This window comes from Pseudophryne corroboree, chromosome 2 (genome assembly GCF_028390025.1).
Source record: "Pseudophryne corroboree isolate aPseCor3 chromosome 2, aPseCor3.hap2, whole genome shotgun sequence".
NCBI classification, from domain to species: domain Eukaryota; kingdom Metazoa; phylum Chordata; class Amphibia; order Anura; family Myobatrachidae; genus Pseudophryne; species Pseudophryne corroboree.
The window spans coordinates 610,591,014-610,663,102 of record NC_086445.1 but is presented as its reverse complement, the minus strand read 5'-3'; the positions used below and the strand labels follow the sequence as shown (position 1 = coordinate 610,663,102).

General features: G+C 45.7%; 1 protein-coding gene and 1 pseudogene across 1 annotated transcript; both read right to left on the bottom strand.

Moving 5' to 3' along the window:
• Positions 1 to 39,743: 39,743 nt before the first annotated feature.
• Positions 39,744 to 39,846, bottom strand: LOC135054153 (U5 spliceosomal RNA; annotated as a pseudogene).
• Positions 39,847 to 48,279: 8,433 nt separating this feature from the next.
• Positions 48,280 to 70,123, bottom strand: SLC30A2 (solute carrier family 30 member 2). The gene is made up of 8 exons (XM_063954760.1): positions 69,597 to 70,123; positions 66,210 to 66,424; positions 53,880 to 54,026; positions 53,509 to 53,662; positions 50,163 to 50,352; positions 49,928 to 50,033; positions 48,863 to 48,997; positions 48,280 to 48,773 (listed from the first exon to the last, which is right to left on the bottom strand). Exons 1-8 carry the CDS (start codon positions 69,638 to 69,640, stop codon positions 48,628 to 48,630), a joined length of 1,137 nt encoding a protein of 378 aa, XP_063810830.1. The 5' UTR covers positions 69,641 to 70,123; the 3' UTR covers positions 48,280 to 48,627.
• Positions 70,124 to 72,089: the final 1,966 nt, after the last annotated feature.

Below are 72,089 nucleotides of genomic sequence, written 5' to 3'. Positions count from 1 at the left end.
TGCTGCTGGTCATCTGATTGGTTCCTGTCCTGCTCATTCGGGAAATGCCAGGTTTTAACTTGTAAAGGAGGAGTCAAGTTAGGGACCTTAAACAAAGCTCCTTCATCCCAAGATCTTATATTGCTTGTTACTCTAGAAATTCAGAATGATCTCAAGTCTCTGTCCGCCTTAGTGGATTGTGCAGCTGCTGGGAACTTTATCACGCAAGCTGCAGTGGATAGATTCCGTCTTCCAGTCTTAAAGCTGTCCTGTCCAGTTTATCTTACTGCTGTGGATGGAAGTCGTATTGCTGAAGGTTCCATCACTCAGCAAACCAAGCCTGTAGTTTTGGGAGTAGGCTTTCTTCATTCCAAGCTCATTGAATTCCTGGTCATACCAAAAGCTACCTATGAGATCGTGCTGGGTATGCCCTGGCTCCAATTGCACAACCCACAATTCGACTGGTCTACATTACAGTTAACAGCATGGAGTTCTTGTTTTCATTCATGTCTAGCTTCAGTACATCCAATGAAATCTTCAAGTGTAAAACTACAGTCTGGTCTTCCGGAGGCCTACCAGGAATTCGCTGACGTCTTCAGTGAAAAAGCCGCTGATATCCTGCCTCCCCACCGAGAATGGGATTGCCCTATTGATTTAGTTCCAGGCAGCAAGCCACCTAGAGGGCGCATTTACCCTCTTCTCAGTACCTGAGACTCAAGCAATGAGTGAATACATAAAGGAGAATCTACAGAAGGGGTTTATCCGTCCATCTTCCTCTCCAACCGATGTGGGATTCTTCTTCGTTAAGAATAAAGATGGAGGATTACGCCCCTGCATCGATTATCAGGGTTTAAATGACATCACGATTAAAAACAGCTACCCGTTGCCCCTTATTACAGAGTTGTTCGACAGAGTCAGAGGTGCCTGCATATTCACTAAATTAGATCTCCGTGGGGCTTATAATCTCATCAGGATCCGAAGTGGCGACGAGTGGAAAACCGCCTTTAATACTCGTGATGGCCACTACGAATATCTAGTGATGCCCTTCGGTTTGAGTAATGCCCCGGCTGTGTTCCAGAACTTTGTCAACGAAGTGTTTAGAGATCTCCTGTATAAGTGTGTGGTAGTTTACCTCGATGACATCTTGATATTTTCTCGTGACTTGGTTTCCCACCGTCAGCAGGTGAAAAAGGTTCTTTGACGTCTTTGACAGAATCATCTGTACGGTAAATTATCTAAGTGCACATTCGAAGCATCTTCAATATCTTTTCTAGGATATATTATTTCAGGAACTGACCTTCAAATGGATCCAGCTAAATTAGAAGCTATAGAGAACTGGTCTCTCCCAACAACACTCAAGTCAGTTCAGCGTTTCATTGGCTTTGCCAATTATTACAGAAAGTTTATTAGAGGTTTCTCTATGTTAATAGCCCCAATTACCTGCCTTACTCGGAAGGGGGGAAATCCTTCCCAGTGGTCTGGAGAAGCACTGTCTGCCTTTCATAAAATTAAACAGGCTTTTATTTCAGCTCCTGTGCTACAACAGCCAGATGTCAACAAGGCCTTCGTTCTGGAAGTGGACGCGTCAACGGTTGGCGTGGGCGCAGTCTTGTCCCAAGTGAGCACTGATGGTAAGACTCACCCTTGTGGGTTTTTCTCTCGTAGATTCTTGCCCGCTGAAATGAACTACGCAATTGGAGACCAGGAGCTGTTATCAAATTGGCTCTTGAAGAATGGAGGTATTTGTTGGAGGGTGCAAGATTCCCTATTACCATATACACGGTACACAAGAACCTTCTTTACTTGAAGGCAGCGCAGTGTCTGAATCCTCTGCAAGCAAGGTGGGCCTTATTTTTCTCAAGATTTGACTTTAAGTTAATGTTTAGACCTGGCACACAAAATGTTAAGGCAGATGCATTATCTCGCTCTATGAGCTCAAGTGACGAATCATCAGAACAAACTTCTCGACCAGTATTTAATCCTGTGGTATTTGCTGCTACAAGTATGTCTCAAGATCCACCTCCAGGCAAGATGTTTGTCTCTCCTGAGCTTCATCCAAATCTTTTGTCCTGGGCTCATACGTCCAAATTAACTGGTCACCCTGGAGTCTTAAAGACTTTTAAGTTCTTATCTCAGACCTACTGTTGGCCTCACATGAAAGCAGATATTCAAGAATTTATAGCTTCTTGTCCTAAGTGTGCTCAAAACAAAGTTCCTCGTCAGGCTCCAGCAGGCCAACTGCTACCAAATTCTATTCCAAGTTGTCCCTGGTCTCATCTGTCAATGGACTTTATTTCTGATCTCCCTCCCTCCCTCCAAAGGGTATGATACCATCTGGGTAGTAGTCGACAGATTTTCAAAAATGGCTCACTTTGTTCCACTCATGGGGTTGCCTTCTGCTGCAAAATTGGCACAGTTATTTCTTTGTGAAATCTTAATATTACATGGACTTCCAACAGAAATAATATCTGACCGAGGAGTACAGTTTGTGGCAAAGTTTTGGAGGGCTCTGTGTTCTGCGCTGCAAGTTAAACTTAAATTCTCCACGGCCTATCATCCTCAAACAAATGATCAGACGGAGAGGGTGAATCAAGATCTTGAGACCTATCTAAGACTTTATATTTCTTCCTCACAAGATGACTGGGTAGATTTATTGCCTTGGGCGGAGTTTGCCCATAATTTCCGTTATCATACTTCTACAGATTTTCAAGATTTGCCCATTGTGGATGTGCCTGCGGCTTCCTCAGTCCTTCAACAGTTTGCTCAAATTTGGAAGAAGATTCATCTAGCTCTTAAGAAAGTCTCTCATTGATACAAAGTCTTTGCTGACCGGAAAAGACGAGCATTTCTAGCTTAAAACCGGATGACAAAGTCTGGATGTCTACCCGAAATCTCCATCTTGGAGTTCCTTCAATGAAATTTGCTCCACGGTTTATTGGGCCATTTCCAGTAGAGTGTATTATCAATCCAGTGGCTTATAAGTTAAAACTGCCTTCTTATTTGAAAGTTCCCAACTCATTTCATATATCACTCCTCAAACCATTAATTCTCAATCATTTCCAGAGAGTTCTTCCGGCAGCCCCAAAGGTGCAGACTCATCGGGGTGTGGAGTATGAGGTGGAAAAGATCCTGGACTCCCGGCATCGTTATGGTCGTTTGCAATATCTGATTGACTGGTCTGCATATGGTCCTGAAGAGAGGAGTTAGATCAACGCCTCAGATGTCCATGCTCCACGGTTGGTGCCGGCCAGGGCCGGCTCCAGGCCTACTAGCACCCTGAGCGAAAACATGTAAAAGCGCCCCCCCCCCCCCCCCATTATGCGCGCGCCAAAGGCGCGCTCCAGGAAAAGTGGGTGTGGTCTCTTGGAAAGTGGGCGTGGCCTCATAACTTCATATTATTAGACTATAAATAAATATGTTTTCACACCCCCTCTACGCACACTATTAGCAGCCTTACACATAACAGCCACAGTAGTGTTCCTTACACACAATGTCTCCAGTATAGTGTCAGATACACATAATGTCTCCAGTATAGTGCCAGATACACAATGTGCAGTGCCAGATAGACATGATATGCCCCCCAGCAGTGCCAGCTACACACAATATGCCCCCCAGCAGTGCCAGCTACACGATAGTGTTCACTTTTTAGGGCAGGGAGGGCACATTTTTAAGTTAGGAGGGCAAAATGATGTACATACTGTAATGCTTGGTGCTCATTTACCTACATGGCAAAGCATGGACAGTGCGCGCCGAATGCGCGCAGCAAAAATTTAGACACTTTGCGCCAGGCAGAGCACGTTAGACACTTTGCGCCAGGCAGAGCACGTTAGACACTTTGCGCCAGGCAGAGCACGTTAGACACTTTGCGCCAGGCAGAGCACGTTAGACGCTTTGCCTAGCCACAGACGCCTAGCGGGAACACTACATGATATGCTCCCCAGCCGTGCCAGCTACACATGACATGCCCCCCAGCAGTGCCAGCAACACATGACATGCCCCCCAGCAATGCCAGATACATAAATGGCCACACAGTGCCAGATATGTAGATACGAAAAGCCCCCACAGTGCTAGATAAATGCCCCCACAGTGCCAGATAAATGTCCCCACAGTGCCAGATAAATGCCCCTACAGTGCCAGATAAATGCCCCCACAGTGCCAGATAAATGCCCCCATAGTGCCAGGTAAATGCCCACAGTGCCAGATAAATGTCCCCACAGTGCCAGATAAATGCCCCCACAGTGCCAGATAAATGCCCCCACAGCCACAGTGCCAGATAAATGTCCCCACAGTGCCAGATAAATGCCCACAGTGCCAGATAAATACCCCCAGTGCCAGATAAATGTCCCCACAGTGCCAGATAAATGCCCCCACAGTGCCAGATAAATGCCCCCACAGTGCCAGATAAATGCCCACAGTGCCAGATAAATGTCCCCACAGTGCCAGATAAATGCCCCCACAGTGCCAGATAAATGCCCCCACAGCCACAGTGCCAGACAAATGTCCCCACAGTGCCAGATAAATGCCCACAGTGCCAGATAAATACCCCCAGTGCCAGATAAATGTCCCCACAGTGCCAGATAAATGCCCTCACAGTGCCAGATAAATGCCCCCACAGTGCCAAAATGTCCTCATAGTGCCAGATAAATGCCCCATCAGTGCCAGATAAATGTCCCCACAGTGCCAGATAAATGCCCACAGTGCCAGATAAATGCCCCCACAGTGCCAGATAAATGCCCCCACAGCCGCAGTGCCAGATAAATGTCCCCACAGTGCCAGATAAATGCCCACAGTGCCAGATAAATGCCCCCAGTGACAGATAAATGTCCCCACAGTGCCAGGTAAATGCCCACAGTGCCAGATAAATGTCCCCACACTGCCAGATAAATGCCCCCACAGTGCCAGATAAATGTCCCCACAGTGCCAGATAAATGCCCCCAGTGCCAGATAAATGTCCCCACAGTGCCAGGTAAATGCCCCCACAGTGCCAGATAAATGCCCCCAGTGCCACAGTGCCAGATAAATGTCCCCACAGTGCCAGATAAATGCCCCCAGTGCCAGATAAATGTCCCCACAGTGCCAGGTAAATGCCCCCACAGTGCCAGATAAATGCCCCCAGTGCCACAGTGCCAGATAAATGTCCCCACAGTGCCAGATAAACGCCCCCACAGTGCCAGATAAATGCCCCCACAGTGCCATCCATAAATGATTCACTCAGCCGCCCCCCCCAAATACCTGCGGCGTTGGAGGGGGAGGAGTACTGCTGTCCGGGTGCGGCAGTGCAGGTCCGGGTGCGGGGGTGCTGGCGGGCGGGAGGCCAGGAAGCCTCCAAGTCCAAGGCGCTTGAGTGCGCTGTGCGCGCTGCGCCGGCGTCTGACGTTAGACACCGGCGCCGCTCAGCGCGTATAGCGCACTCAAGCCACACGATGCTGCAGAGCAGGGCCGGCTCCATGTTCGAATATGGTGGCGCCAGCGCGCGGCGCCCATTAAGGGTGGCGCCCTGCGCGGCCGCTCTATTCGAACATGCCTAGAGCCGGCCCTGGTGCCGGCTTTCCACAGACTTTTCCCTGCCAAGCCTCTAGGGTGTTCGGTGTCCACCGATAAAGGAGGGGGTACTGTCAGGAATCGGTGTTCAGCAGCGTCTCACCAGCGCGCTGGTGTGCAGGCCTCTGGAGGTCATGGCCCCAGTTGCGGCTGCATGAATGCACTGACCACGAGTGTTATCTCCAGTGTCCCTAAGTACCCATGAGTCAAGTTCCGTTTGTGCCTTGCTGTGTGCTGGCATCCGGCTTGCATGGACGCTGCCATGACACCTGCACTCAGCTGACCCAGGCATCCAATCCAGCGCTGTGCTTACCCCCAGAGGTTAAGCAACCAATCACCGCAGAGCAAGGGTATAAGTTCCAGTCCATGGCTCAGTCACATTGCCTCAGATAACGAGTCACACCGGTGTCTCAAGTTCTCCTGGTTCTCATGTTCCTGTCTTCAGTGGTTCCCAGCGATTCTTCTCATCGCTTCATTTCATCTCCCTGCATTTCCTTCATTCTGCTACAGACTCCAGCGACAGCCAGCCATAGCTCATCAGCAGTAAGAGACTCTCCTCAGGTGTTTGTTCCATTGCTTTACCTGTGCACCTCGATTATTCCAACTTATACAAGCTTGTTGTATTGGGACTATCTCCTGCTTGGGCCCTGTGTGGTAATAAGAACTGAGCTATACAGAGACTGTGTGCTTTACAAGTGTTACAGGAGTTCTGTTTTCTAAACCATTTGCATTCATTTACCAAGTTATTCTATGTTTTGTTATCAGAGACTTTATTTGCTTTAAACCTTCTGCATTCAGCCATCAAGTTGTTCTCAATATATATTTGTGTTGCCAGAGACTTTTTACCTTGGATTCAGTTACCGTTTATTATTTCATTTCTGCCATTACCGATGCTAAGTTCCATCTGTTGTTACATTCTTGCTCTGTGACCTCTGTGTGTATTAAACATCAGCGCATATGCACAGGACTTTTATTCTGCCTCCACGTTTCATATATTGTACCAACACTGACCCACTAGTGCCCCCTCCGGGGACAGACAAAATCAGAAACCTGACAGCATAGGTCATCATCATTCCAGTCACAGTGGTATCTGGTGGGTGACAATTCCAGAGGGCTTTTGTGCTGCTCACTAATACTAGTACAGTGTCTTGTGCTGCATCAGTGTCAGTTCTCTGTAGTATCATCAGTGCTCAGTATATTCAGTGCTCAGTATAATCAGTGCGCTGTTAGACGCACGCCCGTTATCTGCCATTACTGCAGTGGGATTTAGACAACTGATGAAGTTATTGTGTCCCCGGTACCAAATCCCATCTAGATTCCACTTCACTAGGCAGGCGATAGCGAGATTTTGCCAATTAATTCCATTGATTTGGACGTAGCATTACAGTGATTTTACCCATTAATATCAGTGATTTATAATTATTAATTACAGTGATCTTGCCAAATAATTCCAGTGATTTGGTCGTAGCATTACAGTGATTTTACCAATTAATATCAGTGATTTATAATTATTAATTACAGTGATCTTGCCAAATAATTCCAGTGATTTGGACGTAGCATTACAGTGATTTTACCAATTAATATCAGTTATTTATAATTATTAATTACAGTGATATTGCCAAATAATTCCAGTGATTTGGACATATAATTCCAGTTGGAATTGTTTGCGTTGCTTGGCTTAGTCATACAGCTACCTCATTGCACCTCTTTGACATCTTTGCATGAGGTGCTGTTTGGGGCTTAGTTTTTGAAAAGTGCCATCCTGGTGACACTGCCGTAGGAGTCCAGGGGTACTGCTGTATTAGTCCTGGGGTACTGCCGTATAAGTCCACCAATTGCATATTTTTTTAAAAGTGTCTGGAGCGTGCTGGAGATTCTGTCAGTGGACCGAACAATTGCAGCCCACTCTTGACATTCAGCCACTGCATGAGACTACTAGATGGGCCAGGTGGTTGTGTCGCTTAGCTTAGGCCTACAGCAACCTCGGTGCACCTTTTTTTCATCTTTGCATCATGTGCTGTTAGGGGCCTTTTTTTATATCTGCCCTCCTGTCTGACACTGCAGTGCCACTCCTAGATGGGCCAGGTGTTTGTGCTGACCACTTGGGTCGCTTAGCTTAGTCATCCAGTGACCTCGGTTCAACCTTTTGGCCTAAAAACAATATTGTGAGGTGTGAGGTGTTCAGAATAGACTGGAAATTAGTGGACATTATGGTTATTGAGGTTAATAATACTATAGGATCAAAATTACCCCCAAATTCTATGATTTAAGCTGTTTTTAAGGAGTTTTTGAAAAAAAAAACACCCGAATCCAAAACGCACCCGAATCCGACAAAAATTCTTAAGGGAGGTTTTGCCAAAACGCGTCCAAATCCAAAACACTACCGTGGAACCGAATCCAAAACCAAAACACAAAACCCGAAAATGCCCCCTGCACATCTCTAGTTATATTATTTCACTAATCTGATTTTTACTAATCCAACTTTTACTTTTTCTTTGATTTTACATGCCCTGAATTAAGCAGTCTATGTTTCTCTTCTCAATTGTTTGTCTTCCATTTCTGAATATTAATTTTTTTTTTTTTTTGTATTATTTTGCGGGTAAACAAAGCAATTGGGATAGGGATACAGAAAAGAAAAAGGAGGGGGGGATGGTAGGGGGGGTACACACAACAATCAGCATAATACAAAATAACATATAGAGCATTATACAAAACATTGTACATAAAAGAGCAATGCAAGAGTAAATCATGCCATCATGGGAGTTACATTAAGTTAATAGCGGATATACCGAAGCGTCAGGAGGGGGCGTGGGATTTGGTGAGCGGCCATGCCAATAGTTGGACCATGGAAACCATCGGAGCAGTGGGGATGTTGGGGTAGAGGCATAGGCCACTCCCGCTGTCTCGAATTCGTAGTGCGACTGTACGGCCATTTCTATTGCGGAGATTTGGGGAGCCTCGGTGGAACGCCAATGGCGAGCAATTGAAAGTTTTGTTGAAATAAGGATATGGCCTAGTATATAGCGGTCACCTGGCGTTAAATCACCATAGTATAGATGTAGGAGGGCCAGTCGTGGGTGGGGGGAAATATGGTGGCCTAGCACTGATTCTATGAGGTGGAAGACCAAAGTCCACAATGGGGTAAGTACAGGGCAATCCCAGAAGACATGCATTAAAGTACCGACCATACCACAATTCCTCCAGCACATTTTGGATGTGGAGGGTTGCATCGCATGGAGGCGGGATGGGGTGAAATACAGGCGGTGAAGAAGTTTATAGGATAGTTCTATATGTGATATACATTTAGAAACTGTGTAACAGGATCTGTATATCATTTCCCATTCCTCCTCTGAGATTGAGCATCGAAGATCTACTTCCCATTTCATCTGGAAGGGGGCTTTCTGTAGTGGTTGGGGGTTATTGATGTAATTATACCATTTGGTAATACCTCCCCTGCCTTCCCCCGTCTCCAGGGACCTTTGAACAAATTTAGGCAAGGAGGGGGGGGGGGATAATGGGTGTCGAGCCAATGTCTAAGCTGCAAATATTTATTAAATTCCCCATGTGGTAGAAGGAAAGTTTCCTGGATCTGGGCAAAAGAAAGAAGGGCACCATGCGCCACTATATCCTGTAAGGACCGGATTCCCTGTGATATCCAGCCATCGAATCTCAAATCAGGGATTAAGGAGGCTATTCCAGTCAATGATATGGCCGTAGTTGGGAGAGTTATGTCATTTCCACTTCGCACTATCTCTAGCCAAGCTTTCCTAGTAGATTGGACAGAGAGAGACCGATTGATTAAAACTGTGCCCTCAGATTTAGGGAGTAACAACACATCGGTCAGGGGTAACGGGGCTATAAGACTTTGTTGAAGTTGTACCCACGATTTATACGTGGGTTGAGTATACCATGCCCCTATCTGTGCCAGATGGCAAGCTAGTTGGTATGAGTGTAGATCCGGATATGCCAAGCCCCCGTCTCGTTTGGGCCAAGTCATTGTTTTCCTGGCTAACCTTGGTTTCTTGCCTTTCCAAACATAAGAGTTAAATATTGCGTTAAATTTGGATAGAAGGGAGTTGGGTACGAGGAGGGGGATGGCCCGGAACAGGTACATAAGTCTGGGGAGGATCGTCATTTTCAATGCGGCTATTCTCCCCAGCCATGATACATGTTGCATCATCCAGTCCGAGACTAGAGTTGTGAATTTGCGCAAGAGAGGGGGGAAGTTAGCGGATATCAGATCGTCTAGCTTCGCAGTAATATGGATTCCCAGATATTTGAGGCTTCTATCCTGCCAAGAGTACGAGTAGGAAGCCTTCAGTTCAGACAAGAGAGGTGGTGGGAAATTAATAGGGAGGGCCTAGGGCCTCTGTCTTAGTGTTATTAAGTTTATAGTAGGATACTGCTGAGTATTCGGACAAGAGTGTGTGTAGTGCTCTCAAGGAGGAGGAAGGGCTAGTGAGTGTGAAAAGGACATCGTCTGCGAAAAGACATATCTTATGAGAATGTCCCGAAAATTCCACACCATTAAATCGAGGGCGAGGATCGGATTTTCTCGGCCAATGGTTCCATCGCCATAGCAAAAACTAGTGGGGATAGGGGGCACCCTTGGCGAGTGCCGTTCGTAATGGGAAAAGAAGATGAGAGCAGTCCGTTCACACACACCCTTGCCGAGGGGAGAGAATATAAGGCCCTAATGGATGATAGGACTCTACCGGTAAGGCCAAACTTTCGAAGAACCGCCTGCAGGTATCCCCAGTGGAGGTGGTCGAACGCCTTCTCCGCGTCTAGCGAGAGCAATAATAGGGGAGATTCTGATCTAGAGAAGGCGTCCAGCACATTTATCACTCGCCTAGTGTTGTCGGGGGACTGTCTGCCGGGGACAAAGCCCACCTGGTCACCGTGGATGATAGAGGGGAGTAGAGGATTAAGCCTGTTGGCCACTAACTTCGCATAGATTTTCAAATCGGTATTTAATAAAGCTATGGGGCGATAGTTGGGCATCATGGCAGAATTTTTCCATGGTTTAGGAAAAGCTACTACGCGGGCTTCTAGCGTCTCCGCTGGGAAGTTCCCTACTGAGGAGGCGTGATTAAAAACTCCCTCCAGAATAGGGACCAGAGTGTCTTTGAAACATTTGTAGAAATTGTTTATAAACCCATCAGGGCCTGGGGCTTTGTCTAATGGGAGTGAGTCTATAGCTTGGGTGATTTCCTTCTGCGACCATGGTTGGTTTAACATCTGCAAAGTATCCAGGTCAAGGGAGGGGAGATTGACATCTTTCAAGAAGGCTGCTATATTAGCTGGTGTAGGTTGTGGGGTAGAGACATCGTCTCTTAGAATATAGAGGGTGGAGTAATAAGAGGCAAAGGAGTTAGCTATATCTGATGGGTCGGTTATCTTGATATTATGTGAATTGATGAGATATTTCACCCTTTCCTTAGCATTTCTCCCCCGCAATTTGCGAGAAAGCATTCTACCCGCCCTATCTCCTTGTATATAGAACTTTTGCCGCAGTCGGAAAAGGTTTTTACGGACCTCCGTTAATTCTAATTTATTCAGCTCATCCCTGACCTGGGTCAAATCTCGGTATATTTTCTTATTAGAGGGATTCAGTTTAAGCAGAGCATCTAGGTCTGTAAGACGGGCTTCGAGTTCTACCTGTTTTTCCCGGGAGGTCCTGCGTATATAAGCAGCCGCTTGAATTGACGCTCCTCTAATCACCGCATTGAGGGCGCACCAATGTGTGAATAGGGAGAGGGCCTGTGCTATAGACCGGTGGGCGTCCGCATTTAAGAGGAGATAGTCCCTAAGGCGCCATAAGGCAGGAGTGGACCTCACTTGGCGGGGGTTCCACCGGACTGAGAGGGCAGAGTGATCGGACCACGATACTGGCAGGATAGAAGCCTTCGAAACCTGTTGGAGAGTCCACTTATCCGATATCACCAGATCGATCCTAGAGTAAGAGCCGTGGACTGGGGAGAAGAATGAATAGTCCCTACAAGTCAGGTTCCTAGCCCTCCAAATGTCATAAAGGTCATATTCATGCATTATATTTCTAAAGGCATGGGAGCTGTCGCTTTGTGAATCTCCCTTGGGAGGTGGGCGGGCTTGGGATCTGTCCACCGCTGGGTCAAGGACCATGTTTAAGTCACCCAACAGTAGTAAGGCACCCGTTAGGTGCTTCTGAAGGACTGTGAAAAATTTCCTAAGGAAAGGTATTGTTTAGTATTGGGAGCGTATAGCGTAGCTATAGTGACCGGCCTATCTTCCAATTTACCTGTCAGTATAAGGTACCTGCCTTCTTTATCTGAAATCTGGTACTCTAGAGAGAAGTCACAAGAATTTGAAAATAATATTGCCACTCCTGCTCTCTTTTTCGGGCCATTGGACATATAGCCTATGGGGAATTATTATCCCTAAGAGAGGGGTGTGACGAAGACATGAAGTGGGTCTCCTGCAAGGCTACTATATGTGCCTTACATTTTGCAAAGTGACGCAGGGCTAATCGTCGTTTATTCTGTGAATTCAGCCCCTTTACATTTAATGATAGTACATTAACCATTAGGCATGTCTGAGAACCGTGCTATTATCAGGTTGCAATGAAAATTTATGTAACAGGATCTGCTAGAGTGAGTGTGTGTTAGAACTTGGAGAGATGGGAAGAACAGGGAGGGTAGAAGGAATAGTAAGAAGGGGACATAGAGCGGGCACCACAAGGGAGCCAAATAGGGTTGTCTAGCGAGGCAACACATGGGGTCGGGGCGAGGTGCGGGGAGTTATCTCCCCCCTACTCCTAAAGCATTCAACCTAAAAATTAAATAACTGACCGCAAGGGTCCACACAAGGCCTAAGCCTCCTCTCGGGGAGCTCCACAGATAACATATATAACATCAAGAGGAGCAACAGCGTCCCGTGTAGAGGAGCAAGGTTAAGCATGGTCAACAAGAGTATAGTGAATACATTACACAATAAACATCCTAAGTTAAACTGGTGCCGCCTAAATGGATAGGGAAGAATAACTACTGTATGTTCCCCCGGAACAGCATCTGGGAGGGCATAGCAGCGGCACACAGTGTCATAAAGGTATGCAGGAAAAACAGAATCATGCTCGACAATGACATACAACCTGGTAGAGGAAATCAGTCTCTAATGTCCATTGTCTGCCATCGTCCACTCCTGCGTCAGCTTGAGAGCTGCCGGTGCCTTTTCAGATGTATCTTCTCTCCTCCAGGAATCCAATATTTTCAGACCCGCTTCTGGCGTGATTATCGCGTGCATAACGCCATTACGTCTAACCAACAATTTCGTCGGGAATCCCCAGCGGTATGGGATATCGGCTTTCCTAAGCGCCGAAGTCACCGGGTAGAACGAACGTCTCAAGGCTAGGGTGGCTGCCGAAAGGTCTCCGTAGACTTGTACATCTCCCAGGGTCCTGGCTGGCAGGTCCTGGCGCATAGCCGCCCACAAGATTTGTTCCTTAATGTGGAAGTAATGCATCCGCATTAGAGTGTCTCTCGGAGCATCCTTCGGGGCATTTCTAGCCTTCGGTAGGCGATGGATGCGGTCGATGAGAAAGTCTTCAATAGAGTTGGTTGGGAGAAGCGCCATGAAGAGGTCCGTCGCAAATTGGGTGAGCTCTGCGTTAGTGACAGTTTCTGGGATGCCTCTGAGTTTTATATTATTACGGCGTGACCTGTCCTCAAGGTCACATGTCTTCCGCCGTAGATCCGCGACTTCGGCCTGGAGCTCTTCAAGTTGGGTAATCACCTCATTATGTGACTTCACCACCTCCTCACACTTATTTTCAAGATGATCTGTGCGTTGGCCTATAGCGTCGACCGACTGTTGGCAACTTTGAAGCGCTGTCTTAATTTCCATCGAGATGTCATCTTTAAAGGAGGCCAGTAGTTGCCGCATAGACCCTAGTGTGAGGGGTGCATCATCATCGAGTTGCGAGAGTTTTGTTTGATTCACCCTAGGGGTCACGGATATATCATCGCCACTCCGGGGTTGCTTAGGTAAGGAGTCCGGTGTTTCTGGCTTTGGGAAGACGGGGATTGTTTAAAGAAGGCGACCTGGCGGGTTGGAGTCGGGTCTTTTTGGCATTTGGGCGGCATAGTCCCAATGTGAGAATCCTCTCACAATTGTCGTATATACGATAAATCGGACCCAGGAGGAGGAGAGACAAGCCTATGTCGGCTCAATGTGCATGCCCCGGCAGCTTTACTTCTTCAGGAGCGGGGGGGAGTTCCACACATCGCGTTGGAGATCACATCAGAACGGCTTGGCAAGAGGTGAGTCACCCCACGGCATCCGGTCGCCGGGCATCAGCGGGGATGAACTATCCTTATACGTATGTCTAACTTTCCCTTGTGCAGGCAAATTTGAGTATCAGGGAGTGAGCATGCACCGCGTCTACCTCATATGTAGAGGCACAGAGATGCTGGTATATTATGCAAAAAAGATGCAGGACAGAGGCAGAACTGCAGTACTGGCTATTTGCCAGCATTCAAGATGGCGCCTCTAGCTTCCAGTCCCAGGTCTTTTATACCTTAGAGCCTTGGGTTCCCAGCGATCATTGGTGGTGTCAGCGGGTGTGGACCGAGGGTTCCGGGGTCCCCGTCTCCCCCTTTCTCGTCTGGACTCTCAGCAGGGTACTCGGCTCTCTTCTGGGGAGGCTCACAGTGATTCAGCCTGAGACCCCAAGATGGCCGCCGGCTAGTGCACAGGCAAGAAAAGTGCACTTTAATTATATCCCCCGTGGTCTGACGGTAATGGTACTTCGTCTTGCAGGTGCCCGGGAGTCTGGGGCAGGCTGGGGAGCGATGTGGGGAGAGACAGGCGGAGACGGGCGGCGCTACGGGTCCCGTTCCGTCCGCGATCCGGGCCCGGAGCTCAAAGTCGGGTCGACGGCAAACTCGAGGTCCCGGTCTCTGGTGCCCTAGTAGGCCGTGATCTCGGGAACAGTGCAGCGGCCTCCCGGCGGGTTCCCCTCGTCCAGGGTGATGTCCACAGCCGTGGGCAAAGTCAGGCAGGGTGGAATCAGGTGCAGGGAAAAGCTTTTAATGAGGGCTTTAACCCTGAATATGCAGGAGCTCCTGCACCGCACGTCCTCTCTAAGCAACGTCCAAGCCACGCCCCGTTTGTCTTCCATTTCTATCAACAAACACGAACCAAGTGGGGTACAACACACACTACAATTTGTACAAAAGATGTACCACCTATAGTGTCACAATACGTGTATGAGTCAGATAATCTAACGCTACGGTTTAATTTCACCAATAGTGTCACACAATACGTGTATGAGTAGGAAATAAAATATATAACTGTGGTACCACCTTCACCCACAGCATCACACAATATGTGTTTGCTTCAGAAATAGTAATCGAACACTGCGGTTTAAAATTCACCAACAGTATCGCACAATATGTGTAGGAGTACGAAATAAATACTTCGGTCTGATCGGCAGTGTCACAGTAAAAATTGTATAGTACACTGATGTATTGCACAAACAAAAAAATATTTATTTTTTTAAAATATAATTTTAGGCTTTTTGTTTTTAGCTTTTATTATTTTAATTTTACACTAGGGCGGAGTCCCTGGATGGACGCACAGATCACCCCTTTCAGATACAGCAGACAGAGCACCCCTTTCAGCAGGGCCGGTGCTAGGGTGTTCGGCGCCCTCCTGCAAACTATACATTTTGCACCTTTCTACAAACACAGATGTGGCCGAACTCATCCTACCCGCAAACGACCACATCGCGCATAAGACTAGCTGTGGCCAGTTCGCAGGAGTGTACACAGCATGCAATTGTATGGATCGCAGGTGCATGCACACTCACGCATACCCACGGGCAAGCTTATCATGGCAAACAAATCCTGTTTGCTGAGAAAGCAAAGGGTGAAAAGAGATGATGACGGGGAGAGGGTGAGAATCAGAAGGAGGTGATGGGGAAAGGGTGAGAATCATAGGGTGACAGGGAGCATTTAACAGGAGAAAGAGGTGATGGGTAGAGGAGTGGGTGACAGGGAGAGGGTGACAGGAGAGAGAGGTGATGGGGAGAGGGGTGGGTAACAGGGAGAGGGTGGCAGGAAAGAGGTGTGATGTGGAGAGGGGTGGGTAACAGGCAGGGCCGCCCCAAGCTTATTTTATTTTAGTAAGCAAAAAACAATTTTGGCACCCCTTGATAACGCCGCGCGCCACAAAAGGGGTGTGGTCTTACAAGAAAGGGGTGTGGCTATACAATTGTACCCCCAAGGGTACAGGGCCTGGGTGACAGGGAGATGGGGGGTGACTGAAGCAGGGGTGACAGGGAGATAATGGGTGACTGAGGCCGGGGGGAGAGGGAGATAGTGACAAGGGACATTACACAGGGAGCAGGTGCACACTGACACACACATACACACACATTGTGCAGGGAGAGCTGGCAGCCATGCAGAGGCACATACCATTTCACCTCTATCATGGGGCTGCTACAGCTTCCTGCCGTCACCACACGCTGCACTGTTCCCTCTCCCTGTTTCTGGGCATTAGGGGAGGGCTGCGATGCAGGGAGAACTGTGTCCTGGAAGGGTGGGCGGCCGCGGCGCTGTAGAGAGTGAGTCACAATGACTCACTGTCTGCAGCAGCGCCCTCTACTGTCTGGCGCTCTATGCGGCTGAGTAACCCGCGTATGCGCCGGGACGGCCCTGGTGACAAGGAGAGAGTGACAATAGAGAGGGTGAGAGTGAGTGGGTGACCATAGAGAGAGAGGTGATGAAGCGGGTGATAGGCACCCCCCAATGACTAATTAAGCAATCTTCCAATTAGCTTAGTCTTTAATTACTTACCTTCTGCATAGCTGCCTCTCCTCCGATTCTATTTTTCTTCTCCAGCGTCGCAGAAAGATCGTCCAGGGACCGGCTGGGCACAGGAAAGGTACATACTACTCCTGTACCCCTCCACGCACACTACACTGCAGCCACTGCCCTGAAGCCCCCTCCTACACACTACACTACCCTGCACCCCACACAACCCTGCACAAACTACACTACACTTACAGTCTCTGGCTGGCATCTTTCTTCATGCAGGGGTTGGTCCAACGGTCAGAGGATGCAGATGCCCAGAACAGAAAACAGCGGACCGCCAGAGCAGGTGAGTATTCCCTTTTTTCTCTTTTTTTTTTTTTTGCACCACTGGGTCTCCAAAGCAGAAAACCCAGCATGCAGAACATATTTTTAATATGCCACATACCTCCCCCTCCCCAGTACACATTGCTTATATGCCACTTTCTCCACTCCTCAGCACACATTGACACCCCACCTCCGCATAACACAATGACATGCCCCCGATCCCCAACACACATTAATATTACACCTACGCTCCCCCTCCCCTCCCCAGCACACATTAATATGACACTTACACTCCCCCCCCTCCCCAGCACACACATTATTACACCTACACTCCCCCCTCCCCAGCACACACATTATTACACCTACACTCCCCCCTACCCAGCACACACATTATTACACCTACACTCCACACATTAATATGACCCCCCCCCCCCCCAGTCAGCACACATTAACATGACAGTTTTTCCTCCCCCTCTCCCTCCATTTTATCTGCAGAAAAATTTACCTCCGCCTCTGCAGTGTCTTAGCTCCTCTGTGCCTGTGGTGTGGCTTCTCCCCTACTCATGTCTGCAGGCTCCTCCACCACTGCACAGTGCACACAGGCAAGTGCACCACGTGACTTCCTGGGTTTTAGTGAATCCACAGAGGGGAGGGTAGAGAGGTAGTGGTCTTCAGAGTCAGGGGGAGGGAACAGGGATGGACAGGGACGCTGCTGTCGGTCTCTAGCTTGACGTGCAGTGGGAGGAGCAAGGAGGAGACAGAAGGGCCCTGACACAGGAAATCCTCACATGAAGAGCTGCTGCTGCCTGTCAGTGTGACAGCACTGAGCCTCAGCAAGTCTGCAGAGCGGGGAGCGCCTCTCTTGCACAGCGCCTCCCTGCTTTGCAGACCTTGCTGAGTGGGTAGCGCCGAGCCTGCCTTTCAGGTACAGCAAATAGAGCATCCCTTTTAGATGCAGCAATCAGAGCACCCAGTGGCATAAGTTCATCCCAGTTACCTGGTGGCAAGATACATATTGGTGCACTTCATATGTATGTATATATGTATGTATGTATGTATGTATGTATGTATGTCTCTAGTAGATATATCTTCTAGAGTGAACTGTGTGCCCAGCATTAAAGAGAGGGTCGTCTCAATTATTTCATATTAGGGACTCAAATGAATGGCTCCAATTAGTTAACCTTAATTTTGAATTATTAATGTTCCACATTTTGGAATTATTTACAAGATGCGTATTTGATGTACAGGGTTCTTTTCCTTAATTTTGTAAATGTTTTCTCCTTAATATTTGTACAATGTTAGGGCTGCGTAGGGTTATTGCAAGACCTTGCGGTGTTAGAAGAACAGTTTCAGAACTCTTGCATTGCATCAGCTTTCCATTGCACTGCAGCACTAGATGGGCCAGGAGCTCATGTGAGGCACAGTTACTGAATAAGGCCCAGTATGGCGTCTCATGGTGGCTTATAACCATAAAGCTGTCTGACTTGCCAGGCTGAGGCATGCTGATGGCACAGAGGTTAGCATTGCTTCCTCCCACAGTCCTACTTGTAATATGAAAAGAGTTTTGACTAAAGTGGTCTGGTCCACTTCAGCAGGAGCTCAATAACGGAAAAAATTCACTGCACAGTCCTGCTTAGTACTGGATCGAACCCACCCAAACTCAACTTGTCAGATCCAGGGCTGCTTTATTTAAAAATAAAATATGAATAAAATAACAAGACACACAGGTATGCTCACATGCGTGTAAATGGAACGCACAGGTATGCTCACTTGCGTGTAAATGGGAGCTGTGAAAAACAAAAATAAGGCATCTGCCAAAAATATGTAAATAAAAATGCAATTTAAAAAAAAGATACCAACGAGATTTACAGAAAAAGTCTCCAGACTCCGTGGAGGTTACAAAAATATCCAATCTTGATTCTGTGGTATTCACCAGTTTATTTGCATCGCAGCATTAAATCAGAGATTATCATAATCCCTGAAAATGGAGAAGAGGGTACAAAAGCGGAGTCTTTGGCCCCTAGTTTTTCAGTTTTTGGTAATTATATATTTGCTTGATTAAAGTCCTTTCTGTTCCACACCAATATAGGAGTGGAAGTGAAAGCCTGTGTGTTGTTCCTGATTGCGGGTGCCTCTCTAATTTTTAATAACCTTTTTGACACTGTCCTTTTCCTCTTGCCTCGTCTCATAATGTGAAAAGTCATCAAATATGGAGGTGGTATGTTTTTAGCTAGCTATGATTTGGAGAACTTCGCAAGCTTTTTCCAGGGGGACTACATGTCGCTGAAATTATGGGTTTATTAAACTGTGCATGTCCTGTATAAACACCACAAGGGTGGGTGGGAGGACATTTCCATCTTGCACCTCTTTTTTTCTTTACATTATGTGCTCTTTGGGACCTAATTTTTAAAACTGCCATCCTGTGTGCCACTGCAGAGCCACTCCTAGATGGGCCAGGTGTTTGTGCCGCCCACTTGTGTCGCTTAGCTTAGTTATCCAGCTACCTCGGTGCAACCTTTTGGCCTTAAAAATAATATTGTGAGGTATGAGGTGTTCAGAATAGACTGGAAATGAATATTATTGAGGTTAATAATAGTGTAGGAACAAAATATACAGAACAAATTCTGTGATTTTTGCTGTTTTTATGTTTTTTCCAAAAAAATCCAGACCCAAAATCAAAACCTGAAAGTGTGGCTTTAGCAAAACCAATCCAGATCCAAAACACGAACAGAGATCCAGATCCAAATCCCAAAAAGTGTCCAGTGCTCTGGCTACTAGCACAGTGAGTCATCACACCCTTTAATTAAGTGCATAGACTTTTCATCCTTGCAAAACATGCAAAGCACAAAAAACAAACCCAATCAGTGGATTTAATCTAAAGACTATACCAACAGTAAAAGTGGAAAATCAGTTTAGGCTAGAGATGAGTGGGTTCAGTTCTCAGAGAACAGAACCCCCCCCCCGCCCCCCAACTTCACGATGTAAGCCGGGAACAGAGTCCAGCTCGGGACCTCCCGCTAGACTCTGATCCCAGAACGAGGCAATACATCATCATCCCGCTTTCAGATTCTCACAGGTTTTGGATTCCATATAAAGTCGCCGCAAGTCGCTGCCATATTCACTCCAGAGTTGGAGAATGAGGGAGACAGACCTCTGGCTGTCTCTGTGAGTGATGGCATCGGGTGGGGTCAGTGTGTGCTCTTTAGGGGCGGGATGCTAAGGGAAAAATGCAGTAAAAACCCACGTCGAATGTACTAAGACCCGGCCGCCAGGTTTTGCCACCGAGGGTATCACCTATAGAAGCCTATGGGCTTCTTACAGCCACAGCCACACTCACGACGACCTCCCACCCCCCAACCATATCTGTGTGCAGTAATCTGGTGCGGCCCTTCTCCTCATTCTTCCCCACAGCACAGCCTTGCCTCTTTCCAGCTGCAGTGGGGAGGAGTTGGAGCCCGGGGACTCCCAGAACATGTCAGCTCCCGGTGCTGGGTGGTGACAGAGGCCGACACAAACCCTCTTCTCTGGACTATCACTGATCGCAGGGCACCCCTGACATCACATTGCGATACTAATCGCATATGTTAGTACATATGCGATTAACATCGTTGCGAAGACCCGTGACCAGTTATAATACATTTTCACCCTAGGGGTGCTGTCCTGTCACTGTGTCTCTGTGATGTTAGGGGTGCTGTCATGGCTGTCACTGGTGGTTCATGTGCTGTTAAGGTGCTGCAGATGTACATTGGTGTAGATGTCCTGGCTGCTGTGCTGCACAGGGGCACTGTCCACCTGTATGCTGTGAAAATACATGTGTGCTGGCCCTGTTTTGTATGCTACAAAATATCAGGGTTGCAGTGAAAATAAATATACACTGACCCTGTCTTGTATGCTGTAAAAAATCAGGGGTGCAGTGAAAATAAATGTACACTGGCCCTGTCTTGTATGCTGTAAAGATTCAGAGGTGCAGTGAATATAAAGGGGTGTTGGCCCTATCTTGTATTCTGTAAAATTACAGTGGTGCAGTGAATATAAGGGGGTGCTGGCCCTGTCTTGTATGCTGTAAAATTACAGGGGTGTTGTGAAAATACAGTGGTGCTGGCACAGTCCTTTATACTGTAACAATACAGGGGTGCTGTGAAAGTAAATGTACACTGGCCCTGTCCTGTATACCTGTATAAATAAAGGGGTGCTGTGAAAATAAATGTACACTGGCCATGTCTTGTATTCTGTAAAATTCAGGGGTGCAGTGAATATAAAAGGGTGCTGGCCCTATCTTGTATTCTGTAAAATTACAGGGGTGTTGTGAAAATACAGGGGTCCTGGCACTGTCCTGTATGCTGTAAAAATACAGGGGTGCTGTGAAAATAGGATTTTGGTACTTACCAGGTAAATCCTTTTCTTTGAATCCATAGGGGGCACTGGAGTACTCTTGGGATATGGACGGTTCCACAGGAACTAGGCACTGAATAGTTAAAATTTGACTATACCTACCCTCTATATCCTAGAGTACCTCCGTGTTTTTTTACGGAGCCGAACTGGAGATATAGAGGTTGACAATGGAGAAATACATATAACCAAAAACGGACAACAATAAAGTTGACACAAAACGAAACTGACAACTAACAGTTGACACCAACCCGATAGAATTTCTAAATTGAAACAGTCGGTAAGAGTGTGTTACCATAATATTCCCTGCACTTACCACAACCAGGTAAACAACTGCTCTGGGTGGGCGTCCAGTGCCCCCTATGGATTCCAAGAAAAGGATTTACCTGGTAAGTACCAAAATCCTATTTTCTTTTTCATCCACTAGGGGTCACTGGAGTACTCTTGGGACGTACCAAAGTTTCCCCCGTGGGCGGGAGAGCTATTTGGCACCTGTAACACTAAACGGCCAAAGCTAGATGCTGATGCCGCAAAAGTATCAAACTTATAAAAGTGCACAAACGTGTGTACTGACGACCATGTAGCCGCACGGCAAAGCTGTGTCGTAGAAGCTCCACAACCAGCGGCCCATGAAGTTCCCACAGCACGTGTGGAATGAGCGGTTACCGATGTAGGCGGCTGTAACCTAGCCTGAAGGTAAGCCTGACGTATGGAGAGTTTTATCCATCTGGATAAGGTCTGCTTAGAGGCTGGCCAACCCCTCTTGGCAGCATCATAGAGAACAAACAACGTATCCGTCTTACGAACTGTAGACGTTCAGGATACATAAACGCGTAATGCGCGTACCACATCCAGAGTTTCAGAATGTCCTGTTAACACAGGAACTACTATTGGTTGGTTGATGTGAAAAGATGACACTACTTTTGGTAGGAAAGCGGGATTCGTCCGAAGTTCCGCTCTGTCATCATGAAACACCAAATATGGTGGCTTGCAAGACAAGGCACCCAAATCTGAAACACACCTTGCCGAAGCCAAGGCTAGGAGAAAAATTGTTTTCCAAGTGAGAAACTTAATATCCACTTGTTGTAAGGGTTCAAAATGAAAAGACTGTAAGAAATCTAAAACCAGATTCAAGTCCCATGGCGCAGTAGGTGGAGTGAATGGAGGCTGTACTCTGAGGACACCCTGCATAAAGGTGTGTACCGACAGCAACAGAGCCAATCTTCTTTGGAAATAAAGTGACAACGCAGATATCTGCACTTTTAGTGTGGATAAACGTAGACCTCCATCTAACCCATCTGTAGAAATAACAAAAGACGGGATAACTTGAAAGAAGATGTCGGAAACTTTCGAGCTTCACACTAACCTATATAGGCACGCCAAATTCTGTAATAATGAGCTGCCGTAACCGGCTTCCTAGCTCGTAACATGGTTGGAATGACTGATTCTGGAATGCCCTCTCTTCTTAAGAGGGCGGTCTCAACAGCCACGCCGTCAAACACAGCCGCGCTAAATCGGGGTAAAGGAACGGACCCTGTTGTAACAGGTCCGGACGTAGTGGGAGCGGCCAAGGATCGTCTGCGAGTAATCCGCGAAGATCCGAGAACCAAGCTCTCCGAGGCCAATGAGGCGCCACTAGTATGACTGTGACGGACTCTCTCTTGATCCGTTTTAGCAACAGAGGGAGCAGCAGAAACGGGGGAAACAGATACACGAGGCTGTACGGCCACGCGACTGTGAGAGCATCCACCGCCTTTGGATCTCTCGTTCTGGACACACACTGGGGCGTTTGATGATTGTGGCGAGATGCCATCAGGTCCACCTGCGGGTAACCCCACTTCTGGACCAGCATGTGAAACACTTCTGGATTTAATGCCCATTCTCCTGGATGAAAATCCCGACGACTGAGATAATCCGCCTCCCAGTTGTCCACTCCCGGAATGAACACTGCCAACAATATCACTTGGTGATATTCGGCCCAATTGAGGATTCGAGCTACTTCCCGCATTGCCATGCGGCTTCTCGTTCCGCCTTGTTTGTTGATGTATGCGACCGCCGTCGCATTGTCTGACTGCACCTGAACAGCCTGAGCCTGCAGCATGTGCACTGCTTGTCGCAATACATTGTAAATTGCCCAGAGTTCCAGGACATTTATAGACAGCAATCTTTCATGATCCGCCCAGAGACCCTGGAGCTGAAAATTTTGAACTACAGCTCCCCAACCTCTGAGACTTGCGTCTGCCGTGAGAATTATCCAATTCCAGGCGCCGAACCGTTTCCCTGCGGTTAGATTCTGTACTTTGAGCCACCAGAGTAGAGACACTCTGGTCCTTGGAGACAACCTCACCCTGTGGTGAATCTGTAAATGCGAGCCCGACCACTGTGCAAGCACATCCAGTTGAAAAGGACGTGAGTGAAGTCTTCCGAACTGAAGCGATTCGAAAGCCGCCACCATTGTGCCTAAGAGGCGAATGCACAAATGAACCGAAACCGTGCGTGGCTTGAGCACTAATTGTACCAGATGACGAACGACCTGTACTTTCTGTTCGGGTAGGTAAATTCTTTAATCTACCGTATCGAGAACCATACCTAGGAATTGAAGGCGTTGAGACGGAACTAGATGTGATTTCTTGAAGTTGACACTCCAACCGTGGTGAACCAGTACATTGTATGTCAGCAATGCCTGTTGAAGGAGGATTTGTTGAGACGGAGCTTTGATGAGTAAGTCGTCCAAGTACTGAACTATTATCACTCCTAGGGATCTGAGATGAGCTATCATCACAGACATCACCTTGGTGAATACCCGAGGCGCTGACGAGAGGCCAAATGGTAGAGCCTGAAACTGGTAATGGTTCTGTCGTATTGCAAACCGCAAAAACCTTTGATGAGGCCAAATCGGAATGTGTAAGTACGCATCCTTGAGATCCAGCGCAATCATAAATTCCTGTGGCTCTAGACCTGCAATTACTGACCGTAGAGATTCCATCTTGAATCTGTAGTAAGTGACGTACTGATTGAGGCCCCTTAAGTTCAATATTGGCCTGACCGAGCCATCCGGCTTCGGTACCACAAACAGACTGGAATAATAAACCTGACCCTGTTGGTGCACAGGGACCGGAATCAAAACTGCTGCGTCCAGCAGAGACTGAATGGCAGTCTGCAGAATCGCCCTCTTGCCGTCCGACAGAGGCAGTCCTGTCCTGAAAAACCGCATTGGCGGGAGACAGTTGAACTCTATTTTGTAACCTGTTAAAACTAAATTGCGGATCCACCCATCTGTGGACGTCTGAAGCCACGCCAACTGGAATGACTGAAGACGTGCTCCCACAATAGGAGATCCGAGATGGGCTGGGAGCCCGTCATGCCACTGGCTTACCGGTGACTTTAGTATCCTGACGAGTGGTATTGGTTCGTTGGAAACTACGTCCCCGACCTCGTCTACCTGGTGTGGCCGTTCCCCTGCCACGCCCACGAAAGGACTGAGGTGTAAAGGATTTGAACGCTGGTCCAGAATACCTTTTTCTAGGAACTGTTGGAGGAAATGGTAAGAAAACAGACTTTCCTCCCGTGGCCTCAGAAATCCATTTGTCCAATTCAGGACCGAATAACTTCTCGCCCTCGTTAGGTAACGCTTCTATTCCTTTTTTGACCTCTGTCTCCGCTCGCCAAGAACGTAGCCAGAGCGCACGTCGTGCTGTGACTAGCGATGATGAAAGGCGAGAAGTGAGCTGACAGACGTCAGTAGAAGCTGTACATAAATAGTCAGCCGCTTCCCAGATTTGATCAGCGAGAAGTATAAGATGATCATCAGTTAAGGCAGATCTGAGTTCTGTTATCCATACCATTAGAGCCTTAGTTACCCAAATGCCACTCATCCCAGGTCTAAGCAGCACTCCTGCTGCTGTACACATGGACTTTAGCATAACTTCTATTTTACGGTCCGAAGGGTCCTTGAGTGTAGTTGCAGCTGGTACTGGTATGGTCAATTTCTTTGTAAGTTTAGAAACAGATGAATCCACCCACGGCGGATTCTCCCATGTAGCCGTCATAGACTCTGGAAACAGATAACTAGACCTAAATCTGTGAGGTACAGAAAACCGTTTATCCGGATTCTTCCTTGTTTCTAGTAACATTTTATTAAGAGATTCTGAAACAGGGAAACATATTGGAGTTGTCTGTCGTTTAGTAAAAACGACCTCATCATTTGTCAGAGGCTCCTCAGTCTCTGTAAAATTCAGAGACTGACGCACCGCTCTGATGAGATTATCAATGCCCGGGCTGTCGAAATCGTCACCATCTGACTGGTCTACTTCGCCCTCCTCAACCACATCTTGTACAGTGAGGTCTGGCGAAGAATCATCAGACAGTAACATAGCAGAAACCGGTAGTTTATAAGAAAAATGAAACTTATCCCGCTTAGTCAAAGAGGATCTGGACCTTTGGTAAGGCTGAGACACGTCTGGTAGTTCTAGCGGTCTCACCCTAGATTCAGATCTTGCTGCCTCTCGCTCCTGCCGAGAGGCAGCCAACTCTGATTGCAATCCAGCTAAGACATCTGCTAATATAGCCCATGGCGGGTCCGGGGTTGAAATTGGATTTGAAACCGGAGCAGACATTGTATTTGTTTCTGAATTTACAAAACATACTTTACATGTGGTAAATCCATCAGGTAATACACCCTTACAGACATGGCAGCAAAACTGCTTTTTGGACTTTGCTGGTGTTTTGCTCATTATGCAAACAGACAATACAAAATACAAAGACAAACAACTTGCGCGACTCAGTAAATAGCACTAAGGTGTCTCTATTTCTCTGGCCAAGTGTGCCAGCAATATGCCTGATCCCAAATTCCCCCTAACACCCCTGCGCCCAATGGTGGAGAGATGTAATACAGGAATTCTGGAAAAGAAAACAGGAAGCATGGTTAATATGTCCCCATGCTCACAGTATATCACAAAAGTGCAGACTTATAACTTATGTAGCAGATTTATAATTCTTTATATGCTTATATGCACATTCCTGTTACAAAGGTTTAAAAACCTATTCATGCAGCGCTGCTGGCCCTGTGCTAGGCTAATACCATACACACTCGATATTAAGTGTGTCTCCCCCTCTTCCCTGTGCTCCGTGTACCGCTCTCTGTACACGGAGACCGGGCTATGACACTGCGCCTTCCGGAAGCGCATTGGAGCAGGTGAACATGCCGCATAGAGCCGTGGAGCGGCCTATGCAAAATCAAAAGACCGGCGTGGCTCAGAGCGGCGGCAGAGGCACTTACACAGCGGCGCTGGAAGCGGCGGCAGGCGGCTGAGGGCAGCGGCGGGAGGCACATACACACACAGTAATCTCACACAGCGGGGCGGCAGCATGAGCTGACCGCCCCAATCAATATACCTGGACCCTGTGGTGAGGGCAATGACGGGGCTTCTCTGTAAGCACTGTCAGCCTTTTACTGCAGGAGTCCTGCACGTAGTAGTGAGGGAGCTCTTCTAGAGAGGTCCGACACCCACAGCTGCTTCAGCAGCTTTCACTATCCCAGACCCTCGCCTTCCTGGAAGGGGGAAAGGGATGTGGCTTCAAACAAAAAGTATCAAAAAATCAATAATTGTGTACCAACTTCCACAAGCCTAGTTGCTCGGTGAGCACAGAAAAAACACTGAGGTACTCAGGGATATGGAGGGGAGGTAGTGTCAAATCTTAACTATTCAGTGCCTAGTTCCTGTGGAACCGTCCATATCCCAAGAGTACTCCAGTGACCCCTAGTGGATGAAAAAGAAAGAAAGTAAATGTACACTGGCCCTGTCTTGTATGCTGTAAAAATTCAGGTGTGCTGTGACAATAAAGGGGCATTATTCTGGGTGCTGTAATAATAAAGGGGTGCTGTCCTATGAAATGGAGAACAAAAATTTGGATGAAAAAAAGATCATGAACCACTTCCAGTTCCTAGTACTAGTGCTGAAGCTGCTGCTGCCACCAGTCATGACATGGACGATGCAATTCCATCAGCGTCATCTGCTAAGGCCGATGCCCAATGTCATAGAGGGCATGTAAAATCCAAGAAGCAAAAACAAAGAACCAAAAAAAAAATTATCCGATGTAAAATTGACAATATGCCATTCACGACAAAGTGGCAAGGCAAGGCTAAGGCCTTGTACTATGTTCATGACTGGTGGTTCAGTTTCTCATGAAGATGGAAGCCCTCCTCCCTCTCAAAAAATGTGAAAAATAAAGCTTGTTAATGCACGGGGAAAAGAGATCATAAATCCTCAAAGGAGAGTCCAAGTGTGTCTGCAGTTGCGATGTTTAGGTCTGACCTTCCCAAGACCGACTCCTACCACCATTTGCATGCCCCATGCAAGTGCTGGGAGGAGCACCGCCAGTCCAGTTGCCGATATTGAGGATGTCACTGTAGAAGTACACCAGGATGAGGAGGATATTGGTGTAGCTGGCGCTGAGGAGGAAGTTGATGAAGAGGATTCTGATGGTGATGTGTTTTGTTTGTATGAGGCACCAGTGGAGACAGTTGTTGGCCACGGGATGAAAAAGCCCATTGTCATGCTTGGGCAAAATATAAAAAAAAGCCATGTCTTCGGTGTAGAATTATTTCTCCACAAATCCAGTGGACAACAGGTGTCAAGCCATGTGCTGCCTTTGTCAATCCATAATAAGTAGGGGTAAGGACGTTAACCACCTAGGAACATTCTCCCTTATACGTCAACTGTAGCACATTCATCATGTCATTGTCAAGTTCAGAAACTTTAGGTAATACTGTAAGTAGTCCACTGACACCTAAATGATGTGGTTTGTTTGAATATTATTCCTCTGTGAGGATGAGGATGTAAACACTGAAGGGGGTTGGGGGGGAATCGGAGGATGGGGACAACACCTTGCCTCTGTAGAGCCAGTTTGTGCAAGGAGAGATTAATTGCTACTTTTTTGGTGGGGGCGCAAACAAATCAATCATTTCAGCCACAGTCATGTGGCAGACCCGGTCTCTGAAATGGATTGGTTTGTTAACGTGAGCATGTCCTGTTTATATAACATAAGGGGGGGTGGGAGGGCCCAAGGACAATTCCATCTTGCACCTTTTTTTTTATTTATCTTTGCATCATGCCACATCATTCCAGGGGTGCTGTCCCACTGCTATTTAAGTCCAGGGGTGCTGTTGCCTGGCTGCTGTGCTGTGTAATTCTCCAGGGGTGCTGTCTATCTGCTGTATAAGTTCAGAGGCGCTGCCGTATAATTCCAGGGGTGCTGCTGTACTTGATACTAGGTTTAAATTAAAGCCTAGAGAAGAATATGAAACAAGCTTCAACATCACAACCAGATTTGTAAAAACATATAGCCGCAAAGGTGGACATGGAAATTGCAATTTTAATGAAGTGTTTTCCAATGAGACCACATTTGTGGCCAAAGTCATTCAGATTCAGAAGAGAAAGAATCATAATCTAGCACAACTGTCAGAGAAAACTAGATTTTCCAAACACACATACGTGTATATATCTGCCATATAATTCCAGGGGTGCCCTGTTTGAACCCGCTCATCTACATCTTTTGGTGTGCACTGTGTAACCAGCATTAGAGACAGATTTTTCTCAGTTATTTCATGTTATGGACTCACTTAAATGAATGGCTCCAATTAGTCAACCTTAATTTTGATTTATTATTGATGTTCCCTATTTTGAGAATATTTACAAAATGCACATTTGTTGTACAGGGTTCTATTCCTAAGAGTGCGTAGGGTTAATCGCAAGACCTTGCAGTGTCAGAAGAACAGAGTTTCAATGATCTTGCATTGCATCAGCCTTCCATTACACTGCAGCACTAGATGGGCCAGGAGCTCCTGTGAGGCACAGTTATTGAATAAGGCCCAGTATTGATTCTCATGGTGGCTTACAACCAAGATGATGTCTGGCTTGCCAGGCTGTGGCATGCTGTGGGCACAGAAGTTAGCATTGCTTCCTCCCACAGTCCTACTTATAGTATGAAATGAGTTTCGACTGTAGAACGGAAAGCTCCACTAGGGCAAATTCACTGCACAGTCTTGCTTAGTATTTTACCAAACCCACCCGAACTCAACTGCACCATCCGGGGCTGCTAAAACATCTAAAGGGGCTGATTTAAAAATAAAATATGAATAAAACAAACAAGACATACAGGTATGCTCACATGCGTGTAACTGGGAGCTGTGAAAAACAAACATTAGGCATCTGCAACAAAATATGTAAATAAAACAAAAAATAGAAAAAAAAAAGAAACCCACAGAGTTTTCACAAAATAAGTCTCCAGACTCCATGGAGGGGAAAATATCCAATCTTGACCCTGTGGTATATACCAGTTTATTTGCATCACAGCATGAAATCCGTAGTTAGCTTAATCCCTGAAAATGGAAAAGGGGGTACAAATTCAGAGGCTTTGTGGTCCCTAGTTTTTCAGTTTGTCCAGTAATGTGGTAATTATATATTTGCTTGAAGTCCTTTCCATTCCACACCAATATAGGAGTGGAGGTGAAAGCCTGCGTGTTGTTCCTGATTGTGTGTGCCTCTCTAATTTTTAATCATCTTCTTGACACTGTCCTCTTCTCATAATGTGAAAAGTCATCAATATGGAGGTGGTATGTTTATAACTAGCTATGATTTGGAGAAGGTGGCAAGCTTTTTCCAGAGGGACCACCTGTCACTGAAATGATGGGTTTATAAAACTGTGCATGTGCTGTTTAAACAACATAAAAGGGTGGGTGGTAGGGCCCAAGGACATTCCATCTTGCACCTCTTTTTTTCCCCATTGCATTATGTGCTCTTTGTTGCCTAGTTTTAAAAACTGCCATCCTGTCTGCCACTGCAGCGCCACGTGTTTGTGCCGCTTAGCTTAGTCATCCAGCTACCTCCGTGCAACCTTTTGGCCTAAAAACAATAGTGAGGTGTTCAGAATAGACTGGAAATGAATGTTGAAGTTAATACTGTAGGATCAAAAATACCACCAAATTCTGTGATTTTAGCTGTTTTTAGGTTTTGGGTTTTTTTCCAAAATAATCCAGATCCAAAACCTGAAAAAGTGACTGCTGCACATCTCTAATTTAAACCACTGAGCCATTTTATCTTTATAGGCAGGTACTTTAGGTAGACTTTTCTCATTTTTTAAAACCAACATGCTCTAAAAGCAAAGCAGTCATAAAAGAAACCAGCCATGGGATTTGAACTAGGTCTAGCATGCTCAATGGCAGTGAAGAATGTGGCAACTAGCCAACTGAGCTCTCATCTTTTAAAGAAATAGAATTCTCATTCACTTAAACCAACATCCATGTTACCAATAAGGAACCCAGTGAAGGGATTTTAGCTATGGTGATAGCCATAAGATATTTATGGAAGGGCATGGCCAGGTAATAGTTTGCTTCTTTCTGTGACCCATTGTCTCTTGCACACCAAATCCCAAAAAGCAAAAACGGGTACAAAAGTAATCCGCCATACAGGATAGCACTAGTGTCTGTACATGCATTATCATCAGTATTGATAATGTCTGTATTATCTTATACCGCAAAGCTATACCCCTTTGTACACTATTACCGTTGAGCCGCTAGACTATGTGCACGTGCTACACACTTTGTACGCTATTTGCGTACAGAGTTCTGCACGTGGTACGCACGCTGCGCTGAGTGTACGGAGTACACACAGCGAGCGCACACACAATTGATAACCTTTAAACCTTGTTAATGATACAATGTAATGATATGCTTATACTTTCAACCTTTGGCAGCAATGTACTGCTACGATGTTAATACCTTTAAACCTTAAGTAGCGCTGGCGATACAAAGTATCCGCAGTGCATACACCTTAACAATGCTTATACACCTTAAACAGGTTAATCTACTTTAAAGCCCAGGCAGGAAAGTGAAAACACCACACCGTTTGTAGTTTAAACCACAGGGTTTTAAGGCCTCCGTGGATTGATTCCAAAAAGGTAAAACAATACAAGTTATACGATACAGACTAACAAGTAAATCTAAACAGAATAATGGCTACAGAGAATGTACGTACGTGAGAATATTCGCAAGCGCAACCCGAACTCGGTCCTCCGCTGGTCATGCAGATAGTGTTTAGAGTCTTCTGACCGGCCAGGCAACAATGGTCCTTATATACACAACATGCATACACAATACAATGGTCACTGTAATCTCATTGTTCATTGGACACAGAGATATGTCTCTACATTACAGCAAAGGTCATAGGTGGATTTGAAAAGGTGGGCGATGTCCCTTCCAACTGCTCTTGTGGGTGGTATCCTCTGGATTCCCGCCGCATGTGTAATTTACAGTAAATACAGTTAATGTTCATAATCTATTTTTGTACATAACTATACGCAGGAGCAAGTGATCTTTCTCTAACTAACACCGGAATGTTACCCTCAAAATACCCTACAGCTGGATACTAGACATCACCTACCAACCTTTATCTGACCCTTCCTATCATGCAAAGGCGAATCTCTCTGTCCAGGAACTGTTTAAACCAATAATACTTGCCGACATGGTCTAGGGGAACTGTATCTATAATATACGCTATTTGGGTTAGATATGCTATGTTCTAATAACATGCTACACGCTCACAAACTCCGCTGTAAATACCCATATCATGCGCACGATCGCCGGAGCGATCTTACGCAACTTGCGGATATGTGCACACACGGTGGACTGAGTGCACAAGCAGCGGGCATGTGCATGGGGTTAGTACAAGGCATATGTATTATGATATTTTTCGACTTTGACAGTCCACCCTTTGGCAGTCAACAATAACTGCCACTATCTGAACATTTTAAACAGAAAAATATACACTACAATATCTATAAATGATTGGGTGGTAGGAGGAGAGGAGTAGGCGGGAAATGTATGACCTAGTGGGATAGTAAAAGCATGTATGTATGAAATTCATGTCTGAGGGGCATGTATCATCGTGCCGTACATGTTCTAGATAAGCTTCGAGGTATTGCGAAGTATACATTAAATCCTTCTTATCCCGTATTAAGGGTCTGTAAGTGGGCCAACAAACACTACCGAGCTCTTTTCGGCTTCTTGTTCCAACAAATGGGGTGCACATTTAGTTGATGATCCATGGGGGGGGGGGGGAAACATGTGAATGCTAATATATGGATCTATATCACCTGTCGACTATGTGTGTCACTACCTGAAGGTTGTAGAGATGAAGATAAGAAACATATCACAAATACATTCACATAATAATTGTGTAATCATCCTTGGGTGTTGGTTGAAGTCTTGTCCGGATGGGTGTATCCTTGCTGTGGGTGGTAATCAAAGTCTTTCAAGTGTCCATAAAAAAGTCTTTAGAATGTCCATTAAAGTGAATGTCCATTAAAGTCTGTAGAAATGTCCATCAAAGTCTGTAGAAATGTCCATCAAAGTCTGTAGAAATGTCCATCAAAGTCTGTAGAAATGTCCATCAAAGTCTGTAGAAATGTCCATCAAAGTCTTCTTCCGAATGGATGTATTTTTGCTTGGGAGAAAAACAAAGGAGAAACGGGTGAAAGAAACGGACCGTGGAGTCACGTCTTATCACAACATTGTCTCAATTGATGGGTCATAAATTAAATCAGCTTGTGTAACAATGCCCCCGCTCCTCAAACTCATCACTTTGGTACTGCGCTTGCACTGCATTAAAATCCGAACACATCTAAATATCAAACCAATCATTATGACAACTCCCCGGATACAAAAGGAGAAACTTTCCTACATTCACGATAACATTTTGAGCCCATTCTCCTAAACCTGAGAACCAATTGCGTGGGTTCAACCATGAGACCCAGCCGGTCAGTTCATTACTCACAGCAGTAAGGGTAAGGTTGTGTCTCCATCGGAACTCCCATTTCAATTGCAAGATATCGTCCATCTTTTGATCTATGACCTCGGTCGGGTCATCAGTGCTGTTTGTAATATACGTGCAGCACTTCACACCATATTGAGTTGCTAGGGTGACACAGTACCCACCTGTCACCGCTGTGATGTAATTGAGAACCATCCTGTGCTGGATCAGTTCCGTTTTGTAAGCTTGCAATTCCCTCCCAGTATACCTGAAGGTGTCATCATACATCTCAGTGATATTATCTATCAAGTTCGCTAGCGCATGAATATACCTAAAATTTATAATTCCTCTGGCGGTACGGGTGATATCTAACGCGAGTAGGAATTGAATCCCGGTGGATTCGTGGATCAAATCAGAGGCTGCGTGCTCTGTCCTATCTATAAGGTGTCTCTTAACGATGTGTTCATAATGAGTGTGAGTGTAAGGAGCTTGAGCATTGCGGTGAATGTCTCATCTTATTATGGGGTTTATGGTCATTACTTCTGGCAACACTCTTCCAATGTAACACAATCCCTCTGAGTTTGGGGCAAGCCACTTATACGCCTTCCTCCCGCATATGAAATATGCATCATCGGGGAGAACATATGGGACAGAATATGACTGTTAGGTTCCTGGTGCTCAGAACAAGGGAGATGTTGCGTAGTGAGTCCAGAACATGACGCTGAAATAAGGTTTGGTGTGGAAACAGCCCCTAGCACCCTACCTCCATTGTTTCACCCGTGTGGTCAGTTCACGCCTGAGTGACTATGGTTTCTTGGGCCCACGGCAGCCGCGTTTGAAGGGTGGATTAGGTCTGCCCAACTCCGATGCCCCCAAGTCTTAGAGTGAGACAAGGCGTGAACCGAGACAGGGTAATAACAAGGGGACCTCTTACTAAAGCAAACAGAAGGCTAGGGGCTACTAACAACCCTAAAACTAAATATATGTGCGGCACGCCGCCAAAGGAAAAGAACAACAAAGGAAATGCTGTCCACTCGCCGACACAAAACTGTTGTGTACCGGCGGTGACAGCATAAGCAGAACCCTCTGCAAAACACCAGTAACAAAATATAACCAAAGAATACTGCGGCCTAGGCCGACGGACGCGGCGAAGCCGCTACTCACGGAACCGGTACCAATACTGGCAAACGGACAGGAACCCCCAATGTAGCCGACACAGACTCTCAGAACCGGAGGACAGGCAGAATCCCAAACGACAGACCGGTGGACACCAAGAAGCCAGATACTCGACCAGGCACAGACAAAGCCACAGGACTTCTGGACAGGAACGCTTCACGGCAGGACACGGGATCAGACACTGGAACCGACACTGGAACCGACACTGGAAGCAGCTAGACAGACACTGCTAGACAGGAGCTCAGGAACTGGCAGGGACTAGCTCAGAACTCAAGAACTCTGGAAATATCACCAGCGTCTGAATTGCACTGAGCCAGAATATAACAGAGAGTCTTAATTAATTATGTCGTGCAGCTGCCCTGCTGCACAACTGAGAGGTGCAATCAACAGACAGGTGAGGCTGAACACATGGGAACAAGCTGCAATCACACAGACTCACCACCAGCAGCAAACCAGAGTCTTCTCAAACCAGAGCAACGGGAAATCCTGGCCTGCAAGACAACTATAAACATAGAATAGGAATGAACCACTACCTGTGGTTCATAACAGTACCCTCTCCTTAAGGGTGAGCTCCGAACACCCCATGACACCCACGGGGAACATAAACAGAAGTATAACATAAAATACATAACCAAAATGCAAAACAGGAATGAGCCACAGCCGTGGCTCATAACAATGACATTACCATATTGCAAACCTTCCAGGTGAAAAATCCTATCCCTAACTCTCTCATCTGTTCAGTACACGTATCAGGCTGTATGATATGCGCACAGTACCCTGGAGATACTTTTCCAACCCGCATGGTCCTACTTCCTAGAGTATACCTGTACCGAAAATATCTTCCACCGTTGGCTATTTGGCGTATAAGTTCTGGGTCTATGGGCATTCTATCGGCTCTGTGTGAAAATGCCATGGTTTGGTTATTCCATGTCACTTCCCAATTTCCCGGCTTTCGGGGATTGGAAATGTTGAAACATACTAAGGATCTATCCACATGATATTGGTGGAGCTTCAAACTAGGGGGCCTAGAAATATTACATTTCTTGTCCACCGGTCTCCCACCCCTTAATTCAAGTACCTCATCTATTGTTAAAGGGTACGGTACTAGTCCCGACTTGCTCTGACCTTGAGGTACTTGTGAGCACACCCAGCATTCTGTTTGGTTTGAAACCTTACCCACTAATGAGTGATAGTCACTCAATGGATGACTGTCCATGTTGATATTAAGGCTGGACTGACATCTCTGGATGCACCCGTCCTCAACTATGTTTTCACAGTTTCTACAAATACAATTTTCCTCAGCCAATAACCCTTCACAGTGCCTCCTAGTTTCGTAACTACCAGATCATTTTCTGATACTCGCCTTTGCTCGGTGAATATGTTGCTCTTGGAATTCTACAAATCCGTCCTTGCCATCAGAACTCATTCCAGATCCTCTCTCAACCGCTCTGGTACTCTCACCGAAACAGACTGCTCTGGTCAACAACAGGGTCAACAGGAAAACCCGGAATGCAGTCTCTTGGGGTAAGTCCATCTTGTTAAGGGAAGAGGAAAAGAATGAGAAGGGGGGGGGGGGGGACAGGAGGGTGATGGGAGGTGGAGAAAATAATAAAAGGGAAAAAAAGAAAACTGGTACGACAACCGCCCCTAGTCTTGTTGTTCTCCTTGCTCAGATGCCGTCTCAACAGTGCTGCCTCTCAGTCTTCCCGGAACAGACACTCCAGTGATACGATATTATTTCCAAGTCAGCGACCTTTCTGTAGGGAGCATAAATCCTGCATTACAATGTGTTTAACTGTTGTGTGAAATAAACCATCCGTAGAACATGAAAAAATAGGATTTTGGTACTTACCAGGTAAATCCTTTTCTTTGAATCCATAGGGGGCACTGGAGTACTCTTGGGATATGGACGGGCGTAGCCGAACAAAGGCACTGAATATTTAAATTTAGGACTCTCCCCCCTCCATATCCCCGAGTACCTCAGTGTACGACCTCAGTGTTTTTTACTGAGCGAACAGGAACTATATAGAGGTTGACAATGGAGAATACCTATAACATAACGGACAACAACAAAGTTGACCCATGACTTTACTGTCAACTAAACAGTTGACACCATAACCGATAGAACTTTATAATTTGAACCAATCGGTGAAAATGTGTTACCATAAGCTCCTTTGAGCTTAATACCACCCAAGTAAAACGTGTTCACTAAGCTCCCTTGAGCTTAAAACAACCCAGGTAAAACTGCTCTGGGTGGGCGTCCAGTGCCCCCTATGGATTCAAAGAAAAGGATTTACCTGGTAAGTACCAAAATCCTATTTTCTTTATCATCCACTAGGGGTCACTGGAGTACTCTTGGGACGTACCAAAGCTTCCCTCGTGGGCGGGAGAGCTGTTTGATACTTGTAACAGTAGGCAGCCAAAGCTAGATGCTGATGCCGCCACCATTCATAACGTGTAACCGTGCACAAACGTGGTGCACTGAAGGCTATGTAGCCGCGTTGTAGACGCTCCACGACCCGCTGGGTCTGACATTCCCACAGAACCTGTGGAATGAGCTATTACTGACGTAGGCGGTTGTAACTTAGTCTTAAAGTAAGCCTGACTTGTAGTCATTATTATCCAACTGGATAATGTCTGCTGAGAAACTGGCTAACCCCAGTTGGCAGCATCATAAAGAACAAACAACGTATTCATATCACGTACTGTAGACGTTCGGAACATATATAACGCGTAACGCGTGTACCACATTCAGAATTCTAGAATGTGCTGTCCACACAGAAACCACTATTGGTATATTGATGTGAAGAATACGAAAGCGGATTTCTTCCGAAAATCTGCTTTGTCATGAGAAAACTCAAATACGGTGGCTTGGAATACAAGGCACCCAAATATGAAAACAAAACCCTTGCCGAAGCCAAGGCTAGAAGAACAATGTTTTCCAAAGTAAGAAACTTAATCCCCATTTGTTGTAAGGGTTCAAATATGCAAACTGTAAGAAATGTGAAGCCAACCTCAAGTTACCTGGCGCTGTAGGTGGGATAAATAGAGTCTGAACTTTGGTGACACCTTGTATAACGGTGTGTACAGACGCAATAAAGACAAACGTCTTTGAAGATAAGTTTACTACACAGATACCTGCACCCTCCGTGCAGGTAAACGCAGTTTTCCATCCCACCCCACGGTAACTTGAAGGATGATGTCGGAAACTTCCGAGGTTTACGACTTATGTAAGCACACGAATTTTTGTAATAATGAGCTGCCTTAAGCGGCCTACTAGCTCGTAACATGGTTGGTATAACCGATACTGTAATGCTCTATTTCTTAAGAGGGCGGTCTGAACCCTCACCCCATCAACCGCAGCTGCGGTACGTAGGTAATAGGTACATAGGTAAGTATGGGCAAAAAAAACGTTCCCTGATGTAACAGGTTGGACGTATTATGAGCGGGCCAAGATCGTGTGCAAGTATTCCTTGGAAATTCGAGAAGCAACTTCTTCGAAACCCATGAGATACCACCAGTATGACTGTGACGAACTGTCTTATGATCCGTTTTGGCAACGGATAGAGCAGCGGAAAATGGTGGAGCCAGATACACGATGCTGAATGACCACATGAATGTGAGAGACTCCACCGCCACTGCCCTTGTGATCTGTTGTTTTGTACACATACTGAGCTTTTGTAATTGTGGCGAGATGCCATCATGTATACCTGAGGGTAACCCCCTTCTGTGGACTCACATATGAAACACCTCTGGATTTCATGTCCAGTTTTCAGGATCCAAATCCTGACTGGTGAGATCATCTGTCTAACAGATGTCCACTCACGGAATGATCCCTTGATATTTTCACATAATGGTGTTCTGAGTCATTGAGGATTCGAGTTACCTGGCGCATTGCCATGCGGCTTTTTTGTGTATGCAACTGCCGTTGCGTTGTCTGACTGCCCCTGGTCAGACTGAAAGCGAAGCATGTAGTGCATTGTAAAATGCACGGAGTTCCAGGACATTTATCGACAGCAATCTGTCGTGATCCTTTTAGAACCTTTGTCGCTGATCTTTTTTAAACTACAACTTCTGACCTCTGCGACTCTCGTCCAGAGTATTATACACCCTCGCCCCTCTGTGGGAACCGCGAGTGAAGGCGGCGAACTAAATCGCTTCTTAACAGGTGAATACACCAATGTACCGTTAGTGTGCGTGATTTGCACTAATTACTAGATGTACATTTGTTCTTGCTGGTGTAGTAGGTAAATATCTTTGATTTACCGTATTTATAATCTTACCTAGGAATTGACATCGTTTAGACGGAATTATATTTTGAACGTGATCTGCCACCGCAGTATACATTAGTAGCGCAAGTTAGAGGAACTTTGTTGAGACAGAGTTCTTATGAGCAGATCGTCTAAGATAGAGAAACTCTGTTGCGACAGAGGTTTTATGTGAGATGAACTATCATCTTCCAACATCACTTTGGTATATACCAGAGTCTAAGAAACGGTAGACCTGAAATGGTTAATGGTTGTGGCGATTTGCAAACGCTAAAACCTGTGATGAACAAACCGGAATGGGTATATACGTATTGTGAAGATCAAGTGCAAGTATTCAATTTTGTGGCTCCAATATGCCAATACTAACCGCAGCAAATCCATTTTCAAACTGCAGTAAGTGACTTGCTGATTGAAACTGCGATGGAGCTGTATGGTTTTGTTACCCCAAACAGAGGGGAATAAGCAACCGTGACTCTGTTGTTGTACTACTGCCTGTATTATAAAGACAGCTGAAACCCAGCAGAGACTAAATGGCTACCTGCCAAACCGTTCGACTGAGGCAGTCATGTCCTTTAATCTGTAACTAGCTGAGACCTCCATGAGTTGAAGTCTGGAAACCCCGCAAAAGTAACATGTAAAGACGCGCTTCCACAATTGGAAAAGAGGTCATCAAACTACTGGCTTGCTGACCGTAGCGTCCTGTCGTTACAAGGCGTGAGTGTTTTGTACCACCGCCTTGAAAAACTGAAGTCTAAAGGGATTAAACGCCGGCACAAGTATTCCGTTTTGATACTGGATGCGGTAATGGCTGAATATCAAATTTAGGACCAACAAGCTGTGGCCTTGTCGTGCTGAACTAGCGACGATGAAAAGTGAGAATCGAAGTACCGTCGTTAGAAGCAGCTTTACAGATATACTCTGCAGCTTCTTTTAACAGTAATGTCATTGTTTCCATACATAGTCTAGTGACCCAAATGTTTCTTGGGTCTTTATAATGTTTGACACAGACGCATTTACCAATGGCGGATGGCGTCATCTTGGAAACGATTAAATAGTGGTCAAAGTCTACTAAGTGTAACAATGGAGACATTGACTCACTGTAATTTAGCAATGTATGTTGGCAACAACCCTGCACTATCTGAGTGCTGGTCTAATGTACCCTTCTCACTCGTAGTTATCGGTGTGAGATTTGACATAGAATCGTGCATTAAATTATAAGACCAGTTAAATAAACACTGTGGTACCCAAAGGGAAATTGGCCCTTTGGAAAGACTGTCTTTTGTTAAAGCTGGCGGAATAACTTCCGAGACTCCGATGTTTATTTGAATTGCCAATGCTTAAAATAGGACTTGAAAATTATTTTTAGTCTGCGCTAGAGCCTTACTCGCTATGCAGACAGACACCACAATAGGCAACGGACAGCCATTGCACGCCTTATGACGTTATCATGTCATATATATATTTTATTGCTGAACAGCATATTAATATTAAACTCATGGTTGTTTCTCTCTACGGAAATCTTTAGTAAAAAACAAAAGATTTATTCGCTGTGAAGAGAAACCAGAGTAATCTTTATGTGAAAAGCAGCTCACATGGCATATGAAACCCGAACCAAATTCCTACTAACACCCCTGCGCCTCTGGTGGCTTAGAGATGTAGGGCAGGAATGTTCTAGAATTATGTAGAAATACAGTTTACATGGCTAACTTATGCTGACCAAAAATTCCCACTAACACCCCTGCGCCTCTGGTGGCTTAGAGATGTAGGGCAGGAATGTTCCAGAATTACAAACTGGAAAACAACAGGAAGCATGGTTAAAATGGCCCCTTTGCCATGCTGACCGTGATAATCACAGAACAAATTACAAATGTTACCGTGTTAATCTAGCCTATTATACAGTATAATCACAGGCCGGGTACAACACATGCTCTATGAATAAATATATATATATATATATATATATATATATATATATATATATATATATATATATATATATATTCCAGACATTAATATATTTATACAGCATCAATATAGGCTCAATAGCCTCTTACAATGTTAATAACAGCCATTAATATATATAGGCTCAAAAACCTATTATACTGCCACATCACAGACAGTAATATAGATTTAATAGACCATTACTGTCAGGACATCCTTATAAATATCTTATACATATATTTAACCTGGCAGCTTCCACCGGGTCTCTTCCCCCCACCGTCTCTGTACTGAGACAGAGAGCTGCGGCGGCCGACAGCCTTTGAGAAGAGATCATCACCTCTGGCCGTTGGGAGGGCGCCTGAGTGGGGAGAGCAGCGGTGTCGCTTTCCACCGCTGGGAAACACGCACGGCCGGACGGAGCGGCTGATAAGTATGGCTTCCCCCCTTCTCTGCTGTGTCTGAGTGGGGAGAGCAGCCACGTGCTGTGCGGCCGGACGAAGCTGCGGCCGAACGGAGCGCTCACCGTCTCTGTGAGAGCCTGCGTAGCGGCTGGGCATAGCGCGTCTGAGCTCCCCCTGCTGTCCAGCCGGACGGAGCTCAGTATGAGTGTTAACCCCTACATAGCGGGGCGGCAGCCTGCGCTGACCGCCCCGTTTCCCCAGCCTACCTTCCTGATTATGGCTGCGACGCTGTAACTCCTGGCTGTGACGGGGCTTCTTCTGTGTAAGCTCCGTCCAGCTTCAGTGAAATGAGCCATGGCTGTGACGGGGCTTCTTCTGTGTAAGCTCCGTCCAGCTTCAGTGAAATGAGTCAATCTGTAGTCCTGGCTGCAACGGGGCTTCTCTGAGTAAGCTCCGTTCAGCTCTGTAGTCCTGGCTGTGACGGGGCTTCTATGTGTAAGCTCCGTCCAGCTTCAGTGATGTGACTCCTGGCTGTGACGGGGCTTCTCTGTGTAAGCTCCGTCCAGCTTCCGTGTGAGTCATTCTGTAGTCCTGGCTGCAACGGGGCTTCTCTGTGTAAGCTCCGTTCAGCTCTGTAGCCCTGGCTGTGACGGGCTTCTATATGTAAGCTCCGTCCAGCTTCAGTCAGCGTCCCAGTGATCTATGGCTGCGTCCAGCTCTCTAGTCCTGGCTGCTCTTTGTAGGAGCAGTGGGCTGTCTGTGGCTGTGAGGGTGCTCTTTGTGAGGACCGACACGCCATGCTGTCTGTGGCTGTGAGGGTGCTCTTTGTGAGGACCGACACGCCATGCGCTGCCCGTGCAGCGGCACTATCCCGGACCCATGTTTTTCCAGAAACTGGGAAGGGATGTGCTAAGTGTAAAATTAAAAATTAAAATCAAAATGAAAAATTAATAAATCTTCCATCCAAGTGTGGGAATCCCACAAGCCGATGTTCGTGCTGTGAGCACCGAAAAAACACTGAGGTCGTACACTGAGGTACTCGGGGATATGGAGGGGGGGAGAGTCCTAAATTTAAATATTCAGTGCCTTTGTTCGGCTACGCCCGTCCATATCCCAAGAGTACTCCAGTGACCCCTAGTGGATGATAAAGAAAACAAAAAGAGAGAGAAGAAAAATTGTCAGATTTCCGTTCACCATCATGCTGTCACACCAACATGTCTATCGGTAACTCTGCACAGTCTCTCTCCACCAGTATTTCCACTCTCCACCCTCTGTGCATGGCCAGGCACAATGATGCTGGCGAGATATACCGGGGTTGGGCAGACCTCTGAAAAGACCGAGTAGTCATGTGACGTTTGAGCTGTAGTTCGGTCGGTGAATGTCAGAGATGAAAAAAAAAAACTTTAAAGATAAATCAGAGTTTACCTGGCCGCCCCTGTATCTACAAGAAATGATCTACCAACTACATCAACTGTGACCTCAGGTTTACTACCAAGGCTAGCAATCAACTTCACTGGCTGCATACTACAGATGTGGCCCAAAATTTTTCCTATATGATCCCTGATCCCAATTACGTGTATTGTAACGTTGCTCGTGTTCTTGTCTAGGGGGTCTGAACTTATGTGTGCTGTTACAGTTGCTGGCATAATGCCCTTCCCTTTTACACAGATAACAAACTCTTGGCTTCCTCCATGTGCCAAGGGCCTGGGGTTTTGGTCGAGTTGATGCTTCTTCCAGTACTTGGATGCTCATCACCATCAACCGCTCTCCCTGTGCTTCCCTGGTTCTTTGGATATTACGGTCATGCTCGATAGCGGACTCTCTTAATGCAGCCACCGAAATACCTTTCCAGTTAGGTAGAGAGGTTTGTACCCTGGTTCTTAGTGCGTCTTTTAACCCGTCCATTAATACGGACACAGCTACCTCTCTATGATGTACATTTTCCTCAATGTCTTCGATCCCAGTGTATCTAGCAATTTCCTGCAGTGCTCGATGGAAATATTCAGAGGCAGTTTCATCTTCTTTTTGTCTAATGGAGAAGATTTTATTCCACTTCACAACAGTTGGGAAATCTACTCCTAATTGCAGATTGATTTGTCGTACATTCTCCTGATTGTATTCATCAGTGAGAGGTACCTCTGCATCTAATTTACAGTCAGCAATGAATTTCACAGGGTCAAGATTAGAGGGCAAACATGCCCGTAGCACTGTCCGCCAATCTTGGTTAGTGGGTTCGGTGGCATTACCTAATTCTTTAATAAACCTCTGACATGCGGCTAGATCCTTTCTGGGATCGGGAATTTTAGACATAGTTGTCCTCAATTCTGTCCGGGACCAGGGGCAATGCATAGCAATGTTCCTGACGGGAGTGACTCCCAGAGCGTCTGTCTTCCCATTGGGCACTGCGATCACCCTGACAGGATTTAGTTCAATTACACCATTTTGTGTTGACTCTACATTCCGAGGTGCTATTATTTCTGCATAATATACAGTACCATACTTACCTGTGGACACGATCTCACCTATCCCTCCGCCAGGGGGCTTTACTACTGCTCTTACCGGTTGGGCCGTGCCCACCTGGGTGTCCTGTATAGTGGCTGCTAGGGAAAGTGCCGATATCGTGCTGGGTTCAGCTTCTTGCTTGTAATCCTGAGGGAAGTTTAAAATGGGGTGCAACTTGCACGGGTTAGAATGATTACATTTATCAGTTTTACTCCTATCGTCATTAATACATTTATCAACTTTACTCTCATCATATATCAGTATGCCATTCTCTGTAGCCATTTTCTCTCCTGTAATGTACGGTGGTGGTGCAGTTGCTATCAGTTTCCTGCTAGGTTTGGAACCAGCTGTGTAAGCTAATTCCCTCTGTATATCACTCTCTCGTTGCCATAAATGTAAACAGTTTGTGTCTCTGATCCTGTTTTTGGGACTTTATCAGACAGATCCTAAGCCTTAGATTATGCAATACCTCTGAGTCAAAACTACCTATCCCAGGAAATGGTGCTTTATCCCCCACAGTCATTCGTGTCCATTCATCACAAAAGGTCTCAGTGTGGGGACCATACTTCCCCCACATTACTAACCGAGCTGACCCCCTGGGTCTGAAATCTGCAGTCTGAACCCTGGCTGCTGAACGTCCCTGTGTTGTGCACTTGGCTTCCATTGTGGACCTTTTTAACACGGGAAAACTTCCTAAAATGCACCAAACACAGTAGTCTACCGGTGGAAGTCCTCAAAGTTCTTCCACTAACTTCTTCTGCTCCGAGTACCACGAATCCGCCTTCTTTAGCAGACACGTGTAGCCGTTGCAGGCCCTACCTCTAGAGATTTTCCTGAGAGACCAGCGAAAACTCCCTAAACCTTTACTTTACACAAATCACGCTTGCATGTGCTTCCTATAACGCGTATGATGATGAGATTTACGCACAAATATGCAAAACTTCGTATCACGTTGCGTCACGTGTTGCCCATACAACCGTACGGTCCAATCGTACCGCTTATAGACACTTGCTATTTATAAGTGGTAGGATCACTGGAGTCTCCACACTGTGCTCCAAAACAGCCAGAGCGTAATACCATGAAAACTTTATCACACTCCGTCGCACGTGTACACATGGACCGTGCTCACCACGTTTTCACCTAGACCGTGCTTCACCAAGACCACCAAGTGGGGTTCACTATATTCACACCTTATTCAGCCCACACTAATATTCTATAGTTTTCTGATCAGAAAAATCCTTTCCTGTTAACTGATAGCTTTCCCCAGAGGTACTACAGAAAAAAAAATATTTTTTTTTTTACAAAATTTTGGAAACTGAAAAAATGTGTGCTATTATCGTGTGGCTACCGTCTCGCGCTTTAAACTAAAACAATGCTATCGTGCGATTTGTATTTAGTGGGCGTATCTGTACGCACGTTGCGTAAACACGCCACGTGCGTAGGCCTTTCCGTTGCGTACGCAGTCCCGCACGCTGTCCGAGACACGTGTACAAAGGCCGTACATCCGCAGTACTACAAATCCCACACTTCTATAAATGTAAGCGATATTTAACTATAATCGCTTACTTAACACTACACACAGTTTCTACTGTATAAACCTTTACTTGGCCAGGCTGTGTGTGTGTGTGTGTCTTACACATACTCCCTTAAATATTAACTCTATATGTTAACTAAATAGCAACAAATTTTCCAGTACAGGTCAAAATAAATCTAGTAATCAGTAATTATGGCAATCATGTGAGTAGATATGCAAAATACAGGTGTGTGCGTATGATGTGTTGCGTGCGCATTTGGCGCCAAAACAGAAATTTACAGATTTTAAAAGGAAAAATAGCTTTTGCGTTCTTACCTTACGGATCCCTCCAGCATCCCTTCAAACCATGCAGGGCAGACGCTTATCTAATCAGCACTTATATATCCCCGACCAAGAAAAGGTTTACAGGGGATACTCCGCCCTTTGCTGATAAAGTCTGCGAAAACTCTGCTAGGCTGCGGGTATGATAAGGAACCGGACGAGCTCCCAATTGATAATGTCGGTATTATCTTAGACCGCAAAGCTATACCCCTTTGTACACTATTACCGTTGAGCCGCTATGGCCGCTAGACTACGTGCACGTGCTACGCACTTTGTACGCTATTTGCGTACAGTGTCCTGCACGTGGTACGCACTTGGCGTACGCACGCTGCGCTGAGTGTACGGAGTACACACAGCGAGCGCACACACAATTGATAACCTTTAAACCTTGTTAGTGATACAATGTAATGATATGCTTATACTTTCAACCTTTGGCAGCAATGTACTGCTACGATGTTAATACCTTTAAACCTTAAGTAGCGCTGGCGATACAAAGTATCCGCAGTGCATACACCTTATCAATGCTTATACACCTTAAACAGGTTAATCTACTTTAAAGCCCATGCAGGAAAGTGAAAACACCACACCGTTTGTAGTTTAAACCACAGGGTTCTAAGGCCTCCGTGGATTGATTCCAAAAAGGTAAAACAATACAAGTTATACGCTACAGACTAACAAGTAAATCTAAACAGAATAATGGCTACAGAGAATGTACGTACGTGAGAATATTCGCAAGCGCAACCCGAACTCGGTCCTCCGCTGGTCATGCAGATAGCGTTTAGAGTCTTCTGACCGGCCAGGCAACAATGGTCCTTATAGACACAACATGCATACACAATACAATGGTCACTGTAATCTCATTGTTCATTGGACACAGAGATATGTCTCTACACTACAGCAAAGGTCATAGGTGGATTTGAAAAGGTGGGCGATGTCCCTTCCAACTGCTCTTGTGGGTGGTATCCTCTGGACTATATCTATAATATACGCTATTTGGGTTAGATATGCTATGTTCTAATAATACGCTACACGCTCACAAACTCCGCTGTAAATACCGATATCATGCGCACGATCGCCGGAGCGATCTTACGCAACTTGCGGATATGTGCACACACGGCGGACTGAGTGCACGAGCAGCGGGCATGGGGTTAGTACAAGGCATATGTATTATAATATTTTTCGACTTTGACAGTATGAAAACACCAGAAGAGAGCTTGAGAATAATGACAAAGAATATAAGTGATCTATACATGTCCAGGTTTGTTTTGTAGTTAGTGTAAAATTTAAGGAGCTATGTTTCAAAGAATAGAGAGAGATAAGTACCAATCAGTCTCTTACTAGTAGTTTGGCTGTGATATAATATATTGACACATTTTAAATAAACAGTAATTAGGTCAACCCCAAATGGTCGACAAGTACAAAAGATATACACAAGTTTTTTTTCTTATGTTTTTGGGGTGTCATTTTGCATGTTTCATCATACGTGACCACGATTACTGTAATGTGTACACCCGCCACAGGTTACTATTCCCAATCGTAGTCCACATGGATAGCAAAAGGGGCAGGGAAAAATAAAATAAAAATTGTGTTGTCAACTTGTGTGTTGATCATTTTCAAGGCAACCTTTTGACCCTGTCGACATATTGCATGTCGACTCATTGACTGTCTATCTAAGCCAGGCCAACCTGTGGCCCTGTGTCTCTCCAGCTGTTGTGAATCCCAGCATGCTTTGCCACACATCCCAGAATGCTTTGCCACAGTTTTAGCATTTCCTAATAGCAAAAGTGTAGAAGAGCATGCTGGGACTTGTAGTTTCACAACAGCTGGAGAGCCACAGAGGATGAGGATGAGATGTATGAAGCAGTAAATAGAGAGTAGTGTCCTATTCGAGAAATTGCCCATAGCAACCAGCCAGCTTTGAAGTACCATTTATCAAGTGCATACTAGAAAATTATAGGTAGCACAAATGTAAAGTCTTGGAGATAAAGTGGAGAGAGACAGAGACAACGTACCCGTCAATCAGCCTGTGACATGGCAGTTATTGGGTGGGGGGAGGACAGAGGCCGATTGGTACTTTACCTGCATACACTTTATTTCTCTCCAAGGCTTAGTAGATATACCCCTTAATCTCTGAATCTGTTTTTGTTTTTTTGCTGATAATGCCTTCCGAACAAAAGAAAAACAAAAAAAAACCCAACCAACACAGCGAGCAGATTCACTGTGACTACCTATTTACAGCATTTCTGAAGTTTAACAAATGTAGGGTAACAAGGTTTTCAGGAGACACTATGGGGTCTATTCATCATCCCCTGATTTCTCCAAGAATACTGTAGGTGTAAACCTCCCCCCCCCCCCACACACACACACACACACAACCTACTTTTGTAGAAATTCAGTATCAGTGCCATTCTTTATAAAGGTAATGCGGGAACAATCACGGTTATCTCCTACTTACCTTTCAGCCCTGCTCCGGCCCCATTCTCTAGTATTGGGACCTAAGTTCATTAAGCTCTTAACATACAAAAATTTTCAGAGCTTAGCTGCGGGAAGTCGCCATCTTCAGGAGGGAAGTAGGTCTGGGTTGCCAAGGGGATCTAATCAGATTCCTCTGCTCCTATTTGGTTCCTTCTGAAGTCACACATTTGTGAACTTAAGTTTTTAGTGAAGGGAATCTCTGGGACAGCGGATCTTCAAAATGAATTGTCTCTGCAATGGAGCAATGTTGAATTGCTTCGATTATTTTATATCCACAGCTGCTACTGTACTTGCAGCGAGTTGGATACTTAATTATATGGGCCACCCAGTCCCCGATAATAACCATGATGAATAGGCCCCCTGTGTTGGATAAATGTTTTATTACCAACACGAATGTCACCGCACATGTGTGCTGCGATACAGTTATGTGTGCACTATGGCTGATCAGGGACAGGTTTATTTTTTTTTAAACACTCAACATGAAATTTATATATTTTTCCCAATGACAAAAAAATAATCACATTTGAAAGTGTATTTTGACTTAATATTGATATAATCTTATCAAGTAGGTGTAGTAACAGAAGAAACACAATTTATCCTTTAAACATCTATGCCCTTATTTATCAATGAGTGATACATTTCACTAGCCAACCAGCTCCTAAATGTCATTTTTCAAACCCAGCCTGTGACAAGGAAGTTAGGAGCCGATTGGCTAGTGCAATTTATCACTCACAGTGAAATGTATCACTCATTGATAAATAAGGGCATTAAAGAGTAGCCCACAATAAAACTAAACAAGGTATTTAGTGAAAAAGTTGGAGCAGAGAATCATGTTCAATAAAACGTTTTATTTTTTATCCAATGACCACAGAGTCTCTTCCTCAGTAATGATGTGCAAACTTCTGCAAATTGTAGAAATGTATGATGCATTCTGATCGCTCCCCACTGGAATATAGACACCGTCACCATTCATCTGGAGTGCACCAGAGAGAGAACAGTGCTAAGAGAGATTTCAAAGCTGTCCTTCTATCCGCTAGGGAATCAGATAGGCAATGCTCTCACATAAGTCCTCTACATGTTTCAGTTTGAATGTAGTTTTAAGGCTCATATCCAAGTGAGGAATGCCTGATGTACATAACTCAAGCCAATCACAGTTTCCAAAGACAAGATACACACTTAGTCGGTGGGGTCCTGGCACTCTTGACAATCTACCATATCTTCTGAATAATTTTCTATCTGAATTGTAGTTGTGTGAAAGTTAAATTTACTCTGTAGCTGAGAACTTGCCTCTTTCAGCACCATCTGAGCGTTTGCATTTTCATCTGTGACAAAAAGGAAAGTAACACAAGAAGTCAGTCACCAGTGACAAACATTTTTCAGTTAATTGCCAGTTTGATAAGTAGTCACTTACTAATCGCAATGTGAACGGAAAGGACGGGCTGCGACACGGTCAAAGCCCAGATGTGGAGGCTGTGCAGAGCTTTCACTCCATTTATAGAAAGAAGAGTATCCTTTACCATGTTAAAGTTCACACCCTTGGGAGTACCTACAATAACAAACAAATGTCTCAAATCATGAATAGAATCCTAAAGGTGCATACACACCGATAGATTTGGCAAAAGATGTGGGCGTTCCCGATTGATCGGAACGACCAATCTTTCAAATCATTCCATGTGTATGAAAGATAAATCTGCCAATGCGCATACCCACCACTCGTTTATTGGGGTCTATGATCTTTCATGCATGCAGAAAGATCATAGACCAATCTTTTGCAATGTGTTCAAATAGTTTTGTGTGTATGCACGATGAACGACTTGGTGAAAGCTGAATGACTGACTACCCACTCCCCACCACCATTTCCCCTTTCTGTGCCAGGCTGGATGGAGAAGACACACAGACAGCAGTTCATCTGTTTTCACAGTTTCTACAAGCAGCATGTAAGTACATGTTGCTGAAAGGCTGCTGGCCACCAATGTATTTATAAGCCTTGCAGCAATGTATTTTTCACTGTCCACCAATGTGTCCCATACCTGTCTCCCAAACACTGGCCAGCATTGTTTATGCAGTGTTTCCCATGACTCTGCACACTGTGTCCCTTATGCCAAAGCAACTCAACACACTTTGGGCCTACTTCAGAGCTGTTCGTAGATGTGTACGATCACTATCTCTGGCATGAGGTAAAAATGTAGGTGCTTTTTGTAGCCTCAACTTCGGCCACACCCATTATTTAAATTTTACCCAGGACAAGATCAATCTTGTGTATTTTTGTGTAAATGATAATCGTTAAAGATCGATCGTTTTTGTCCAATCATTCATTATTTTATGCCAAATCGTTTGTCCTGGAAATCGTTAACGATATTGGATCGTTTGCCAAATCTATCCGTGTGTATGTATCTTAACATTGCTTGCAACTCATACCTTTCTAATGTCATAATCAACATATGCATGTTGTTACTAACGCTTTATAGTGGCTTACCTTCCATCAGCACAAGCAGAACGTCTCTAAGAATGGTCAAAGTAGTTCCCAAAACAAGGACAGAGAACAGGAACGTGCAGATAGGGTCAATCATTTTATATTCTGGCTGGTAGAAGAGATTTTCAAATAAGTGAGATAAATGGAATGTAGGAAACCTATTTAAAGCATATAATGTAATAAATATACAAAACGACCTATCATAGGCACCAGAAAAAAAAGAACATGAAGGAATTACCTTAAAATAGATGACATAGGCTGCAACTAGGACACCAAGGCTCTGGAGTAAATCTCCAATCACATGAATAAAAGCAGCACGGACACTAGGGTTTTGTAGCTCTCCATGGTCATGTGAATGAGAGTGCGAGTGTGACTCTCCAGATCCATGACTATGTCCATGTCCAGTCTGATGAAGTGTCACACCCATTCTACGGGACAGAAAGTTAGAATAATAACATGATGTATGAATGCAGAGAGGATTTCTTTGGCTGTGAAAAATATTTGAGTTTATAAACTTTTCAGATATCAGGGAGAAACTTGGAGAGAGATAAGTGGATAAAGAAAGTGTCAACCTATAAGCTCCTTGCTCGCATTTTACAACCACAGCCTGTAAAAATGACAGAAGCGAATTGGTTCATACATTATTTCTCCCCAAGCTTTGTAAATTTTCCTCACCATCTCATAGTCAAGTTTTACTTTTGCACAGGCTATCACATTAACACTGTAGGCTAAATGACATTCCAAGGTGTATATATCATATACTATATATTTATTATCTCTATCATATAATGTTTATATTTTAATTTTTTTTCTTTTCTTTTTTATTGTGACAAGATCACTGGAATAGTGGTGGAAGGCAGGTATATTAGCCCCAGGTTTTTTACCTATACGTTTTAAAACCCCAGGAATAATGTTGGTTCTGCTGGAAGCTTTTGATAAGAACTGGATTAGGGTTCTGGGGTTGGATGTGAGGAGAGGGTGGGTTCTCCATCCATTTAGACACACTTCGGGTCTTTGGGCTTTTAGCCCCACAGAAGGCTAATAAGGGCTTCAGCTGTAAGGGTGTGTTTAAAAGGTTGTCAGCCTGATCATTGGTCACACTGCTAAAGCTGCGCATACACTATACAATAATTTGGCAGATTATCTACCAGATCTGACTTGTTGGAAGGAAAATCTGGTAACTGATGAAAGCATGACAAACTATTTACTACAAAACACTGGAAAATTAACTAAAACGACTGTTTAGGCAAATTGGTTAACTCATGTATTTAACCAATACGTATGACCACTAGATTCCACTGTTTAGGAGCAAAATGGTTGATTGTCATTTGTTCTCATCCATTAGCAGATTGGGATACTGTGGATATTGGATATTGTTAGGGAACTCTATCACGGTTTGTGTGAGAGCCCTAGAGCTGGTGAGAGGGTCTTCTGCCAATAATAGCCCCTCACTGCTCCCTACACACTACCAGCAGCGACGAGCGCAGGGGATGGGGGGGTTGTGGCTTTAGTGAGCAGGGGCCATGCTGCATAATCCGCAACATAGTGCATACACACTGGAGGATAATCGTGAACAATGTGTCCTATTCAGGGACATATCGATATCATCCTAGTGTGTATGACATGCACTCCATGTACTTATGTTGCATGCTGGACTTAAACCCTTAGCTGTAGGGGCTCACACAATAGGCTGGAGACCACATGATATTGAGCTGGAGTATAAACAGAGTTAATATGAACACAGGAGCACAGAGAGTTAAGGTCAGGTCTGGGCAAGGATCACAGAAAGGGCAGATGGGGAACAGTGAGATGGATTGTAGGCACTCTGCAGATGGTACAACTGATGAGGCAGACAAAGGGTTAACACACTCTGGAGCAGGACGAGGGTACAGACAGGGCAAAGGCTAGGTTTCAGACAGGCAGAGACCATGGTCCAGCAACTTACACCAACAGGGTATGAATTATAAATGGCACTGAAGAGCTGAGCAGCCTTAGATAGGAAGCTGAGCCAATGAGGAGAGCCAGACTGGGAGTGTCATAACTACAAATTCAGTGCAGCTGAAGCGCTGCAAGTACAGCCACAGCATCCTGGTTACTAAAAGACAGTGGACCCAGCATTCCCAGCAGCCTCACGGTGTGCCAGTTGCCTAGTGACCAACGGAGATCCCCGGGCGGAAGTACTATGACGTCCCCATCACCTAGCAACAAGCCATGGTGGCTTCCTAACAGGCACCGAGCAAAATAGTTTACTAGCTGATGAGGCTGGTTTCAAACAAGCAAAGGTTTGCTGGGTGGAACATTTTCCCATTTTCACCCACTTAGGAGTCAAAGTTTGAAGAATCCCTGCTTAATGGGTGACTGCAAATAACTGTCACAGTTTCCAGAGGACCCAGTAGGTCATCCAGCAGGTGCACAGGGAGAGTTCACCAACTGTCACATTTTCCAGAGCACAATGGTGATGCACTGTAAATGGAAGGCAGATGTTTTGCCACACAACTCTGAAACGAAGCAACTAATTACAACGCCAATATTATTTCTACAGAAGACATTTTATTTCATATATGATGTGCCATGATCAGACTAAGGCACCATAGAAATATGTCATGCATAAAAGAGATTTTATAATATATATATATATATATATATATATATATATATATATATATATATATATATATATATATATATATAGAGGAGAAATGGTGTACCCGGCACTCCTTATTAGCCAATGGTTTATCCGCTGTGGTGCCCTCCGGGTGACTCTAGGTCACTGATATGTAGCGTGGATTTGGCGGCGGCACTCAGACAGACTCATCAAGGTAACAAACAGGTCATTTATTAGACGGTCTAATAAATGACCTGTTTGTTACCTTGATGAGTCTGTCTGAGTGCCGCCGCCAAATCCACGCTATATATATATATATATATATATATATATATATATATATATATATATATATATATATATATATATATATATATATATATATATATATATATATATATATATATATATATATATATATATATATATATATATATATATATATATATATACACACACACATATACATATACATATACACACACACACACACACACAAACAGCGACTCCTAGCATGCAGCGGCACTCAGGGAAAAAAACTCATGGGTATTCCAAACAAATGGTGTTTATTCCATGGTGATACAAAAGCAGATCCAACGTTTCGGGGTGCTAACTCCCCTTTGTCAAGGTGAACAAAACAGAAGTTTTTTTTCCCCTGAGTGCCGCTGCATGCTAGGAGTCGCTGTATGTATTACAGATTCCAGAGGGCACCGGGGCTTCGTTTATTGTGAAGGGTGAGTGCCAATCCGTTGCTGTATATTATATATATATATATATATATATATATATATATATATATATATATATATATATATATATATATATATATATATAATATGAGTATCATATGAAACGATGGTTTAGTGTACATTATTTTCAATTATTGATAAAAACTTTTTTTCAATGAAAGTACAAAAGAAAGGATACAGATAATGTTGTATGTGTCTCTATTTGTGTAGTGGGGCATTGGCTTACGTACATGATGTTTACAGCTACTGCACATGCAGATGTTATTAGCATTGCTTCCCCTTCAATTTCATAGTTTCCTGAAATTATTCTTTCTACTGCCAAGTAAACCAAGACTCCAGTTACCACCCAAATTGACAGGACAGACAAGAGGGCTCCTAAAATTTCTGCAATTAAGAGAAAACAAATTTAAGATGCTGTAAGTAGAGCTCAAACAATAAAAAAAAGGTCTCAAAAAAACAAAAAACAAACAAACACCACACACACACACACACACACACACACACACACACACACACACTACTATTCTATATACTGTATATTTTGTTTCCAAAATCTCCACATGAACCAACCACCACCGCCAATGTCAAAGTGCCTCCATACCTGCCCGGTGCCAGCCAAAATTCATTGTTTTTGTGGCTGGGCGAGTGGACATCCAGAGGGCAAATAAACTGATCATCATGCTTGCAAAGTCTGTCAGCAGGTGTGCAGCATCTGTCATTATGGCCAAACTGTGTGCAAAGTACCCACCTGGAAAACAAGAGAAGGTAGAATGGCAAATATTGTAAAAGGAACTTTTTTTTAAGCTTATAAAAGCAAAACTGTACTATGTACTTCATTGTAGGTAGAATATAATAAACTAGTGGTACTCATCCCTGGCAGCAGAGCCGGCCCTAGGCATAGGCAAATGCCTAGGGCATTGGGTATGCCTAGGGTCACAAGAAGCTTCTGCTGATTAAAATCATATGCAGCATGCCTATATTCTGTGTGTGACTGCGGCTGTATCTGCATACGAAATGCAACTTTACAGTGTATATAATCAGCAGAAGCTTCTTGTGCATCCTAGCCACATAGTAATGCAAATAAAATGCATTTTGTCAAAAAAGGCATCCGACATTAGCGGAGCTGCCAGCTGACTCATGCCAAGCATCTCCAGCTGCATGGCGTATTGAGGCAAGACGTATGAGGACACATCTGTATCCAAGCAGAGGTCACAGTGTTAGCAGCCATGTGAATGCTGTGTGCGGGTGGGTTGGTTGTAATATACTGTTCGGCATGTGTGTAAGGGGCATTATGTGTATAAGGGCATTAATAAAAGGTTGGGATAATGTGTAAGACGCATTAGGTTTATAAGGGCGTTAATAATGTGTGTCATATGTGTATGGGGCATTGCTGTGTGGTATTATGTGTATAAAGGCATTACTAATGTGTGGCATTTTGTGTATAAGGTGCTCTACTATGTGGCATAACGTATAAAAAGAACACTACTGTGTGGCCTAATGTGAATAAAGAGCAAAATGGTGTGGTGTAATGTGAATAAGGAGCAATTCAGTGTGATGTAGTGTGAATAAGGGGCACTACTGTGAGGCATAAGGTATATAAGGTAAAGTGGTACTACTGTGTGATGTAATGCAAATAAGGGACACTATCGCATGATAAAATGTGAATAAAGTTAGACTACTGTGTGGTGTAATTTGAATTGGGGGGTACTATCGTGCGGCCATGCCCCTTCCCAGCTAGAAATATGCCCCTTTTTGTGCGGTGTGCCAAATGGGCGCACTGTTCCTATTTAAAATATAGGGGGTAGGAGCACCAAAATGAGGTCTGCTATTGGTGAGGGGTGATGGTGCTGGGAAAGGGATGCAGGGTCAGAGGTGGAACTAGCAGTGGTGCTAGGGAGCACCAGTCACAATCTTGCCTAGGGCATCATATTGGTTAAGGCTGGCTCTGCCTGGCAGTTTACATAACTCTTACAAGCATCGGTACCTTTCAGCATTTGGACACCTGCATTCTCTATGCACCCTTTGGGCAGACGGTAACAGAGCAAAGTGAATTTGAAACTACTGTTTGTCATGCCAACACCCTTAAATAGGAGTATATAGTAAGAGCCATACTGTATGTACAGGCTGACAACTTAGTTCAAACTAACTTCACTACATTGCTTAGATAGGTGCGCCAAGAAATTAGAAAGCAACTGTAGAGACAACAAGCTGGATTTAAAACCCAGTAGAGCATGCATATTTTTCTTTAATTGAATAATGCCTACAAATCAAAGAAAGAATGTTTTCTAGTTTGTGTTGACTTTTAAAGTGCAGTTGACATTGTGGACCAAGAATCTGCTTGGTGTGCCCTCAAGGCAGACAACATCCCACTTAACACCCTTAGGGGTATATGCAATTGCGGTCGAATTCCGTCTGGAATTCGACCGTTTTTTAATTCGACAGTTAGACACCCTCCCGCCGGGACCCGAATTCGACATATTCAATAAAAAACAGATTCGACAGTCCCGCTGTCGAAAAACGGACCAATTGACTGACTGATAGTGTGCGTCCTGGATTCGACTTCATGGACGGCACAAAATTGTTTAAAAAACCCTGGAAAAAAAAAAATGTGTGGGGTCCCCACTCCTAAGCATAACCAGCCTTAGGCTCTTTGAGCCGGTCCTGGTGCAAAAAATACGGGGGACAAGACGTAGGGGTCCCCGGTATTTTTCACTCCAGCACCGGGGGCTCCACTAGCTGGAGAGATAATGCCACAGCCGGGGGACACTTTTATACCGGTCCCTGCGGCCGTGGCATTAAATCCCCAACTAGTCACCCCTGGCCGGGGTACCCTGGAGGAGTGGGGACCCCTTAAATCAAGGGGTCCCCCCCCTCCAGCTACCCAAGGGCCAGGGGTGAAGCCCGAGGCTGTCCCCCCCCCCCCATCCAAGGGCGGCGGATGGGAGGCTGATAGACAAGTGACAAAATAAAGAATATTGTTTTTTGTAGCAGAACTACAAGTCCCCGCAAGCTGGTACTTGGAGAACCACAAGTACCAGCATGCGGGGGGGGGGGGGGAGAGAAACGGGCCCGCTGGTACCTGTAGTTCTACTGCAAAAAAAATACCCAAATAAAAAACAGTGTACACACACACACACACCGTGATAGTAAAACTGTATTACATACATGCACACCGACACACACATACTTACCTATGTTGACACGCCGACTTGGTCCCCTTCACCAGTAGAATCCATGGTGTACCTGTAAATAAAATTATACTCCCCAAAATCCTGCGTAGATCTGTCCTCTTCTTGTTTGTAATCCACGTACTTAGCAAAATAATAAAACGCAAAACTCGATCCACGCACTGCAAGGGGTCCCCTGTTTACACATGGGACCCCTTTCCCCGACTGCTGAGACCCCCTGTGACTCCTGTCACAGAGGGTCCCTTGAGCCAATCATGGAGCGCCACATCGTGGCACTCTCCTGATTGGCTGTGCGCGTCTGAACTGTCAGACGGCGCACTCGAGATACAATGTAGCACATAGGCGCTCCATTGTATCCAATGGTGGGAACTTTGACCGCAAGTAATCTCAACCGCTGACGCAAAGTTCCCACCATTGGATACAATGGAGCGCCTATGTGCTACATTGTATCTCGAGTGCGCCGTCTGACAGTTCAGACGCGCACAGCCAATCAGGAGAGTGCCACGATGTGGCGCTCCATGATTGGCTCAAGGGACCCTCTGTGACAGGAGTCACAGGGGGTCTCAGCAGTCGGGGAAAGGGGTCCCATGTGTAAACATGGGACCCCTTGCAGTGCGTGGATCGGGTTTTGCGTTTTATTATTTTGCCAAGTACGTGGATTACAAACAAGAAGAGGACAGATCTACACAGGATTTTGGTGAGTATAATTTTATTTACAGGTACACCGTGGATTCTACTGGTGAAGGGGACAGAGTCGGCGTGTCAACATAGTAAGTATGTGCGTGCCGGTGTGCATGTATGTAATAAAGTTTTACTATCACGGTGTGTGTGTGTGTGTACTGTTTTTATTTGTTTTGTTTTTTTTGCAGTAGAACTACAGGTACCAGCGGGCCCGTTTCCCCCCCCGCATGCTGGTACTTGTGTTTCTCCAAGTACCAGCTTGCGGGGGGAGGCTTTCTGGGACTTGTAGTTCTGCTACAAAAAAAACGAGTTTTATGGTAAGAACTTACCTTTGTTAAAACTCTTTCTGCGAGGTACACTGGGCTCCACAAGGAATGGACAATGGGGTGTAGAGTAGGATCTTGATCCGAGGCACCAACAGGCTCAAAGCTTTGACTGTTCCCAGAATGCATAGCGCCGCCTCCTATATCACCCCACCTCCCTGCACAGGATCTCAGTTTTTAGTTAACCAGTCCAATGCAGTAGCAGGAAAAGAGACGACAACGGTTAGTAGCCACAACACCGCATTCTCACGACAGGAGACGTGTCAGCGGCTAATGCCAAACCTACCCAAAGAAGCTAAGTGCGTCAGGGTGGGCGCCTTGTGGAGCCCAGTGTACCTCGCAGAAAGTTTTAACAGAGGTAAGTTCTTACCATAAAACTCGTTTTCTGCTGCGGGGTACACTGGGCTCCACAATGAATGGACAATGGGGATGTCCTAAAGCAGTTCCTTATGGGAGGGGACGCACTGTAGCAGGCACAAGAACCCGGCGTCCAAAGGAAGCATCCTGGAAAGCAGCAGTATCGAAGGCATAGAACCTTATGAACGTGTTCACAGAGGACCACGTAGCCACCTTGCACAATTGTTCAAGGGTCGCACCACGTTGGGCCGCCCAAGAAGGTCCAACAGACCGAGTAGAATGGGCCTTAAGGTGATCAGGAGCAGAGAGACCAGCCTTCACATAAGCATGTGCAATCACCATTCTAATCCATCTGGCCAGAGTTTGCTTGTGAGCAGGCCAGCCCCGTTTGTGAAACCCAAACACAACAAAAAGAGAATCCGATTTCCTAATAGGAGCAGTTCTCTTCACATAGATACGGAGAGCCCGTACTACATCCAAAGACCGCTCTTTGGGAGACCGATCAGGAGAAACAAGTGCCGGAACTACAATCTCCTGATTAAAAGGTGGAACGAAGAAACCACCTTAGGTAGATAGCCAGGACGAGTCGTAAGAACCGCCGGGTCACGGTGAAATATCATATATGGGGAACTACAGGACAAGGCACCCAAATCCAACACTCTTCTAGCTGAAGCAATAGCCAGCAGAAACACCACCTTAAGGGAAAGCCACTTAAGGTCAGCTGAACCAAGAGGTTCAAACGGAGACTCTTGTAACGCCTCCAAAACCACAGACAAGTCCCAAGGAGCCACAGGCGGGACATAGGGAGGTTGGATACACAACACGCCCTGAGTAAAGGTATGCACATCAGGTAAGGTCACAATTTTTCTCTGAAACCACACCGACAAGGCAGATATTTGAACCTCGAGGGAGGCCAAACGCAGGCCTAAGTCCAGGTCCTGCTGAAGAAAAGCCAACAACTTGGCTATACTAAACTTGGAAGCACCAATCGTTAGATGCGCACCAAAAACAAAGTAAGAATGCCAGACCCTATAGTAAATCCGAGCCGAAGCCGGTTTCCGGGCCCGCAACATAGTTTGAATGACCGCCTCAGAAAACCCTTTAGCCCTTAAGATGGAAGCTTTAAGAGCCACGCCGTCAAAGACAGCCGGGCTAGGTCCTGGTAGACACAGGGGCCCTGAACGAGGAGGTCTGGGCATTGTGGAAGTAGGATTGGACGCTCTGACGATAGGCCTTGCAGGTCTGAGAACCACTGCCGTCTGGGCCACGCTGGAGCTATGAGAAGCAGAATTCCTTTTTCTTGCTTGAACTTCCGAATTACCCTGGGCAGGAGTGACATCGGAGGGAACACGTACGGCAGCCGAAACCTCCACGGCACCGCCAGCGCATCCACAAATGCTGCTTGAGGATCCCTTGTCCTTGCTCCAAAGACCGGAACCTTGTGATTGTGTCGAGACGCCATCAGATCTACGTCTGGAAGGCCCCACCTTTCCACTAGGAGTTGAAACACTTCTGGATGCAAGCCCCACTTGCCGGCATGCACGTCCTGACGACTGAGAAAGTCCGCTTCCCAATTCAGGAATCCCGGAATGAATATTGCCAATATGACCGGTAGATGGTGTTCTGCCCACTGTAGAATCCGAGAGACTTCCTTCATTGCTAGGCGGCTTCGAGTGCCGCCTTGATGATTTATGTAAGCCACTGTGGTGGCGTTGTCAGACTGTACTTGAACAGGACCGTTCTGAATTAAATGCTGGGCTAGGTTCAAGGCCTTGAAGACCGCCCGCAACTCCAGAATATTGATCGAGAGGAGGGACTCCTCCTTGGTCCACCGCCCCTGAAGGGAGTGTTGTTCCAGCACCGCGCCCCAACCTCTTAGACTGGCATCTGTCGTCAATAGGACCCAGTCGGATATCCAGAACGGATGGCCCCTGCACAGTTGTTGGTCCCGGAGCCACCAGAGCAGCGACAGACGGACCCCCGGAGTCAATGAGATAATTTGAGACCTGATCCGGTGAGGCAGGCCGTCCCATTTGGCTAGAATCAGCCTCTGGAGAGGGCGAGAGTGAAATTGAGCGTACTCCACCATGTCGAATGCTGACACCATAAGGCCCAGCACCTGCATCGCCGAATGTATCGACACTTGCGGACGAGATAGGAAGCAACGAATCCGGTCCTGAAGTTTCAGGACTTTCTCCTGAGACAGGAACAACCGCTGGTTGTGAGTGTCCAATAGTGCTCCCAGATGCACCATGCTCTGAGCAGGGATCAGGGATGACTTCTTCCAGTTGATGAGCCACCCGTGGGCTTGCAGAAACCGGACCGTCACATCTAGATGACGCAGGAAAAGTTCTGGGGAATTTGCCAGGATTAACAAGTCGTCCAAATACGGCAGTATCCTGACCCCTTGACGGCGGAGTACCACCGTCATCACCGCCATGACTTTTGTAAAGACTTGCGGAGTCGTTGTTAAACCAAAAAGGTAACGCCCAAAACTGGTAATGGCAGTTGCCAATCGCAAATCTCAGGTATTGCTGATGAGACACTGCTATAAGAATATGCAGGTAAGCATCCTGTATATCCAGGGAGACCATGAAGTCCCCAGGTTCCAAGGCCAGAACTATAGAGCGAAGGGTTTCCATTCGGAACTTGGAAACCTTCACAAACCTGTTCAATGCCTTGAGGTTGAGAATGGGCCGGGAGGACCCATTCGGTTTCGGGACTAGAAACAGCGGAGAATAGTACCCCCGGCCCCTCTGCGCAAGAGGCACCTGTACTACGACTCCTGTATCCAGGAGGGTCTGTACCACCGAATGTAGAGTGTTTGCCTTTGTCTTGTCTAACGGGACAACTGTCTGGCAAAATCGATCAGGGGATCGGTTTTTGAAGGCTATGGCGTAACCTCGAGTGACGACTTCCCGTACCCAGGCATCTGAAGTGGTCTTCAACCATCCCTGGGTATACCCTAGAAGCCGGCCCCCCCCACCCTGGGATCCCCCAGAGGGAGGCCCGCCCCGTCATGCGGCAGGTTTATCTGTCTTGGAAGCTGGCTGACGGGCCACCCAGGCTCTTTTGGGCTTAGGCTTACCAGGTTTGGAAGTGCGGGCCTGCTTGTTGTACGCCTGACCTTTTGCTTTACCTGAAGGATGAAAGGGGCGAAAGGAAGTACCTTTAGCCTTCGACACAGAAGGAGCAGTACTTGGCAGACAGGCAGTTTTGGCAGTAGCCAAGTCAGCCACAATCTTATTTAAATCCTCCCCAAACAGAATATCTCCCTTAAAAGGGAGTACCTCCAGGGTTTTTCTAGAGTCCAGATCCACAGACCAGGATCTCAGCCACAATATCCGGCGAGCCAGGACTGACGTAGTAGAGGCCTTGGCTGCCAGGATACCAGCATCAGAAGCCGCCTCTTTAATATAACGAGAAGCTGTGACAATATAAGACAAGCATTGTCTAGCATGGTCAGAGGAGATTTCAGCATCTAACTCCAAGGCCCATGCTTCAATGGCCTCTGCAGCCAAAGTAGCTGCAATAGTGGGCCTTTGTGCAGCACCAGTGAGGGTGTAAATCGCTTTCAGACAACCCTCCACAGGTTTATCCGTAGGCTTTTTTAGAGACGTGACGGTGGTGACCGGTAGAGCTGAGGAAACCACCATCCTAGCCACATGCGAGTCCACTGGAGGAGTTTTCCCAGGGTTCCTGACGTATATCAATTAGGTGGTCAGAGTGAGGTAAAACTTGTTTAATCACCTTCTGACGCTTGAACCTATCTGGTTTCTTAGGAGGAACGGATGGCTCGGGATCATCCGTAACCTGTAAACTTAACTTAATAGCCTCCAAAAGATCAGGAACATCCACATGTGAACCACCCTCCCCATCAGCCGTATCAGAGTCAGAACCTGTGGGGTCAGTGTAAGTGCCGTCATCATCCGACGAGGTGTCAGTGACAGCAGTGGATTGTGAGGAGACAAGCGCTCGCTTAGAGGTCCCCTTGGACGTAGGCGAGCGACGGTCAGACTTTTTAGTAGTCAGGGACTGGTTCAACTTCTTTATTTGAGCAGATAAATCATCCGCCCATGGCAGGGACCACAAACGGTTGCACCGGCATTGGGGGTCCCATAGGGGGTGTTAGTTTATAAACTAGCGTATGCAGAAGCGTGGAAAAAGTGGCCCACGGCGGGTCATTATTTGCCCCCGTTGCCACAGTCCCACTGGGGGGCAAGGAGCCTCCAGAACCAGAGCCCAAAGCTGCTATATTCTCCTCATAGGTATCTGCGGCTTCAGCAACACCGGCAGTGTGTTCAGCCCCAGGCCCGTTACCCTCAGAAGCAGACATGATATAACTTGCAGTATCAGGTAATACAGTACAATTTGTCAGCTGCACAATACCTCTAGCCCAAACCCCTGTGTAGTGTAGTCAGCACCAGCAGAGATAAAGGAGAGATATGGTGACTAAATCACAGAGAAAAATACGTAATACAGTATATCTTTGTGAAAATCCTATATTAGATAAAACCTGACGCACCAAGCCCCCTCAGGTTATAGAATATAGGGATAGCAGGTTGAGTGAGAGACACGAAATGGACACCACTCAGCTATCAAATGCACACACAAATAGTCACAGTCTGTACAATGCAGAGGTTATTACTAACAATAATACTGCACTGGACTAGCAGACACAGCTATATAACAATAGATATAACAGTACACAGTAAGAACTGGATGTATATCACAGGGTGATTGTACTAGGAAACCCTGACTAAGTGCACTCTTTCTTAACTAACACGGACTAAAAAAGGCAGGTAGAATACTTAACTGTCTTGTAAAGTCACAGCACTGACAACCAGGCGGCTTTACATAGGAGGATTTGCCCAAGCATTCCCAGGAAGTGAGCTGAGGGATAATGGCGCCGCAGACACTGCCAGGGAGTGAGGGACAGATATTCAGCTCCAGGGCGGGAACATTTGCAGAAAATGGCGCCCTGGGGCTGGGGGAGGGGCTTCAGGTCAAGCTTTATCCCCCTGCTGGCAAAACCACCGGGTACTGCGGGCTCTAATAAAACGGTTTATAGAGAAAATCTGACCTGTCTTATGCCCCGGTGATCTAGTGGGATCGCCTGTACTGCCAGTGTCCACCGCCAGCGTGCACGGCCCGCTTCCCACTGACCGTGCCGGATCGCGATAAAAACCGGGTCCCGCAAGCGGGACCCACTTACCACCTCCCGAAGCGCGGCCACGCGTTCCCGGACAGCCCCCGTCGTGTGTGCCTGACAAGAAGAAAACCGGAGCCTCCTGCTATAGTTACCCGGCAACCAGGGCTCGGGAGTGTACAGCGCCGCTGGGGAGAGCCGGAGCTGCAGCTGTGAATGTCCACTGACATGCAACACTGCTGCTGCCCTTGAAGTCTTCACTTTTTTCCTCAGAAAAAAGCTCTTCTTAGGGCTGCCTGGAGCAGCCCCTCTGTTAAGTGCCTGATACTGCAGCACCAACTACAAAACTGAGATCCTGTGCAGGGAGGCGGGGTGATATAGGAGGCGGCGCTATGCATTCTGGGAACAGTCAAAGCTTTGAGCCTGTTGGTGCCTCGGATCAAGATCCTACTCTACACCCCATTGTCCATTCCTTGTGGAGCCCAGTGTACCCCGCAGCAGAAACAATATTCTTTAATTTTGTTATTTGGCTATCAGCCTCCCATCCGCCGCCCTTGGATAGGGGGGGGGGGGGGGGACATCCTCGGGCTTCACTCCTGGCCCTTGGGTGGCTGGAGGGGGGACCCCTTGATTTAAGGGGTCCCTACTCCTCCAGGGTACCCCGACCAGGGGTGACTAGTTGGGGATTTAATGCCACGGCCGCAGGGACCGGTATAAAAGTGTCCCCCGGCTGTGGCATTATCTCTCCAACTAGTGGAGCCCGGTGCTGGTGTGAAAAATACGGGGGACCCCTACGTCTTTTGTCCCCCGTATTTTTTGCACCAGGACCGGACGCAGAGCCCGGTGCTGGTTGTTAAAATACGGGGATCCCCTGTCATTCCCCCCCGTATTTTTACAACCAGGACCGGCTCAAAGAGCCCGAGGCTGGTTATGTTTAGGAGGGGGGACCCCACTTATATTTTTTCTTGATTTTTAACCCATTCCCACTGAAAAAAAAGCTCTGATCTGATCATATTATTTTAGTCAGTAAAAAAAAAAAATATATATATTCTTTTAAAAAAATATATTAAATAATACTTGTGGCTCCTAATAGACAAACCAAGCAGATAATCCCTTCTAATATAAATAGATATGCTATTAGCAATAAAAAAATAAATTAAAAAAAACATGTTTCTAAAAATTTTTATTAGATCCCGCCAGCAAAATGAGGCGGACTGAAATTGACGAAATGACTGTCGAAAAGCACTGTTGTAGAATCATCATTCTTCAATTGAATATACTTTTGTCGAAAAGCCGCATTTTTACCATTGCAGACATGTCGAATTTGACAACTGTCGAATTGCAAAAAGTCGAATCTGAAACGACAGTTTTTTTTGTCGAAAAGTACCGTATTGCATTGTCGAATCATTTTTTTTGTGTCGAAAATGCCCAGTGTTTCGACATTTGCGGCAATTTGACCGCAATTGCATATGGCCCTTAAGGTGCTTTGAGCTCTCTACTACAATGGATCAAACATAGTTAAATATGCAGGCCGAATGTCACAACTATTCACAATCTCAATTGGTGTCAAGCAAGATTGTATAGTATTACCCATGCCCTTTAACATAGCTATGGACTGGATTTTCAGAAAACCTTTTATAAATGAAATGGCCACAGTCACTGGCAAACATACAGCCTTCACAGATCTAGTCTACGCCGATGATATCTTCCTAGCCAAAAACATGCAGGATACCCAAAACATCCCAAATAAGTTCCACCAAATGCAGCAAAGCTTAGCTTACAAATAAAAAGATCAAGTACATTTTTACTGGAACCACACCTGTGCAGCTAAACCTAAAGGGAAAAGTCGGATAGCTTGAAATACCTAGGTTCAACTATAAATAGTCAACAGACAGCCACTACAAGCAGGGGCACTTCAAGAGGAGGCCCATGTGCAGGCTCTGTCTGGGCCCACTGCTCTTTAGCTGGGTGGGCTGTAGACTCTGGGCACAAGGGGACTGTAACGCTGTCCCAGAGTCTAGTGCGCGTATGCAGGACTCTCGAAAAATTAAAAACCAAATTACGGGTACATGTTAAATATAATGAAGAGGACATGCTTACATGATGGTTAACTAGAAAAGTATCTATTGTTAACGAATCCACTATATATGCACGTTCCCAGATTAAGGGGAACAAAAATGCACACACACTTATCCCAAGAAGCCATTTTGTTGTCCTAGAACCAAAACTTTTTTTCATACATGCCCTTGGTGCCTCTTCCTCACAAATTTTAGGAAGTATGCAGATACCTAGTTACTTAGTAGGGGGTAGTCCCATGAAAATTTGTTTACCTAGAGAAATGTAGATGAAATTAGGTACTTTGTAAAAAAAAAAAAAAAAAAAAAAAAAAAAAAAAAGGTAGACCAGTGGTTCTCAACTCCAGTCCTCAACTACCAACAGATCATGTTTTGTGGATATCTTTAATCGTTCTGAGAACGGTTACTCTATATAGCTGGATCAGTAATTATCCCACCTGGTTCCACAGACATCCTGAACATGTGACCAGCTGGGAAAACTTGAGGGTTGAGGTAGATAACAAATGATATTTCAGTACTTTTCCCTTCATCTCTTGAATGTGACACTTTTCTGCACCTATAGGCTATATTTACTTAACACTGGATTTTCATTTCAAAACCCTTGATTTTTGAAGGGTATGGGTCAGTAGGTCGACAAGACTTGGGTCATCATATGTTTTTTTACTTTTTTGGTGTAGTTTTCTTCGTAAAGTGTTGGGGAACCCCAATTATTGCACAGTGTCCCCTCGCATGGCTAGCTTCGCTCGCCATGCTTCGGGCAAGATGCCTCGCTCTGCTAACACTGCGATTGGCACAGGTTATGATCCACGTGGACTACGATTGGGAATAGTAAAGCATGAAAAAGTGGTTTTTTTTTTAAATGGGGGGGGGGGAGGAGTGTGAAAATCTCATGTCGACCTTTTTCCATGTCGACCAAATGACTGTCGACCTAATGACTGTATCACGTGTTTTTTTTAGATTTTGCCAGATTTGTAGGGGATTAATACAAAACAAGACTGATTTTGCATTTATGATCATTGTCCTTTCAAATATGACAAAAATTGTTTGAGATTTTTTTGCTTAGTAATTATACCAGTCTCTATATTCTTACAATGTAATTCAATAATTATATTTTACGAATAGACCATCTAATCAAAGCATAAATGTCATGTTTTTCACCTATAACCTCTCCAATCATGAAAAGCAGACAGACCGCCGATGCCACGTAAAGTTTCCTCCGAGCATGCTCCTTTTCTGTGCTGTGCAAGTCCTCATGTGCCCGGTGGGAGTGACAATGCTGGTTACCCTGGTGACCCAATTCAATGCCATTCAGATCTGACACATAGGTAAACACCTGGCTGTGGAATTCTTTTCCTTGGACTCCAGAGTATGACCTTAACAAAATCATAGCTTGTTATAGAGACCAATTATAAGGGAGGGGGGAATAAATGAAAACATGTTTTTAATACACACATGCGCACACACACAGTTACATACAGAGACAGGAGAGCCAACTAAAGGAATATGAATTAGTAATGTATATTGTGGGAGGGAGGTACTAAGCATGAAAAAGAGTGAAGAGCCAGTGGAGACGTTTCCCATGGCAACCCAATCGGCATTGACACAACATTTATAATTTACATACTAGAAAATTATTCAGAGCAACTAATTGGTTGCCATAGGCAACTTCTCCAGTGAGTCACTTCTCCACTCTTTTTATTGCTTAGTACATCTCCCCCAAAGGGAGGTATTTATTACTACAACTTTTCCACCCTTTATCAGCCGCCGTTTACACTGCACCTTGGACCCAGGTTATTCCTTGCTCAGCCCCGTTTTCACTGAACCTGTTTCTACCCTGCATGTCACTCATACACACTCACTTGAGGCGGACCTCTTCATACACAGTCAATCAGCAGCTTTTAAGCATAACCCAGGTAGCACCCTTTCCCGGGTTCAACCCTGGTAGCTACCAGTCACTCGTGCCAGGTTATTTTTTAAAGGACCCCTTTACACTGAGCCAAGACCTAGGTAGACCCAGCAATAACCCAGGTTATTGCAGCAGTGGAAAAGCTGTACAAAATTTTGATAAAGTACTAGCTAATCAGCTTCTGCTTACAGATTGTGGGCAGGATGTACTAAAGGGAAAATGCATTTTTGTATTATGTACAAACACCCGACTACCGCGTTTTCGCCGCACAGGGTATCACCATCTTTGGATGGAGATACCCTATAGAAGCCTATGGGCTTCTTACAGCCGGCCGCCGCAACCCGCCGCAGAAGCCTACCCCCCTCCCACCGGCATACCTTCCCCCAAGAAGCCTGGACCCGGAAGGAAATCTCCTCCTCCCCCTAGCAACGCAGCCGGAGGTCCTTCCGGCTGCAGAGGGGGGAGGAGGAGGCGCCGGGGACAGCCTGCTGCCTGCTTCCCGGCATGGGAGCAGGTGAAGAGCCCAGGGAGATGACGGAGACCCACCACACACCACCTCACAGGTATTGCGGGGAGCCTCCATCACTGCATTGCAATATTGATCGCATATGTTAGTACATATGCAATCAACATCGTTGCAATAGGCAGCGATGTATGTTGATACATCCCGCCCTGTGTCTGAAAAATGACAGGAGCGGATTGGTTGGTACTTTATTAAAATTTTAACTCTCTCCAAACTTTGATAAATACCCCTCCAAATGTCCTTATTGCCATTTTTAATTGTGGAGTTCAAATTAGAATGTCACCTATAAAATATATATATGTGTGTGTGTGTGTGTGTGTGTGTTCTTTCCAGCATAACTCTGGAATGCCTGCAGCAATTTGCACCAAACTCGGTACACATATGACCTATAATCTGGAACAAAATACTGTGGGGGTAAGACACCCCTAGATGTGTGTGTGTGTGGGGGGGGGGGTGTCATGTAAAAAAAAAATCGCCAAGATGAATGGGGGCACTCCCGATGCTGTTTCAGTCCAAGTGTCCTCCTCCTCTCAAAGCTAGCAGCTCCTCGCAGCGCTGGGTGGAGCACAAGGCAGTGTGGGAAACAGAGTAAGCCGGGACAGGGAGAGACATCTGATGTCACCACGTCTCTCCCGAATTGCACGGGGGGGGGGGGGGGGGGGGCAATGATTCTTCATCCAGGGCAGATTCCAGGCAGGCCGAGTGTCAAGGCAGAGACCCATGACGTAGCGGCAGCGCTCCCAAATCCCATGCAGAGGCGGCGCTGGCGGGAGACTGGCACCAGCAGGACTTCGAGACCTGAGATTGCGGCAGTGCAGGGGGGGGGGGGATGTGGTGCTCAGTCTTTTCAGAGGCGGCTGCTCAGGCAGCAGCGATTGAGAAGCTAAGCAAGGAGACCTAGGGCCCTTTGGAATAGAGTCAGACTATCCCTGCAAACCTTACATATTTAACATACAGCGGGCGGAGCTTGGCCTGTCATCCCAGCATTTACAGCACTGAGCAAGGCAGCATCAGAGGCGGGACAGCGAAGAGAAGGATACAGATTATTCTCCTAAGCGCCAGCCTTTTTACAGCATCAATCCGAGGAAGGCCTGCCCAGGAGGTGCAGCCTGACAAAGATTGGCAACAGTGGGCGGAGCATGTCCTGTTGTAAGTCTAATTAGTTTACCAGGAAATCCTTCAAAATTAAAGTTATATGCACAGAAATAATTGAAATACTGTAGTTAAGCATGGGTATTCAGCAAGTCCATTACAAAACAAAAAGGCAGGAAAAAAAATTAAAATACAAAAACACAGTTAACAGACAAGAATGATAATCAGTATTAACATTAATGATTATAGAGCTAAACTATCACAACAACAAAAAATATCTTAATTATAGGTTGATTAAAATGGCTTGAAAACCCTCTTGCCATGAAGTAGTTTATGGCAAGAGGTGTGCTATTAACTAAAAGGAGCAAAGGAACTCAATGCACTAATTTAACGTATGTTAAATTGGTTGCTCTTGGTTAATGCTAATTTGCATTTTGTTGACAGAAACTCGCAACAGCCAAGGAGATATTTCCATATTGAATAGCACCGTAACACCCAGACCAGTTTTCGGCTTGTAAGGAACGTCCTCTGTATAAGTACCATACTTTAAAAGTTCGTTATTTTAGAATATTGCAGATTTAATAAAGAGAACCCTGTGCAATGGATTTACAGTCTCAAAAATGATTAAATAAAAACCTATATTAATCCTAAGAAAAAGTCCTCTTTACAATTCAACACATACACCAAGAGAAGGACGGCAAACGTCTGGGGCAATTAGTAGACGTCACCTTAGAAATTCTAGATAAAACAATGTACAGGGCAATGTATAATTCTGGGACACATATAAACCGATACTTCAGCAGGTTAATACTAAATTCAGGTGTGTGACTATAGATTTGTCAAGAGGGGAACGAAACACGATACACCGCTTTAACTACCATTAATATATTGCGGATGGCAAACTTCGTAACGTTTCCATCTAGTTTTAAGAACGTTACATACTTGCGGGATATGTACAGACGCGATGGTGGGATGCAGGTGAGGGTATGTATGTATAAGGATGAACATAAATGTAATGTCTCACCGGCTGTCTCCTCTCAGTAGCTGTAACTTCTCCTCTCCGTCCATCTGGGAATCACTTGTTATTGGACGGTTACGTGTATAAAGCGATTTGTTTTACTGACTCAGATCTCTCCTCGGCTTATTCCGACCAGTGTGCTGCACTTCTTGTATAGCTTTCTTTAGTATTGTCGGTTTGTCTGTCCTTTTATCTCCTTGGATTCCGTGTGACCATAGCGCCGGGTGCAAAGAGCCGGCTGCAAAAATTCCCAAACCCCCAAACAGCGCCTCCCGTGTGCAGAAGCCTCCGACCCTGTGTCTGTTCCCTGCAGCTCTCACTCTTCTCATGGGAAAGCCGTCCCTTCATTCTTCGGGGCTTCCTCTATCATTGTTGCACACGGGCCCATGCATTCCAGAAAAGGCTGCTCACGCCACAGTTGCCAAATATCAGTAAATGTTCTGTATGTAGGCTTCAAGCATTGTAAGTTAAAGCAGTGGTTCTCAAACTCGGTCCTCAGGACCCCACACAGTGCATGTTTTGCAGGTAACCCAGCAGGTGCACAGGTGTATTAATTACTCGCTGACACATTTTAAAAGGTCCACAGGTGGAGCTAATTATGTCACTTTTAATTCTGTGAGGAGACCTGCAAAACATGCACCGTGTGGGGTCCTGAGGACCGAGTTTGAGAACCTGTGAGTTAAAGAAATAGTTATCTGTAAAAATACCATGAGTAACAGCAGTTTGTGTGCATCATTCAGGTGACTTGGGCTATGGTAGGGTTGTTAACCCATACCGCCCAATATGACCCATTCCAGGAAGGACAAAATGCTCTGCTTCGGGAATTGTCTTTCAATTTCTTATTGCCATCACCTGTGAGTATACAGGTGACAGCAATCATATATCAAGAGGGAAGGCCATGAACAGCATTTTTTTCCTGCTGGAATTGGTCATGTTGGGAGATATGTCATAGGAACCCATGTATCAATAATTGCATTTGCATTGCAATCTGGTTGCAACAGCGGGCAAAATCACGTTGCAGCACACAATTTTACTGGTGGCAAGTTTGGTCTGGTGTAACCCAAGTACAGCATACTTGCCTACCTGACCCTCTCCATGAGGGAGAAAATGCTCTGTTCCTGGACTTTCCTGGTAATGTATGATTGCCATCACCTGTGGTGAGCTAGTTAATTGATAAGAAAGGTGTTTCACCACAGGTGATGGCAATCATACATTACCAGGAAAGTCCAGGAACAGAGCATTTTCTCCCTCATGGAGAAGGTCAGGTAGGCAAGTATGAAGTACAGTAAGGCGAGGTATAAACTAGCTTGCTGTGGGCATGATTTGCTTGATCGGAATGACAAATCCTGCCTATCGCCTAGTGTGTATGCCCAAGTGTGCTCTCCCATGGGTAGCATGTCACATCTTCTGGTCTGCTGTGCTGCATGGCCAGCCGGAAAATATCAATGATGGTGCATTCCGTCATTCATTACATTGGGTATTGGGTATGTAGGCTTACCATACTATCCCTTTAAAGCGAGACACTAATGAATTACACAGGTTCTGTGGCTGGCTGACCTTAAACTTGCATTTCACCTGGTCTTAATCAGCCACAGAACCGTTGTAATTCATGAGTGTCCTGGATTAAAGGGATGGTATATGGTAAATCTCTATATGTGCATCTTAGAAGTCATATCTGCATACCTCCCAACATGACCCATTTCCCGGAGGGACAAAATGCTCTGTTCCTGGACTTTCCTCTTAATAATTTATGATTGTCAGCACCTGTGGGGAACCAGATAATGGATAAGAAAGGTGTTTCGACACAGGTGATGGCAATCATAGATTAAGAGGAAAGTCCAGAAACAGAGCATTTTGTGCCTCCTGGAAATGGTCATGTTGGGATGTACTGTATGTATCAGATGGTGCCACCCACTCCCCCACCATCGTAAAGTAAAACCAGCTCTAGATATGATATGAAGATCAGAGGGTCCAAAAGTGTGGGTCCCCCTGAAGGGATGCGGTTACATTGACAGCAGTGGTGATCATGGTGCTCAGGATACCGACGCCGGAATCCCAACCACTGACAATGCCACCAGCTGGAATCCCGGCTAACAGGTGCAATTCCCACTTTTGGGTGTCCACAACACCCATAGAGAGGGAACAGAATCTGTGGCGAGTGCAGCAAGCCACGGAGCCTACAAGGGGCTTCATTGCGCTTGCCCCCTGCCAGCATTCTGGCAGCTGGGATCCCGGTGTCGGTATGCTGTCCACCGGGATCCCGGCCGCCGGCATCCCATACCCAATGCCCCCTGAAGTAGAATGTGAGGCAGATTCATTTAACCACAAGGTTTCCCCCCATGGCTAATTTTCTGCCTGGACCTATTCAACCAGCGCTGCTTCTGCGCACTTTAAGTGCTAGATGGCTGCTGACACTATTGTGAGAAAACTGATATTATGGTGTATTCCTCCCACTGGGGGTAATTCCAAGTTGATCGCAGCAGGAAATTTTTTAGCAGT

What these genes read in the sequence shown, in the direction of transcription:
- SLC30A2 (XM_063954760.1), bottom strand. Translation starts at nt 69,640, where the DNA reads ATGGACGGAGAGGAGAAGTTACAGCTACTGAGAGGAGACAGCCG. An exon ending in TTTTGGCTGGCACCGGGCAG is followed by an intron (nt 53,663 to 53,879) that starts GTATGGAGGCAC and finishes TCTTAATTGCAG; the next exon opens with AAATTTTAGGAGCCCTCTTG. An exon ending in TCTGCTTGTGCTGATGGAAG is followed by an intron (nt 48,998 to 49,927) that starts GTAAGCCACTAT and finishes TTGTTATTGTAG; the next exon opens with GTACTCCCAAGGGTGTGAAC.